Source organism: Kryptolebias marmoratus, linkage group LG10 (assembly GCF_001649575.2).
Source record: "Kryptolebias marmoratus isolate JLee-2015 linkage group LG10, ASM164957v2, whole genome shotgun sequence".
Lineage (NCBI taxonomy): Eukaryota > Metazoa > Chordata > Actinopteri > Cyprinodontiformes > Rivulidae > Kryptolebias > Kryptolebias marmoratus.
In genome coordinates this window covers 17,099,140-17,171,228 of record NC_051439.1, presented here as the reverse complement: position 1 = coordinate 17,171,228, position 72,089 = coordinate 17,099,140, and the positions used below count along the sequence as shown (strand labels likewise).

General features: G+C 37.8%; 2 protein-coding genes across 5 annotated transcripts; one reads left to right on the top strand and one right to left on the bottom strand.

Annotated features, from left to right (window-relative positions):
- Positions 1–31,487: 31,487 nt before the first annotated feature.
- Positions 31,488–56,546, top strand: LOC108237574 (fibronectin type III domain-containing protein 5). Of its 4 annotated transcripts, XM_025005990.2 has the most exons (7): positions 31,497–31,594; positions 32,250–32,391; positions 48,708–48,823; positions 49,483–49,681; positions 53,880–53,969; positions 54,075–54,208; positions 54,734–56,546. In XM_025005990.2, exons 2-7 carry the CDS (start codon positions 32,334–32,336, stop codon positions 54,791–54,793), a joined length of 657 nt encoding a protein of 218 aa, XP_024861758.1. In that variant the 5' UTR covers positions 31,497–31,594; positions 32,250–32,333; the 3' UTR covers positions 54,794–56,546. The 4 variants fall into 4 exon arrangements, 3 of the variants coding, with proteins under 3 accessions (XP_017274604.1, XP_024861758.1, XP_017274592.1); XM_017419115.2 differs by lacking the exon at positions 32,250–32,391 and having other exon boundaries at positions 31,488–31,594; XM_017419103.3 differs by lacking the exon at positions 31,497–31,594 and having other exon boundaries at positions 31,627–32,391.
- Positions 56,547–58,217: 1,671 nt separating this feature from the next.
- On the bottom strand, positions 58,218–64,786 carry LOC108234469. The gene is made up of 7 exons (XM_017413682.3): positions 64,679–64,786; positions 63,227–63,280; positions 61,253–62,235; positions 60,983–61,125; positions 60,647–60,747; positions 60,173–60,269; positions 58,218–60,062 (listed from the first exon to the last, which is right to left on the bottom strand). Exons 2-7 carry the CDS (start codon positions 63,243–63,245, stop codon positions 59,933–59,935), a joined length of 1,473 nt encoding a protein of 490 aa, XP_017269171.1. The 5' UTR covers positions 63,246–63,280; positions 64,679–64,786; the 3' UTR covers positions 58,218–59,932.
- Positions 64,787–72,089: the final 7,303 nt, after the last annotated feature.

Here is a 72,089-nt window from a genome sequence, read left to right as displayed (position 1 = left end):
AGTAAAGTCAGGGTTCATTAGTGCTGCAGTGTAGCTACCCCAGCTCCCTGAAGCATTCGTAGTGTCTTTCTCCATCTATACTTTTGTCTACCTCTTTTATTTATCTTACTCACTGGAAATAACTTCTATTAGCATGAAACTGTCACTCATGCATCGATCCACAGTAAAATGCAAATGTGTGTCAATAGGACATGAAAATCTCTGATTAGAATCTCAAAGAAAGGAATAATTTCCAAGAATATAAATGACAGAGAGATATATTTGGATTCTGACCTTTTCTCTCACCTTCTTAAACCACATCTGATCTCTTCAGCTGCTTTTTCCAAAAGGGATGAACCTGGGTCTCTAACCAAAATCAGCAAATGATGCCCCCTGTGATAACGCCCAGCCATGTCCTATTATTAGTTTTCTCATTTTTAGAGATGGGAAAAGTGGTGGATTGGAGTCTCAGAGGCTCCGTATTTTCCTCACCACCCCCTCTCTGATGTGATGGATGAGCTGAGCTCGATCCAGAGGCAGAGAAAACGAAGCTTTCATTACACTCTGTAACCAAGCAGGTGTGAGGCATCTCCTCTCCCAGCCCTCAGACACATCACCTGCACCCAAATAACAGCACCTTTTAGATGGAATCAGTTTGTTGTTCTCTTACAACTACCGCTGCACTTTTACAGACTGAACCTAAAGTCAATTTAGGGTGTGTGCTGGAGGGAAAGAGGAACATTGTTTAAGCTTCAGTGGCTGCCGACTGGTTAGAGTTCAGATCGGCTTTAATGTCTTCCACTGTCTTCAAAGTAAAAGAAATTGAGGAGAAAGAACCATAAAGTAGCTACTGTATATATGATCAGTGACTGTGAATTTAATGTATGACCTTGGTGGGTGTACATTCAATAAGGAAGAAAAGAAGGTGTTTACATTCAAAGCAAACACTGCTGTCTTTGAACCAGCAGTAAATAGAAGTTCAATAAAATCTGTATGAATCCTGTAATCAGGTTTGGGTCATTCACAGGGCCATTACAGAGGCTTCTCAGTTTATGTCTGGCAACACTAGCAGCGATTTTGCTATTCAGGTTTTCTCCATTTCTGTCTGCACACAGTTTGAACATTTAACTGCTGTTAAACACAACATACATTTTATTTTAATGCATTTTTTTGTAGTTTCTTGCAGACTTTTGGGGGGATGATTCCGAGCCAACACGTATCTGAGATCAGTGCATCGCATATGAAAGGTGAGTAAAATGTTTGATGGCACATGGGAGGAAAAAAAAAAACATCTCTAAATATTCAGAGTGTTTCTTTGATCTTCCCCAGAAAAAAAAGAGTGAGAAACAAGAGGAGACAAGATGACTCTGTATTTGTGGAGATTATAGCTGTGTAATTGCTGTGATAAAATATTCATCAGAAAATAAAATGCTGAAACCACAATTGGAGAGTATGTGTTTTACTCTTCCTCAAAGCTTAAGAACAGATGGAAATGCACAATCGCATTCCATCTTCATTTATTAGCCTTTTCTTGTGAAACTTACTTGTTCTTGAGTCAGAATGAATTCAACCGATGGGCCTTGGTGATACTGTCGATAGTTCATCACAGTTTCATGTTCAGCTGATGCCACACACATGTGTACATCTGTATGTGTGTGGGCTTCAGTTTTAATTTATGGTAGTTACTGAAGTAATGAGGCAGTGTGGCCCACATGCCCCTTATGGGTCAAAACCATTTAATGAGCAACACATTTCCAAGCAAGAACTCTGTCACCGTTGATTTTCTCAGGCAGGGCAATCAAACACAGACACATAAATAACATAAAAACACCGGGCATGCAGCCTGCACCCCAGAACCATAAACAGTGTCTAATAAACTTCAGCGATAAACAGAAAGAGATAATGAAAAGGCTGCAAAACACACTCTTTTAGCTGCCTCTTTTAGGAAAAATGCATTGCTTTTAGCTTTGATAAAATTGACAGTATCTACAGCATTTCAAGTAGAAATAAAATCCTGTTTTAAAGTACTTAGAGTCCACCCTCTTTGTTCTGGATTAATTATTTAAAAGATTTCTGGCAAGTTTTAATCATAAAGTCTTCTCTGAATTTATTGGAACATCTAACCATTACATCAGTTTTCAGGAGTCAGAATAATGATTTTAACCTTGTTTTCTTGTAACTTTAAAGTGCAAGCTCCGTGCTTTTTGGACCACAACAGGAGCTGCAGTCTATTTCTGATGGCAAAAACTAATTCAGTGTCTAAAGATTCTCTGAAAGGCAGAAATGCCATGTGGTGTGGTATGGTATGAACAAGCAAAACAAAACATTTACATAGAACAACAGAGACAGGGATATTAAGGCCAATATATATGAGACGAGACAAGGAGAGAAATGAGAAAATCAGAAAAACAAGAGTGGTCAGAAATAAGGTAAGCTATATAGAACAGAAACCAGCTGTAAATAAAGAAAGCACTGAAGCTTGAATGAAGTTAGCCGAAAGCCAGCGTGAGTGTGGGTTTTGCTCTGATCATCTTGAGCGCTGCAGCATTGAAGTCTTCATAAATAAAAAAATAATAACCATTTACCCATGCTGTGCGCAGTAAAAAACCCCAATGCTATCACGGATTCTGTCTTTTGAACTGTGCATTGATAGCAGATCTTCTGTTTCGCCTGGGTGATGATATCCCTGATTGTGATTCAGACCACAGGCAGCTTTCCACTTCACCTCAGTCTTCAGAAAATGAGCTCAGGCTCAGAGAAAGCAACACATTTCTGGATCTTGTTCATATGTTTTCCTCTCAGCATGGTGGAGTTTTAACTTGTGTCTGTGGGTGAAACAATGAACTCTTTTCACCGACAGAGGTTTTCAGAAGTGCTCCTTGGTAACATGTGTTGACTGGTCTTTAATGCAGCACTGTCTGGGAGCAAGTAAGGTGAAGACATGTATCCAGTAATGGCTCCTTTCTGCAATAAGCCTTCAGCTGTGTTACTGACCTGTTGATATTTAGCTTCAATCATTTTAAAATTTGTTTCCCGTTTTTTGTTACATAATTTCTTTGAAAATAAAATAAATTCAAAGATGCCATCTTTTTCAATTAATACTAAGGCTTAAACAGAAAATCAATACATCCCTTTTTCTATGCATTTCAAACTTTATTTTTGAAATTTGGTTTAAGAGGTGTGTAACATGAGCAGTTTATTTGCAGCTTTCATTGTCCAATATGGTTCAGAGCTTTTTGCTTCCGTGAACTTCTGTGTCCGTTCGATGTGAGCAGCTGGTAGCGTGTTAGAACGATGAAAAAGGGATGACAGGAGGACAGAAAGATGGGAGATGGAAGTGGAGAGGAGGATCGGGGAGGTGTGGAGGTTGTCAAACTCTAGTCTAATGAGCCATCTGTAGTGTTGATCCTGTGGAGGCCACTCTGACCTGCTAACTTCAAAAATGGTCAGCTGTGATGCACAAAAAGACACCCACTTAGCAACACATTATTCTGTTCTTCACTGTGTCGATATATTTTAAAATACAGTTTATAAACTCAAACCAGTTTACTGAGTTTATCTGTGTGGTTTGACATCAGTCTTATATTGTATGTCACTAAGAAGCCTGAAATAACAGCTGTTGTTTGGTAACTGTTTTTACATTCAGTCATTAGCAAATCATTACCACAAATAATAAAATGTGCCATCGCATTAAGGAAAGATCTATTTTGAATGTTGTTTTAGCTACAGGGATTTTGCACTAGTAAAACATCTTTTAGATTACATTGAAAACTTGGGTCAATAAGTTTCTGATGAAATCTTTGGGTTTGAAATTTGTTCTCAGCATCTATTATTAGTTAATATGCTCTTTTAAAAGATTTATGAGTGGTAATGAAGTTTGATTGTTTTATAGCTGTAACAGTAAGGCACAGATACCTAAATTGTCTAGAAATGTTTGGAAAAAAAAAACACCAATAGAGGAACATGTTGTACTCATTATGACTTATAGTGGTAGATAAATTTCTATAATTATGATGTAAAACATTCTGCTGCCTGTGGATTTAATGACCTCTTGTCATCAAGTGCATACAAATAAAGCAAAATTGTATCAGAAGGGTGTCAACTGCCTATCATAAACAAAGAGATGGAAATGCTTTTAGATAGACATGATGAAGATACTTTTTTAATCACTTGGAGCATTTACTATCTCCTCCCACTCCTTTCTGCAACTCTACATCCATCAGTTTAAATGATGCATGGTGACAACTCACAGCCAAAGAATCCTTTGCCCATTAAAGAGTTCATAATCACATGCAGAAGAATTAAACTGACAGAAAGACAACTGGTTGTTAATATACTTAAAGTACCGTTGTCAGGCTCCTGATCAGTCATATCTGTATGAGCATACCTTTAGAATTTCAAAGTGGACTGATGTGTATGGAGTTCACCAGGTAGATAAGGGCACAAGGTTACATGTAATTAGATTAATTTTTAAATAAATTGTGAAAATCTTCAATTTCATCCCCAACATATAGGTTTTACATCAAATAAATGTCACAAAAGATGGAATTTAACAGTACGTGTAACATTGCAGTTTTCAGATGTGTCCAAGCTGTACGCTGTTACATCGCTTTAAATATCAACTGTGTCAGCACCACTTTTCATGGCAACGCTGTTAACAGCCGTCCCAGCTGTGCATGTGTACAGAGGCAGAAATAAGCATCTTCTCTCAGGGAGAAGCAAGCTAATGCAGAGGAAGCAAATGTCGGCCTGTTTGCTCAAGTGGAGCCGAACACTCAGTGGAATTATTTTTCCTCCACGCCCTCCAAGAGCAGCTAAATTTTCAGTCCTTTGCTGTTTTCTAACCAAACTCTGAATACCCCCAAAGCTATGGAAATCAGGGGGGATTACATAAAAGCCCCTCCTAACATAAAAAAAGGGGGGTGAAAAAAAAAAAAGTCTTTTCCACTTTCATCTTGAGCCAGAAACAGAGACAGGAACAGGCGAGCTTCTTTTCTAAGGAGTCGATTTGTTCATTGGAGCACTGAATAGACACTTTATTGATCAAAGAACTGTGGAGACTACAGGCTTGTGCTGAAATGCAATGGGCAAAGCTGTTGCAGCTCGTGCCATTATCAGTCTGATTTAGACCCTGCCCTGTAAATAACAGCCTTTTTAATTTATTTTTTGTAAAACAGCTTGGATTTATTTAACATGACTCTGTGTCAGGTGACTAAATGCCTGCCACATTTTGGAAACAGGAAAACTTTTAAACCACTGCTGTAACACAATGTGCACATGTTTTTAACCATCTACTGATCATCTATGACCTAAAAACAGGTAAAGCGAGTTCGGACAGCTTTTGAACCCAGGTCTGTTGGGTTTTTTTTTCTTTACTTGCTAATTTTTCCAAAACATCCAAAAGTAAACTAAAAAAATTGCAATTACAATGAAAATGAGGTGTGAATGCTGAGAGCTGAAATGACTTGTGAAATGTGAAAGTGAGTTGAAAAAAGACCTAAACTTGCAATGTAAAATGAAACAAAAGAAGAAGAAGACATGGGACAAGAAGGGCACATCAAGAGACGTAAGACAAATGGGTGCATAAAGAGACAAAAAGACAAAAACAGGAATAAGGAGACAAAAAGGACAATTATGAAGAGGATGAAAAGAGAACAACGGTAAGAGGAAGTCAAGGATGTAGTTATTTTTGCACATTCCGCAGCAGCTCCATAACTTTCAAATAATATTTTTATTTCGACAAAATATACCTTGATGTAGAACTTCTTGTACATGTTTAACCTGCAGGAGTCATCCAGGTCAAAAAGTGTACTGAATATTCACTTATGAGAACTGACTTTCCCAAAGAAAACACATAAAACAGCTGAAAAACATCTCAGCCTTTTTAATCTAAGAAATGAATGTAGTTGATACTGACAGGGCTTTTCTCATCTGAAAAAAAAAAAAACAACTCATACGTTTTTGTTACTTTGTTGCTTTGAATGAGGGACAGATATGTTTGTTTTTAATAGGGCAATATTTGAATATCCACTTAAGAGTGACATTCTTGAGCACAAATTTAATGATTAAACTCACGTCCGTTTGTCACCATCCGCCCTACAAATGAATTTCACCAACCGTCAAACAGCGTAAGTGGTCCCTAAAGAAAAATGAAGCAGGAAGCAGAGAGGAGGACGTTTAAAAAAAATGACATATCTGCCACATTGCTATTCATGGCTTTTGCACCGTCCATTAATTATAATGCAGAGCTCTTCTCCAAAAACAAGCTTGAGTCCTTCTGCGGATAAAAGCATCGACTCACACTGAGGGTCCGCAAAGTAATTAAAGCTCACGCATTAATAACTCGGCCAAAAAGAAGAAATGAAACAAGGAGAGGATTTATTTTCCCATTTCAGCTTGTATCCTGAATCTTATTTAAACTCTTTCACGCTGGTGTCTATTTTAAAAATGGCATTCTGTTGCAGACTTCCTCTCCCATTCAGCTTTGCCTTGACTTGAAAGGCCCAAACATGTCTGATCAATAAGGAGCTGGCGGAAAAAAATAATTTATTCTGTTGTTTTCTTGGTTTTTTGCTCAAATCGATGGGCTTCAGTTTCAGCAGTGGAGCATCTTAGTCTGACTTCCACACAAAGAAAACCGTAATAGATGTTTTCAATAATACAGAGCTCCATGTTTCTGTAGATTAAAAAGAAGCTGATATCTTTGCCTCGGCGGTTAATGATTGTGATGATGCACTCATCATAACAATTGCCTCCTCCTCACCATAAGTTTTATATTGTTGCTAAATCATCTTTATTACTGCTTGTGTAATTAGTACTTCCTGGGAGTAATATTGGTGGCAATGCTTTGTTGTTGTACCTCGTAAATGTGGGGGTGACTTATCCTCTCATCATAGTTTACCATTAGCATTCGTGTGCCAATGCTGGCAGTGATTAAAGGAGGAGGGAAAGCGTGGCTTGGGAAAACGAAGGGGGCGGCTCAGAAAGGTAATTGGTGGCCACTTGCAGCCAGAGATAAAAGAGCAACAACATTTTTCCTGCTCTGTTTTACTGTCACAGCGTCGATTTTGTTTGTCCGTATTGAAGACAGTACTTTGTTGAATTACCTGCGCTTGAGTTGTGTAATCAGGACTTTAAATATGTTTGTCATTTGATCAATATTTGAAGATAAAATGAAACGTAACTAAACAATATTAAAGGCCTAGCATTTCTTGATGGAATGCATGTCGCCTGCAGGCTTTGATGCTAGAGTTTTAGACTAAGGTAATCTTATCTTGAGTAATGATGTATTTGTAGCCGTTTTGGTCAAACCTTGAAAATAACACACTATCTCACACCCTTGTGCTCAGAGAATATGACATGAATGACTCTCAGCTACTACCACGTCAAAGTTTAACTAAATATCTGTCAAACTGACTGAGGTATAGCCATGTTCATGTTGTATGTTGTCAATTACAATATCATTGGTGACCTTTTTGAATGGGATTGAGTCCTAAAGTTAATCAGATGTAGATGTAGATCTAATGATTACTTTCTGCCAGTTTATTAAAATTTGTTCAGAGGTTCATCCAAATACTTACACACACACAGAGAGACATGGGTAAAACCATTATTGTCCGGCGGCAGACGATAAATAGAGTGATGGGGCAAAATGTAGTTGTTAAGTCTTGGCTCAAGTTTTCTTTACACAGGCATTTTGTTTGTCTATAAAGGTTTCTGAAGCCTTATCTTATGCTTCCTTTGTGCCTGCATTCGGGTCCTGCAGCTACTCTTTGTGACAGATTCATTGGTCTAAAAAATAGCATTTTAGAGTAAGGATGTTTGGAAGAATGGTTGCTTGGGGATCATAAATAAAAGAAAGAATAGCGAAAATACTTCAAGTCACAGTTGTACTGCTCAGATACTTGCTATTTTGGAGTTAGATTTACTGACCTTACATGTTCAATTGTTCCTTTTTTTTGTTGCAGTCCAAAGGTGTGAGTTTTAACAATCAAATAAACAAGAGATTCAATGTAGATTTAATAGTATATTAAACAAAAAAAGTGCCTTAGTTACCTTGAAATAACCAGAAGGATGATACACAAACATAATTTACTGTGAAAGTCAAACACAAAGAAATCAAACAGTTCTGCTCCTTTTTTTAACCAACAACCGACATGGTTCGTCTCATCCAATTGATACACTGCTTCACTGGCTCATATAATTACACCAGTGATCACAGCTACTGTTGATTAAATCATGTTCAAAAATCCTCAGAGGGACCAAGATTACAGAGCAGCTTAATGTCTCACTGAGCCATTTTAAGCAAATTAAACATGCCTCTTTTAATCTAAATTGAGGTGATGTGAGGTATTATTTTTGTGTTCCTTTTTAGTTCAAATGTAAACATTCAATCATATCTAATTTTAAAAGACATCCAAAATAGACCGCAAATTGGTTTTTAATTTTACTTGTTTAGAATAAGCTATTACATTCAAAAGCCCCTAAATCTAGCCAAATACAAAGTCATTATTTTTCTATTTTAACAGTTTTGAAAGGTGCAGTGATGTTGAAGTGGGAACGGGTGTTTGCATGGTTGAGATTTAAAGAAATAAAGTGAACATTTAAGTAAGGTGCCACCACTTTGATTTATTTTTCTGATATTGGTAAATGCAAATGAATTTGATTTATGTTTGGTCCTCCATGTATGACTTCCATCAGCATCAAGCAGTGGTTTGTTGGCACAAAGTCACCGGACCACAACCATCTTCTGGATTGCAATTAAATAAAGCTGCAGGTCAGATGAAATCATTAAATCTGCTCTTCTCAAATTGCCAATATGTCATTAGGCACTTTCAGCTAAACGCAGCAGGCACAAGAGCTGAGGAGGGAAAAGCAGTTAGGTAAAGCCCTGAGAGTAAGTGGAAAGTTAAAATTTACAGTCACTCATTCACTTACTTGTGGCAGCTGATATTTATTTAGATAATGCACATAATGGCCGTTCCTGTGGGTGGCATTTGATTTGTAGGCAAAGTCAATCCAAATTCACAAGTGGGACCATTTTTCCTCATGATCGATCCATTCGCTGATGTGTGGAGTCAATAAAGAGCCACCCATCAAGTTTCCATCTGGACCTTTCAAAGTGATGATGAGGAAGCTCGTCCATCAGTGACACCAACCACTCTTCACCTGGAGAAAGTACACACACAGTTAGGATCTGAATATACAACATTGTTTTCTCTTCTCGCTTTGAGATGTGCTTCAAACCAGGAAAAAACAAAAGACATTTGTAGATAAAAGGATGTTCTGTTTATTACGATACTGTAAAAAAGTCTATTCTGTGTTTTAGTTTAATTAAAGGTACTCATTGCAAAGTATTGAAGAAATTCACACAACTTCTTTTTCTCATATTGAGGGTTAATGTTTCCCTAAATTAAGTATTTGTAAGCAAAATTTGTGAACGGCTGCCATCTACCACATGTGTTTACTTACAGAAACAGAGAAAGTGACTGAAAACAGGTCAACAACAGCGATGTCCATGGAAGAACCATTTAAGGATGGAGAAGTCCAACAATTTAGATCTACTGGTATGTATTTACACTCAGATTTGTTGAGTAAAATGTGCAAAAAAGTGTTTGGTGGATTGAGCCAAGTGCTTTGTCTACATTGAGTGTGGACCCACATTTCAGAATGGCATATCAATATATCTGGAAAACCTTTTTATGTTTGTTTCATTGGTTGCAATAAGTACTTTTAAGCACTGAGAATTTGTAAAAGTGTTTTCATCTTCTATTCAACTTAAACACATTTCGATGTTAGTTCAGAATCTGAAGTGTAGAACACACATCAGCAACATTTCTCTGCCTTTAGTGCTCTCTCACATCAAAATCAAAACGAATGATGAGTAATTATTTGATGAAGTTAAGAAATATAAAAAGACTAATTTTAATAAAGAAAGAAGAATATTCTCAGAGGATTTCCATGAAATCAGAAATCAAGTTCTTGTAATGAGTGTTCACAGAGAATTTCAATCAAGCCCCAAAGGTGGGGAAATGGGAATTTTATATAAGCTGCACATACATATTGTATGAAGAAGTGGCACATATCTGGAGAGGTTTGGAACAAATTTCACTAAATGACACAACTATGTCACCAGCTGACGTAAACTGCTGCCTGAGTTCTACCTTAAAGACGTGAAATCTAGGAATATTTTAGGTTCAGCAACTATTTCTATGGTACCCTACAAACTGTGATCATACCACTGCATTTAGAAAGTCATTACTGATTAGGCTTTGCATTGATGGCAGCAGCTGCAAGGATTGTATTGAATCTATTAAAGTGTATCTAAAGAGAACAGAGTTGAAAAAAGACTGTTGCATATCCAACAGCCATCAGTTGTGGGTTCAGGTTGCCATGGTGATAATAAGTGCAAAATTGTATCTAACAAAGACTGAAAATTAAAAAAAAACAATGATTTTGTTTTTGGAAGCATGAGTAACAAAAGACATTTGTGCACTCATCTGGGTGGCATTTATGTTTCTGGAGTAAGGGAAGGGGAAAATCCTGTTCTCATTTGAGTCTGTGGGACATCTGGACATTTTTCTATCTATTTGGAGGCCTGGAGTGCAAAAGGTGAGAGTCATTAAATTTACAGACTTACATCAGGTGAAATGTTTTCATGTAGAAATTATGCAGAAAGAGTCAAATCTGTGGAAGCTCGGAAAGATAAAACACAATTTGTTCTCATTAATTTTTCAGCATCCCCATTCTAGCTTTAAAAAATTTGCCCAATCATTTTTATGGGGATTATAACCAGTGAAATCAAAAAGCAAATAAGAACCCAGCTAATGAAATTCATACTGATCGTTAGGAGAATAAGCCAGTCATTTTGGCATTTGAACCACATTTCTACACACAACAGTGCCCGAGAAAAACAGTGACCTTGCAGTTTCACAGCAATCACAATTTTAATGATTTTGCTCCATGATGCTTGGCTTCTCCATGTGTTTTTGGCCTAATCTCTCCTAAACTGGCACATATTTGGATCTTCTTTCATATTTTAGAGCCGTGAGATTCCATTTGCATCCGTTTTTACGATTTCTCTTCCTAAAGCACAATTTTTGTCCTAAATATCTTGACACCCTCAGAACCTGAGGTTTCACTGTGGACAGGTGAGAATTTAACAGCCCTTCTTTAATGTACATATTTTAAAAAGTAGCTGACTTGTCAGTGAAAAATGATAACGGAATCGCACACCTTCATGCATATTCTACTGTACGGACCTCCACAGACACCAAAGCCATCAGTCACTCAAGTGGACCTCATTTTCAGCTTCCTTCTCATTCCCATCTCACTTCCCTTCGAGCATTCTCCTCCATTTTTCTCGCTTCCAGCCTTTTCCATCCCATAAATCATTTTAAGTGTGTGAGAAGGTCTCATCTGCACCACAGACGGATATATTCTGTGCCGCCCTCCTTCATGTAATCCCTCCAGTGAACAGAAAAGAGTTAATCCTGCCATTGTGCCACATGAATTGCATGTGGAAATGTGCAAGATGTCACAAGTTCAACTCTGTGATTCTTGTCCTTTCCTAACTTTGGATAAAACTGTGTCAGGCCTGTTGTGTAAATGCATCTGTGCTCAGTTCTTATGCATTCAGAAAAACTAAACCAATTTAAGCTCTTTATGGAGAATCATCAGGCACTGTTGATTTAGACAAATGTTGCATTTAAAGTAAGCGTTTGTTATTCACATAAATCATTCAGTTGTCCAGGAAATACCCCACTAAATAATCTGCAAATACATTAATTTTAAATAATTTGTAAGGTGAAGTAAGAAGCTAATTTGTTTTCCTTGAAGGTTATTGAGATTGTAATGCTGTCATGGCCACTAAATATGGTATTAAAATTGCAAAAGAGAGGCACTGTTTCATAAAAGCTAAAAATGATTCATTCTCTTAAGCATTTTCATCAACAGCACAACAAATTTTCCCTACAGAAGCTCATTTACAAGTGAAAAACACTTCACAAAGCAAGATTTTGTCACAAATTTGCACTGGGTGACGTACCTCTCACTGGGAGCAATCATGCCGAAATTGCACGCTTTACTGTTTGTGCAGCAGCTTACTTAAAGCTCAGTTATAATCACACTTAAACAATCCCCTTTCTGCTTAAAAACATAACAGGTCACATAAAAAAAACATGGAAAATAAAGATTTAAAAAAAATGTATGATGCTTACTCTGTAGCCACACTAATGTTTTCAAAGAATATGTTTAACTGCAGCAGCATTAACAAATGAGCATGCTCATTTACAGTCTTCCTCCTAAGTGGGACTTGTGGGTAGATTTAATATTTCTTGACAACCACCCCCGGCTCACTAAAAGCTGCTTTTGTTGTGCTGATGGATCGCTTTCCATTTAATGTATCACACAGTTGGTCCTATGCTTTTCAAAATATCTAATGTAGAAGCTGAAATTTAGTTTAGCGCTCAATAATGCATGATCCAAATTTATAAAAAACTTTTAAAGTGAATTTATTGGGTTAGTATGTAGTAGTATGTACGTATTTAGTTGCTCCAAAAATGTTAAATGTCCATAAGAATTGAAGTAAAATGTTCTACATCTTGTTTTTGCAGCAGTTTATGATGTTAGTTTTTGCATTTAAGGTGATGATAACCCAAAAATACACAAAGTGATGAGGTGTTACAAGTTTTCCATTAGTCTGTATGCACTGTTAATGTCAGGCTCCGAGTTCTAGAATGAGCAGTGGATCAGTTTGAGCTTTGTGTTCTTCTGAGGGCTACAGTGTGTACTGCTTGGGGCTACCAGATGGAGAAAGTTTTGTATGCGTCCGCCTGCTAATGAGTGCAGAGTAGCCAGAAGATACTGACAGATGCTATTGATGGGGCAGTTCCAAAAAGAAAAAGATGTTTCAGGCATAAGCTTGATTTTGACCTCCAAGCTTGGCTGCACAACACTGCTACAGTGATAGATCAGATCTAAAGGGGGCAGCTAGGGTTCCTCAGATTGATAAGAAATGAATTCATTGTAGGTTAAGTTTGTGCAGCTGGCAGAAAGATCACATAGCGTAGATCGTGATCCGTGATGCATCACTCTGCCGTGTTTCAGTGTTAATATTCGGCACACAAACCTGTATCTTATTTCATCGCATAATGCTCTCATCTCCATCTACAATTTGACAAACTGGCCTCCCTCTTGTAAGGTGGAATCAGTGAGACCCCCTCCCCTCCTCTTGGAGCAGGATTAGATTTAGCCCGGTATGTTGCTACAGCTCATAAATCATTTGCTTTATCATTTCTCCAGCCTCAATAAAACTCCTCTAAATGGAAATTCACCACCATTGTCGCTGGGGCTTACTTTACGAGAATAACCATATAAATCATGTTTGCCTAAAAACGCGGCATCATAACCAGATGTAAAGTTCTCTGGCCTGCAGAAGATCAGGTCAAAAGCACAAACACATGAGATAAGACAGACAGACAGCCTTACTCTAACCTCATTTGGGTTTCTCTGTCATCTGAGGACATGAAAAGTGAATTATCTACTGCAGGTTCAATCAGAGACAACACATAGATTTGAGAGACTTTTGATGCAAACTATTTATCCTCTGAAGTTGGAATATAGCTCCAAGTTAGAAAAATCAATTCAAACACCCCTCAAAGGTGAGTTTTCTCACCAGCACCAAATTCAAAACCCAAAATGGCTGCCTTGTACATAAAATTGAAGATAGCTTTGGAGATAAACTGTTTATTTCCACTTTTGTCAGTTTGTATTTAATCAAATAAGTCACACATTGTACTGTACAACCTGTATTAGTGAGCATGTTACTACAGTGTTTGAATCAAAAAGCACAATTAAATGCATTGTTATTGACTTAAACTGTTAAAAGTTGTTAGCCTAGTCACTGAGTACTAATCCCACTGGTTTTCCATCAGATGAAATATGTTTTAGCTGTGAGTTATTCCCAGATCTGGGTTTTTATTTCTGATGTAAATGAGGCAAGTTGGCCAAAATGCTAATAAAATACAGCAAAATGTGGAATAAAATATTGTATTTGACTGTGAATGGACACAATTCAAAGTCTTTCTATAGCAGGAACAGGTTCAGTACCAATTTAGAGAGTGTAAATGCAGACTGAAGGATAGACAAAAGTATCTCCTCTGTTGCCAATGAGAATTACAGGAAAATACAAACTAAACTAGCAGAAAAAAGCTATTTTTATCTAAATCTGTAACAGTGTTTGGCACATTGCACTTAACTGTATATCCAAATAATCAATAGGGCACTCAGTGGTTAAAGTTATCTATATATTTAGCCTGAAAAGGTTACCAAGTGGGAAGGAGAAAGAAGCAAAGGAAGGACTAGATCCACAATCGGGTGGATGAATGGGGTTTATATAAATAGAAATGTGAAGCATTATACCATTGAAACTGTGCTCCAAATAATAATACGGTTCAAGGCCACTTTTCAGTGAATATTTTTGTTCCACATATCCTCCTTCATCACAAGTTGTAAGTAATTGATCATCTCAAAGAAACTAATTTAATTAATCTTACTGGATGTTTTTTAATAGAATAGTATAGGCCAAAATGCATATGTGCAATTCAACAGTTTACCTTGATATAGATGACTCAGAGACTTAAAGCACAAAGGAACCAATCAGTTAAAATGACAGCTTCATACACTGTTAGCAGCTGAAAAAAAAGATCTCCCGAAAGGGCAAAATAATTTACTGCATGACCATTGATCACAAAGGTGAATGTTAAAACAGCTTTTAATTGCCTTTAAGGTCATTCTCTGAGTGTGCTCTAAAAAGAACAAAAGATCCACTTTCATCAGGGAATGAGTTTCTTTGTTAGCACAAAGAGCTGAATCTTATAGTTTTTCCTTATTAGCTTCCATTCTGTCCTCTCACTGTCCTACACTTTTTTGTTCTTCAGGTAGTGAGTCTATATAAAGTGGCTAAACTGAGCTGAGTCATGGCCTGGTCTAAAACAGATGCTGCACATGAGGCTGAAGCTTTTGCAGGCTGGAGGGATTTCTCTCAGGCTCCCGGGGATTGATTTGCTTCATTAGCAGGACTGAAGCAGATGGCAGCATGACGACTGTCAGGTCAGTCGGGGACCGAGATGACGAGTCATGAGCAAATTCAAACCTCTTGGAGGAGCAGTCTTCATAAAATGGCGAGAGGTTTTTCTGATTTTAGTTGTCTTTCTTTTGTCAGCATGGACAGTAACAGTGTGTGCATTTCCACCCACCAACACTTATTTTTCTGATAATACCTTTGGAGAAATTTGAGGTAATTTCCAACCAGTTGTACAACAGGCATGCACTTATTTTGCTGACTCTCAGCTATAGTCGGAAATGAAAGCAACTTTCAAGTGACTTGCCACCCCAAAATCTGATCCTCTTTTTACTCAGTAAGTCACACAAATTATCACTTCATCCTCCACAATAAAAAAATAAAAAATAAAATCACATTCAGAGTTGCTCTGAACACTTTTGAACAAACCCTGCTCCACTTAGTCATAAAATCAAAAATAATCTTTTGTTTTTCAGAAATGCACTTGAGACTACAGAATTTTTAATATGTAATTTGACCATTCACCCTTAAAGATGAATCATTTTATATAAAATAAGGTAAAAAAGTCCCAACATCTGACATTCCAAATAGAACCAAAGCTGGTTTGATATTGATGTAAAAGAAGACCAACAGACATCAAAAGATAAGGTCTTTGGTTTGACTGACAACCTCATTAAACTTGGTGAGTCACTCCACTGTATTTGTCACAACCTTGGCTCACAGATTGATTCTTGTCTGAGGTGTGAGAGGTCCTTGGTTCAAATCCCAGATGAGCCTCCAATTTGTCACGACATGGCTTATAAAACATGACAAAAACTGCAGAGGTGCAGGTAGGCAGACACAGATAGGTAAGGGTAAATCTAATCTGATGATTTTAGGCATCCAGAGAGAGCCTGTCTAATACACCCAGTCAGGCTAATTAGCCCCGCTCACCAGGACCTGCAAACGCCAAACACAAAACAGATCCTACTCAACAGTGGAGGTCAGTCACACATTATGCCACCATTCTATGAAAGTTTGGCCTCTAAAAGTTTAAAGTCAACAAAGATACTGAAGTGGGTCTGAAGGCATTCCTTGTTTTTTATGGTCAATCCTCTGAGATGTAGCCTGAACTCGGTTCAGTTGCAGTGAAGTTTCCTCTCGGAGGCGAGCAGCTCCCTTTCAGCAAACGGAGGTCATGCAGAGCTAACCTCGCTCAGCTGCCAAATTCCACTCTGCAATCGTGTTCCTCATCATTCACACAGCAGTCAGGGAGCACCACAGTATTTTCTACCAGTGACTGCACGGCACAGTAATTTAGGAGCAAGGCTTTTAGTCCTCCTCACCGGGTTGAAATGAATGATTGTCTGCCTGATGAACATCGCATCCATGCTGAACATTGTTTATGACTCACAAACAATTAGAACTTCTGCTGAAAGAACAAACTTTATCCATCATTTGCTAATGAGAGACTCTATTCAGCTTGGACACATTTAATAATATCTGTGCAAACAGAGCCCAGATATTTGACTTTCTTCTTGTGTGTATTTGCACACAAAAAAAGACAGATGAAGCCATGTTTGTTTCTGGTAGCTGTGTTTAGAATGCTGTATTAGGATTAAAGATACATGACCAAATACTCATCAGTGAGATGCATTTAGGATATATTTGTTCATTTTTTTCTGCAGATATAGAGTTTGTCTCCTTCTCTTCATGTCTTCACAGGAGATCGGATTGTGACGCTTCACTGTGAGGAGCAGGTGGCCACACAACAGCTGCTGCTGGACCCAAATATCACTGTTTGCGTCATACAGCTCCCTATGTGAAAAATGGCACTTGTTGCACTGTTCATTTTACTCTTCTATGCTTCCAGTTTTTACTTTTAGTAGGAATGGTTACAAGGAAATTTTAAACATAAAATTTTCCAAAATAATATTTTTTTCATCTATTCTCATATTTATTGTCCGCCGCTGAGGGGTGAAGGCAGGTGATAATGTTTTTTGTCTTTGTGCACGTATGCATCCATTCAGGGCTCTGTCTGTCTGTCTAAATTTTAATAAAACTTGCAGAAACTAATCATTACATGTACCTTTACAGCAGATTAACTATTGCAGTCAATCTAATTGAAAATGCTCACCAGAGCTAATCAATATTAGGCGACACCAAAATGGTTATAACTGTCAATTTGACAAATATTAAACTAAAATTTGATGTGGTAGTAGCTGAAAGTCATTCAAAACACATACTCTGAAGTGACATCTTGTAATATTGCATGAAATTGTGTGTAACATTATTTTCAAGGTTTGACCACAACATCTTATTTTCACAATGTAATGCTAATCTAAAACTCAGTAGTGGGTGATATGCATTCCCTCAAAGAATTTATTTCTTTATTTTAACATGTAATTTACAAGTTTAAGCTTATTTTTCTATCCAACGTGTGCATCAGTTCTCTCAGCGCTGACTGAAACTGTTTGTCCTCATATGAAACAAACATGTCCAAGCTGCACAGATGTGACCGCTCAAGTTCATCTTACCACCTTATTCATCTTTTTGTCTATTTTCTGCTTTGACATCATCATCATTATGTGTCACCCTAAAAATAATTGATCCTCTCATTTTTCACTGTCACCCACCATCTGTAGACATCCATCACTGTCCCAGCCCTTCATCCCTGTCTGAATGCGTCTCTGTCTTCCTTTTGGCCAATCTAAATCTGTGTTGTTACCATTATCAGCTGAAATCCTTTTGTTCCTTTGTTCTCTGACTAAGGGAAGAAAAATATTTAGCAATTAATGGTTCTATTCTCCCTGCCACTCTGAGCTTCTGAATGCACATCATTCCAGTAGAAATAAGGAGAATTTACGTGTGTGAATGGCGTGAGATGAAAGAGGAGAGGTTGGAGCAATGCTCTCTGAGGCTGTATCAGCATGCAGCAGGCAGGGTTTGTCAGCCTGAATAACGTCGAACAGGAATAATCAGGAGGACACGAGGACAATGAGGGAAAAAAAGGGAGACATACATAATAAGAGAAGATCATTTGGGTTAAAAGCAAAACAGACAAGACTGTTTAGGAGTGATTTTACAGTGAAGCAAGGATTGCAGGTGTTTACTATTGAATCTCAATAATGTTTGAATGATGGTGCTGCAAAAAAATGGAAAAGAGAAAAGGAAAGTAAGTCAATTATCAGTCAAGATTTGACACAGTGACTAAAATCATTGAGCAACTGGCCCTGGGAGAGTTTCCTGTTAATTAACAGTGAATTAGTTCAACATCTGCAGACTCAAGAAGTTATTGTCAGATACACACTGTACCAGAATGAAAATTTCCAGATTTTTTTCTGGCTGATTATTATGAAAATACTGGAATGAGTTGCTGAACTTCCTGCTCTCTGGTCAGTTGTTTTACACTGAAAAAGCTGGAATAACTGTGGGTCAAACTGAAATGTCAGCTTTTAACAATCTAAATATTTATCTTGGTAAAAAAAAGTCTTCACTGATTTTCAGAAGCATTTTGTTGATGCCAGAGAATTAAAATACACATATCAATTTTAGTCCAAAACAACTTTATTGTAAAATATGTCTTTAGTTTTCTGTCATTTCTAAAATAAAAAAGATGGTACATACAAGTAAAGACCAGATTTATAAATAAACATGTACAAATAAAGCATAATAAAAATTATACCCATATTAGTGATAATGAGAATGTTTTGGCTTCAGCTGATTAAAAAGATGCTCTTTGATTTCAGGCTTTGATTAAAAACAAAACAAACATAATTTGTTTAATTATTTTCCAACAAAATGCCCAACAGAACTCTGACACATTTGAAGGTCTTTTTTTAAGACTCTGTAAATAAGTATAAAGCTAATGACAAAAAATTTGGTTAATTCTAGTAAATAATATTATCATGATTTGATTTCACTGATGAATGGAAAATAACTTTATAACACATTCATGTTTTGCTCAGGGTGGGCTAACTCAATTGCCACTTTAAATTTAACATTATTAAAGAGGTCAAAATTGTACAGCTCTTTTTTCTGTTACAACAACAGAACTTTAGTCACTATTTATAAGCATCAGGAGCACTTTGTCAAATGCATGTATGCAAAAACACAGTGGTGTTGAACAAATGGGGGGAAAAAAATAAACCTGAATGTTAGCATTTAAAAGAAGAAAAATATTTCTAACATGAATATAGTCCTTAAAGGCATTTTCAAAAAAGAACTGAGATAATTCATATTTACAAAGAGAGTGTGGTTGTAAACGAACAATAAAAAATAAATACAAATAACTGGAGACTGAAGGAGAAGCATGTTTCCTGAGGTGCCCGGGTTGTGTTTTCCTTACAGCACATTCAGAATGACCGATGAGGCTTTTATTTCTATAACAACAACTGTTTTCTGTTTGTATTGTTAGAGGATGTGTTTCATTTGTGGTTTTGCAATGCTTTAAAAAAACAGGAAAGCATTTAGGTCAGAAAGGGAACAGAAGAAAATAATGTCACAAATGTGTGAAATGTCACTCTGTAGAAAAATCGCCTTCATTTTTCACACATGAGCTCCTTCCAATATTACAAAGAGCTTCTCTACATGGGAGCCATTTATTTACAAATAATTTACATGATTCACCTCTGTGTTGTGAAAGAAAAAATCTTCCAGGTGTTGAAAATGCTCCAGCCCACAAGCTGCATGTTAAAGATGTTGGAGTGATCTTTTAGTTTAGATTTTCTGTTAGGCTATGGCTGTGATAATTTAATCTTTTTGCTTCTATTCTCTTATTGTACTTTTCAATTATTTTCCCTCATTTTGTTTGGTCGTTTTGCTTTCTGCTTTGCCTTCTCTCGCACCTGATTCTAATTTACTGATTATCACAGCTGCCTCGTGTTGCTCGTTTGCATCTTTAGCGTCTTTATTTGTTTTTGTCAGATCCTCATTTGTGATTTGTGGCTTTCAGTGTCACGCTAATATTTTGACTGTCTTCCTGTTGAACCCAGGTGCTAAATATTTTATATTTGCAGCACATTTTCTTAATCAGTTATTTATTTCCATCCATCCTGTGTTATTAGTGCACATCATTGTTATAGATTGGAATAATCCTTTCCTTTTAAAAGTGAATAATTTCCCTCTTTAAATGCACTATTTTTCTAGCAGACCACTGTAAAATGGTAAACAATCCTTTTTTCCTTGGGTAGTACTGGTGACCAAGTGTGAGAGTGCTATTTGTGGGATTTACTCAGCATAAATGTGGATCATTTATATAGTTTTTCAAATGTGAATATTTTTGAATATTTATTTAAATATATTTGTATATCCATTCTGTTTGACTTTTATAATAAGTCTTTCATATTCATTTTCAGCTGCACCAATGACAACAACTCATTGAAAGCTGAACAGGAGAATACTAAAGAGTTTGTGTGTGAAAGTGACCTGTTACATCAATAACTGGACTGAGGGGGTGTCTGCAGGGAAAGAGCCCTTCGATTAAAGGATGCTCAGGAGCAGTGCTGCTTTGCCTGCCGGAGCTCTTCCCTGAATACTCAAACGCTTTACTCTCTTCAGTATAAATACACAAGGATAAATACATACAGTACATACATGCTGGTCAGTTCAAGCCAAAGCAGCAGAACAAGTGTGAAGAAGAAAAAAAAAAAAAGATGATGGACTTGGGTGCTAATATGATGAGACAAATCATGTTCAGCCATCCAGGACATGTCATCAGACAGACACACGTTTCCTTTCAGACTGAAACTGTGCTCCACACATAAGCTGTGGTTAATTTTACATGGCATAATAGGCTCAAATCAGCCTAAATAGTCCCAGTTTAGCCAACACTAGAGCAATTCTTTCACACAGTAAGACAGCAGTAAAAACATCAGATAGGATGGTTTTTGTCACATTTTTTTGTCCAAAAATATAACCCTGATTCCAAATAAGTTGAAATGTGGTCTGTGGGCCCTCAGGCAGCACTGCATTCAAAACAGGTCTGATTCTATTCTGGACATCACTGCATGGACTCAGGAACACTTCTACAGATCATTGTCTGTAAACACAGTTCACCGTGCCGTCCACAAATGCTGCTTGAAGCTCCAACATGCAAAGGAGAAGCCAGATGTGAACACCATCCAGAAACACAGCTGTCCTCTCTGGATTAAAGCTCTTTTAAAATGAACTGAGGCAAAGTGAAATATTATTCTGTTGTCAGATGAATCAAAATTTGAAATTCTTTTTGAAAACCACAGATGCCACACCCTCCATATGAAAGAGGTGAGGAACCATCGAACCGTTATCAGCTCACAGTTCAAAAGCCTACCTCTCTGAGGGCATGGTGATGTATTAGTACGTAAGGCATGGTCAGCCTACACATCTGGAAAAGTACCATCAATGCAAAAGAGTATACACAGGTTTTAGAACAACATATGTTCCTGTCCAAATGATGTCTTTTTCAGGGAAGGAGGTATGCTAAACTGCATACTGCATCCATTACAGCAGCATTTCTTCATGGTAGAAGAGTCCATATGCTAAAGATTTTCAGAGATATGTTGCTGCCATCAAATTCAAAAATGGTTCAATTTATTGGTTTAAACATCTGATAAGTTTACTATGTTCTATTGTAAATAAAACAGCGGTTTGCAAATCATTTTTATTCACATTTTACACAATATCCCAACTTTTTCAGAATTGGGGTTGTATCACAAAATTCCACTTTTCCAAAAGCTTAACAAAGAAAAACATCTTTGTGCTTCAGACTTGTGAATGAGATTTGATTTTTTGTACATGTGATATCAAACAATGCCCCAGCTGAGGCAGCACCAGAATCTGATAGATGTCAGCAAAGGAAAATGCAAGAGGAGGTAAAGAAAATGTGACCACAGAGGGTCTTTATTGCTGAAGAACGAAAAGATGAGCCGAGGTGAAAAGAGTGACCAGGAGAGCAACATCTGTGTAGCTTCCAACAACTCGTGCACAATAGTGAGTTTATTTGGCTGCAAATCAGCTCGGCAGGAAGACAAAGCATGTTTTTGAGTGAGGAACTTATAATACAGCAGTCAGTGTGTCATTTCTGAAAGCAAATGAGCGCAGTGGTGTGTCAGTAATTGCATTCCTCCAGCCAGTGAGTCCACCCCCATAAACTCAGCGTGACTACGTAGCAGCACAGCACACAGGGCTCAGTGCAATCCTCCTGTTGGTATAATTTGCAGTTATTCTTTCTGTGTGAGCTCCCACGATCTCATTTGCTAATCCTTACTTTATAATGTGCGCACATGTTGTGTGGGTGTGCACATGGACTTTGTAATGCTGGAGGGAACTTTAAAGAAAATTTACACTTTAATATGGTCTTTTATATCGTTTTGATCATCATTCTAATCATTTTTCTGCTCACAGAGTTGGCCAAAGAGAGGAATAAGTGAATTTTCTGAACAAACAGCACTAAAGGCTCTCTTACAGGTATAGAAGTCTGATATATACAGTGGGTCAACATATTTGAACTGTGATGGCTAACATTTCTCTATGAAAACACCACTGGATTTTTACACACAGAATCAAATTTTGAAGCCACGCACTGTGTGTGTGTTTGTTTCGGGAAGTGTTGTAGTGTTGTATGTGTGTGTTTTTTTGTTGTTTTTTTTTTTTTGGGGGGGTGTAATGTTGAAGTCCACAACTGATGGAGAAGTAGCTCATGATCATAGGAGAAGCACTTGAAACAGGTGTTACACCTNGGGCAGTACAGCGTCAGCACGCCTCCTGCCTCCTCAGGCTCTCTTGATAACTTGTGAAGGGGGGGGGGTTGTGTGTGTGTGTATGCGTGCGTGCTCATCTAAGAGGGAGCATCAGAGACAACAGTAGATGTGACAGCTCCATCAGTGCCAAGCAGGACACAGTGACCTCCCTGCTGTCACAAACCACTGGGACACTGGTGAAATGTGTACTTTCATCATGTTGTCTTTGTGTGTGTGTGTGTGTGTGTGTGTGTGTGTGTGCGTGTAGAGTTAAAATAACCCAACACAGCTCCACATCTTTTTTGTGAAAGACAATCGTGCCTGTCCACCAAATTCCTGCACCTTCTTCCACCTTCAAAGCTCTTCCTACTGCTGCTTCTTGAATATTTATCAAACTGATGGAGATGACGTCATTCATTTATTCTTTTTTTTTTCTGTTTGCAGCGGTGCCTTCTTGAAGTGTTGGATCGTCAGTGATTTTTGCACATCAAGACTTAGAGTGGCAGAAAGCAGATGCTGAAGCAGCTTAGGGATTTTTTCTCAGTCAATCCCTGCTGTTTCATGATCTTTGCACTCAGAGCTGTCTGAAGAGGTGCATTCAGAAGCAGCTTTGATGAACACTTTGGGTAGAAATTTGCAAATGCAACTTTTTTTGTTTGGATGTTAGATCATCAACAGAACATCGAGTGGGTAGCCTGGTTTTACTTATGATGCAGAAATCAGCACTCACAGAGAAAATTACTTTACCTGCTCTATTTTTAATCACCTGCCGCCAGAGACAAAAGCTGATGATGTTTTTCCCTGTGTGTGTGTTCATTTGTCTATACCATTGCCAAAATATCTCATGAACCACTGGATAACTTTTATGAAACCTTTAAAAAATAATCTTTGGATGTACATCTACAACTGATTAGCCTTTGGAGTCAACCACATTTAAAATGGCTGGCACAGCTTATCAATCTTAGTGAACACAAAAATAACCATAACTTTGTCAAATTTACCAATATTGAGCTAAAGTTTAATAACGTAGTAGCTGAAAATCATCTCCAACATATACTCTGAGCACTAACAAATTTTGCATTATTTCTTGACTATAATTTTATAATTTTTCAACATAAGATTACCTTAGTTTAAAACTCTGGTATAAAAGGCAGCAGATGAAATGCATTCCTTCAAGGAATGATAAGCCTTTAATTATGTTTAAGTGATTATTTATTTGAGTGAATAACTTCAGTTTGACAGCACAAATTTCTGCTTCTCTGAGTTTATTAAAATCAATGAAATGTTCTTGGTGCATCTTCAAACAACACACAAAGAGGAAATCCTTGTTATATTTTTCTCACAAAGTAAATTTTAACTCCTCCTAATTTAAATAAAGATTACATTTCTGATAAATAGGTGAAGCAGCCGAGTCAGTTTTATTCCACTGGGGCCTCATAAAAAAAGAAACGGTTCACATTTGTGAGCAGTGATGCAAAAAGTAGCCAATTAAACTGACTTCACCAAGGCAGCAAATGCCTCCATTCCTCTGTAACTATTCCTGAAACTCAAATCAGTCGAGTCTGACCGACCTGTGACACTCATTTTAACACCATGTAGCTTTAACATCCACTCGGAGAGTTAGTTAAAGTGCTGACTGTGGAGCTCAACACAGCAGCTGTCTGTTCCGCCGTTTGATCCATGATGGTCATTTTCTCATTTCCCACAAAAACAGGCCAAACAGCTCTGACCCAAAACCCTAATCTCAAACTAGAAAATCCACAAAGTCTTCAAGATGGTATCAGAAACCCATTTTTGAAACATTCCTAACTAAATTAAAAGCTTAGCATTCCTTTTTGTGCCAGAGTTTTAAACTAAAATCATGTGACGGTGAGAAAGGTCGGAGTCATGGCCAATTTGGGTAAACCTTGCAAATGAAGTTATGCACATTCTCAAGTGATATTGTTAGCTCTCATGAGACGTTCTAGTGCTCAGAGTATGTGTTGAGGGTGACTCAGCTACTACCACACCAAGTTTTAGGGGGAATATCTGTAAAATGACTGAGTTAAAGCCATTTCAGTGTTAGCTGAAGTCACTTAGCTGTGGTTGCCATCTTAAATTAGGTTGACTTCAAATTTTAATGAGTTATAGATGTAGACCTGAGGATTACCTTCTTGGAGTTTCATTAAAATTTGGCCAGTGGATATTTTGCTAACATTACAGAGAAATGAACATACTGGTGTTGAATACCTGAAGCAGCAAAATGTTAGAAGACAAAAAGAGAAACAGACTGAAATGACCCTGTAATCCTTTAGAGTCAGTCAGACAAAAAGTGTCTGTATCTGTATCCCTGACCTGTCTTCTATTTTTTGTAGAAAGTTGAATATCCTATTTCACAAAAGAGTCATCTTGGCCTTCTACTTTTAGTTATTTGCACTCCTATGACCTCCACCCTGTCAGCCAGAAGGGAAATACAAGTTTCTGTTCATGCAATTAAAAAAAAAAGAAAAAGCTTTGAGCAGTGATAATGAGAGCCTAATAATTACTCTGTCAGGAACATATTCTTTGTCAAACTGCAGCTAATTGACATCAGCATGTGTGCCACTCAGCAACACTGTTAAAACCACTGACAGGCGAAGTGAAGGATGTTGATTATCTCGTCACAATGAAACCTGTCAGGAGTTGGAATTTATTAGGCATCAAATAAAAGCAGTCTGTTCTTTAAATCGGTGTGTTCGCAGCAGGGAAAATGGAAGCATAATAATCCAGCAGAATGATGAAAACCTTTAATGCTGGCAGAGATAGAAAGGAAGGTAGAACCAACAAATGAGGCCACATGTCTCCACACCAGTCGATAGTGAGCCCTGTTCACTTTGGAAAGTGCTTCAAATTGAACTGAAGTAAAGAAAGATGAAAGAAGGCGGGATGGTTTTCCTTTACATCATGTTGACAGCTCAGAGCAGGGGATGGGAATGTGAAAATGTGATGCTTTTAGGAGTATCTTTGTTGGATCCTGACATCTATTTTGATGCTCCTTTGACACAAATGTTGTTGCAGCAGACAGACACTCCTTTATAGGAACAGTATTCCCAGATTATTCACCTTGTTACCCTAAAAATATGGCTGATATTAGGATATGTTGAGCTGGATCCCAATCAGAGGAAGCATTTGGATGTGTGGGGGGGGGAATGAGTCTGATCTCTTAAAGCTGCTCTGCACAACTTTAACATCTTACAGTTGTTTAGCTGAAAATTTGCCACTATTGACAACTTCAGACATGTTGTGAAGCCTCAATGGACTAGAACTGTTATAGCGAATTTGCTGTTTTGGAACAATGCGGTGGTTTACTTTATTTTTATTATTTCAGAAAACAGCTGCATGATTACAGCACTGCCATGACAGTGTGCCTGAAAAGGACCCAAACACAGGCGAGCACAAGGCAGGCTCTGGACTTAGGCTTGAATTTTTCACAGGGAGGAACAAGACTCAACAGGAGGATCTGAGAGCTAAATGTACAGGTAGTATCTCACTGAGCTGCAACTGCTGGAGACCAGTTACTGAAATTTAAAAAATACTCAAATTGCAGAACAATATGCAAAGTTTCCGCTGCAGTGCAGACACACTTACAGTGTGAGTGTTTCTGTCTGAGCGTTTTGCTCAGCTAACATTTCAAAGTCATAGATTATTTTGGGGCGCATGGCTTATATTCTAGGTTGTGCACAATTTTTCATTGCGCACCTCTCCCCGCTTTGTACCCGTGTTGGCAGCCGCCCACACTTTTATTATTTAATCTACTGGAGTACACTTTTGAAATGGAGATAGCAGATTTGGACCAATTTTTTATTTTTATATTCGTCAATATTTATCATTGGTGTTTTTATTTTATTTTTTTTTTGGCCTTGACTTGACGTGTTTTCTGTCAGAGGAGAGCTCCCATGCAGGTGTCAAAATATAGCTCTTGCGCTCTTCAGACAAAATCCAGAAGGTTTTGAGACGCCCGCCACAACTGTTTGACAATTTAAGAAAAGCTGTTGTTGCACATATTTTCTTTGAGCATGTTTAAAATTCAAGCAACAAGACAGCGAGCCTCCGCAACTCAAGCAAGGAAATTGAGAACCCTATCACAAGCCCACATGTCAATATATTTACCCAGGTTTGCATTTCCCTTCTGACAAATGCTTTGTACTCTGCTGAACATGTGACCTGCCATAGCATTTAGTAAAATAACCACAAAAGACAATTCTCTTGTTTAAATCCTGAGTCCAGTATTATTTCAGAAAATCCATCACATACCTATATAAACAAAATATGTTGCCTAAAAGAAGAAATAAAACAAAAATACCTGATACGCAAAACATTTAATATTATAGGAAAACAAAGGAAGCAAATAAACCATAACACAATTGTTGGATTTTTATAAAGTTAATGCCAAATGTTAAAAAGTGCTGTTTTTAAACATGCCTTTGATAGTTTCTAAACCTTACCAAGAACTGTAATAGTAGAGCATAAACCTAAATAAAAACAACACAAATTGCAGATGAAGATAAACTAGAACTGAAGCTGTAAGATGTTGGCATCAAATCTTGTGCCTATATACTCTAAGATGGTGTTTGTAATGTTTTCTGTCATTGTTACATTCTGCAGCTTCATCACAAGCTGACAACAATAAAGACCTGGGCATTTCTGAGATTTTCTCTAGAGATTTCTTTTTCACTAGGTAAATAATTTTCTACTTTTAGGTGTTAATTTTTCTTAAATTTTTTTTAAGTTTCATCTTTGTTGTATTTTAGTAAGAAGCTTTGAGTCAGGGAGCTGCTGCCAATTCAGATGTGCCCCATTTTCCAATGGAAGCATGTCTTCATCCAAAGCTGCAAATGAAGTCTGAATGCGCTGCGCTGTAATGGGATTATGAACAAGAACTCAATCATCTGCAGCTACAGCTGCACCACATGTCAGCAGAATTAATGGATTCAAGCCTCCTAATGTGTCAACACTGGGTGCCAATCAAACTTCTCAAACTGAGACTAAAGAGAGGAAGAAAACTTTTTTGAACTTTTCGAAAGAATTATAATTCTTTTCTCCCTCCCCTCCCGTTGGTACAGCTCAGTATTTATTGAATCTCCTCCCTCTGAGCTGGAGTCCCAATCTTATCAGCCTGAGACATGAACAAAAACCAAGAGTCCAGCCCTCCCTCCATCTCTGCTTCAACTCCATTCCCATCTCTTAAAAAAAAAATAAAATCCTCCGTCTGGTCCGGGTCGTCACCTCTGAGCGACCTGCCAGAGCTCATAATCCAAAATCATTCTGAGAGGCGGAAAAGGCGCCGTAAGCTCCAAAGTCACGTCAGGAGATATTGATGCGTGTAAAATATTCATGGCGAAGTGTCCTGCTTACTGGTTTATTCTGTGTTTAAGGGGGAAAAAAGGCCCAAATCAGGTTGCAAAATTTAAAACTGTTTTCCGAGTGTGAGCTATTTTTCTTTTATAATCCGCTGTGTGGCCATAATGCTTGGTCAGATGGAGCTCCTATTAAGAGTCAAAGTGATTATGACTCCATGCCTCAGGAAGTTCAAATTAAACACACAGCAAAATGTATGAATTGTCTCAGATGACATGGGATTATTGCTCCAAGCTTGCAATATACATAGAATTATGTATTTTATATTAACTAAAAAATGAATTTATGGAGCGTGGTGGAGTCTCAGGATTAAGATTACCTGCTGACCAGTCAAAAAGAAAAAAATGTAAATGTAAATGGATGTAAATTAATACCAGTAATGTAGTTAAGGTATTTGTGTGTTCTGGTATCATTCCTGGTGTCACAGCCAACTGACCTTAACAACACAAAAATAGCTATAACTCAGTTCAGTCTACAGATATTGGCCTAAATTTCGGTGTGGTAGTACCTGAGATTGATTCCTAACACAAATTTTAAGCACTGACAGTTTTGCTTAAAACTTTGCCAATAACTAATTAGAGTCAACTCTGTCTGTTAGCAAAATAACTCAAAGTACTGGAAGGATTTAAAAAAATCAGAGTCTAATCATTGGATGTACATCTACAACAGATTAACTTTTGAAACAAATTCAATTCAAAATGACCCCTACCGCTAATCATCATTATCCAACATAAAAATATATATACCTAGATCGATGTATAGACATTTATACATGGTAGCAGCTGAGTGTATAAATGTTTGTGGTAGCAGCTGAGAGTCATTCACAGCACATATTCTGAAAGTGACATCTTGCATACGATTACATATAACGGCTCCAACTCATTTCTCAACATTAAATGATTTTAGTCAACATGGATTCCTCTAGGGGTCAAAATATCTGATTTCACAGGCTGCAGATTCATTTTTGGCATTTTTTAAGTGCTATGAAATCAGTTATAATTGACAAAATTGTATTTTTTTAACAATCTACATCAAGTATTTGTAGATATTATTTTATTTAATCAAAATGTGTGTAAACATTAACTAACAGAATTTGTATTTGTATATATTTATTTTTTTCATTTTAAAGAAAAATCAAAAGCTTTCCAATCTAATAAGCATGCTTGCAAACAAGCAGTTTGCCAGAGATTCAGCTTCTCAGCGCCTTTCATCTATCAATAACTCGTTTTCTGTCTTAATAGAGTGACTGAATAATCCACAAAGAGCATCAAAGTTAACACATAAAACACTTTAAAGAGCCGCATAAACTGAATGCATCCAGTAACTTCACATTATTGTTGCACTTCGTATCCTTCTCCTTCTTTTTATGAGAGCAGCAAACTAGTTCCACCTTCGTTACCAGGAACAAATACAAACAGTGAGATAAACAAATCCTCCGTTCAACTGATGTGCAAATCCCAAGAACAAAGATGAGCTTGAATGTCCGTAAAGACATCAGATTTATTGCTGATTTCCTGCTTGATCTCCATTTAATGGACAAGAATGTAAAGTATCAGAGAGGCCAATTTTCAGGAGCAAATTACTCGCTTGGGCTGAGTCCTTTATGTGTTTGCTGAGTGCTGAATTTAAAGACCATTAACATTCTGTTGGCCCAGAACTTTGAGAGATCTCAGATAACCACCAGAAAGTGAGGAAACTGTTGACATTTCAGTCTTTGTGTGCCTGAGCTTTAAGTCTACTACATTTATCTGAGCTGTGTGCGGTCCTTCCCACATGTAGCTCATATCAGTGGGCTTTGTTTTTCATCTTGCTACTATTGTTTGTCATTTAAGTTATTTTGGGCACGTAACACATTCTGTAGCGAACTGTGAGTTTCAGTTTTGCTGAATGTCTGGCAGAGAGTGTTTTATTTTCAGACTTCCACATGGGAGGATTGGAACATGTCCAAAAAAAATGGATCTGCAGAATATTTATTGTATAGAAAATGAAGAAATTTGTTTCCAGAAAAAAAACCTTCCTCCAGCTGTCTGGCTTTATCCAAACTCCTTACAGCCTCTCAGCTACATAAATGCAAGTCACACAAGAAACAAAGAAAATCAAAAATGCCAATAACAACAAAGGTGAAAGACTTGAGGTTTCACTTTAGCAGTTTGTTTTTGTTTCCTTTTGTTTTATAGCACTTCCATCTCATCCATACAAATAAATCATGTTAGTACCTTTAAATATGACTTATGAGGAGGTCCTCTAAATAGTGCCTACGAAGTGTACATTCACATCTAAAGGTACACCTAAATGGCCCTGGAGGGCTTCCTGTAATATGACTCATCACACTTTTCATATTGCTGCAAACTACATTTGTTTTGTAAAAGGACACAACATCTTTCAAACATGAGGGTAAAGATACATCAACAACTGTTTCATTTATGGATTATGTTCAGGCTTATGTTCATAACTTCTATTTGCCTCCAAAGTCAGAATTCACATCTTGAAATTAAGTGTGGTCTATTTGAAAGTCTGAAAACCACTGTTGTAACATACTGTGGAACACTTGATGCATTCAGACATAGGAGCAACATGTTCATTAATATAGAGGCAGTTATGTACTCTGTGTGCAACTGATTTAAATCAAATAAAAACTGACAGTGGCTTAAATATACAGGTTATTCCCGCATCTGTCACTTTTTTTCATATAGATGGCAGCCATGTTGAATCTTATGGTCAGAAAAGCTTAAACTTTCACTTGGAGAGGAATCTCAGCTTGGAAAATCTGAGCTCCAGGTTCAAATGGAACTCACCATAAAACATTATTTGTGATTTTATGGTTAAATCAGGTTGGATTGGAGTTTTTAAAAAAAAGACATGGTTATATCTAAGATCTTTTATTTTTACAGAACCAATGTCTCCACTTACAGGATGGGGGCAAGGTTGAAGTTTAAGGCAACAATGTGAACAGAAAAAGCACAATTTACACTAATAGCTAAGCAGATTGAGACAACTGAGGTAGATTTCAAGCTCTTGCTCATTTTTGTTTGTATAAAATATTAAACATCTATTAACGTTTTACATTCTATGCAAACCATTCATACAGAAGTCCTTAAACTGTTCTGGTTTCATATTTCTTCACTGGCACTCAGTGTGCTCATTACGATAGTGGTGGCAAAAGCTTTCATTGTGTCTTCCTGTGTCCTTACAAAATGCCCCTCTCCCTCCTAAACGCACAGATCAGAGGAGAGAGCCAACATGCACAAAAAGAAACAGAACAATAACCCCTCCACCCCCCACAGTGTACCCCTGAAGCACGTCAGAGGTAGCCAGCCATGAACCGAAGTGCACAGCGGGGAGAAGGAAACACTTCTTGGGGACGCAGCTAGGGGACAGCAGCTTGTCTCTGGACTGAGGGGACACACACAAACATCCCGGAGAGCTTGGAGCTTGGAGCGCGCTGCAGGGACCCTGTCAGGTACAGTACACACTTTATCCACCTCTGCGCTGCTTCTTGGTGCGCTCCTGGTGCTCCAGAAACAAATGTTGGAGAGGAGGAGGAGGCGGGGGAGGGGATCAGCTCGCTAAAGTCAAGAGGCACGTGTTTGTTTGTGAGAAGTGGAGGAAAAGTGTTTTACAGAGGCCCCGAGAGGGTTTGTCTTTGCCCAGGCGACTGTTTGCGTGGGGAGGTGTGTTTGCATATTAAATCGATGAGTGGGCAGCGGTAATTCTCACCAAGTGGAGATGGAGAATCAGAGGGGTTTCTATGCTGCTGTGCTTCTTCAAACAAAGATGGGGGGAAAAAAATCAACTTTTTTTGTTTGAAATGAAAAGTCTTGTGTAGATTCTTGCTTAAAGAGTCCGCGTAGTAGCGCAGGAGCACGTTTCAGTCTGCCTGCAGCAGCCGAGCCGTGCCGTGCCGTGCCGTGCCGTGCCGTGCCGTGCAGGGGCGGGTACTGGAGCTCATCCGGACGCGTGTGAGCGGCGCAGACAGATGATGATGATGATGATGATGATCGCTGGCTCTGGAGACAATCGAGGCTATTGAATGAAGCGGAGGTGCAGCTGAAACCGCTGTCCGAGGTGCTGAATTGAACCTCCCCACACACACACACGTTTTTTCGCCTCTCCAGCCGCAGACGACACGCATGAACTGAATGCAGCTCTCCCCACCGGCCTGAGTAAATGGGACCGCACGTCGTTCGAGCGTTGGAAACATGGAGAGATTTTTCCTGCTCGTCCTCTGCTGTCTCGGCGTCTCTCGAGTCACGGCGGGTAAGTTTGAGCAAACAGCCTGAGCTGGTCATTTCCTGCCGAACTGAGCAGGATTTCCATCGGCATGTGGGTTGGTGGTGTTGTATTTGTCTTTGCTCCTCATAGATTTGAACCGGGTGAGACAATGCGTAGCCTGTTGTGTGTTTGCAGGACACCAGATGCAGCTAATAAAAGAAATATGGAGGGTTGCATGAAACTGGAGGTTATTGTGAAGGCTAAACTGACCCATGGCACTAATATGAGCCAAACTGACATTCTGAATCACATTAAATTCACTCTCAATCAGTCCAAAAACACCTCACTGGTGACCCATGTGGAAAAACTAGAAATGTGTCGGCTCATTTCTTCATTGCTATTTTCTGTCCCAATTGGGACTTTAAAGCTACTCATTGGAAAGTGAGAAATCAAATATAAAAAGGTTACACTAAAAAGTGCATGAGTTGAAAACAACCCAAATTGTAAGCCAGCTCTGGGTCAAATTTAGACCAAGCCAATCCTGAGTTGGGTTATCAGCATACTGGGTTAAGTTTTCTACTACAAAAAATAGTTAAAATGGCTAATTTGTTTACTCGGAACTACGAAAAAAAGCTGAGTTAAAAAGAGCAACTTAAAATCTGTCTTATTTGATTAGTTAGTAAATCACCAGTTAGAAAATTCATAGTGACATGTCACATGGGGCCAGGGCTGAACCAGGATAAAAAAGAGACCTTGCAACATAAGAACATAAGTAATTGAGTTATAAAATAACCCAGCAGGTTTTAATGTGTGGACTGTATCAAATGGTGCAGTTTCACAGAGTTTACTCCAGTAGTTTCCCAAATACATTGATGTTTAATTCTGAAATGTGGGTCTGCACTTCATGTAAACAAAACAATCGGCTGTAGAAGAATTGAGCAGAAGCTAAAGTCACATGATTGACCTACATTGGGCAGGCTGTAGTCGATGTAAGTAAAAAACAATTATGACAGAATCAGAAAAACTCCTGCTAGACTAATAAGTTTGACCCATTTTCAGTCACTTTGGCTGTTTGGTAGGTAAACAAACATAGTAGTTGGCATCCGGTCACAAAATTGTGCAGATTAAGTTTATTAACATTAACATTATTATTATTATTATGATTTTTTTCTGGTCTTCATAAATGTGCAATGAATACCTATTAGTGAACTGCCTCTGGCCACTGGAAATACATGAATAAGCTGCTGAGGAGTGACAGCAGCCCTCGCTCACAGTAAAAACACTGATGCATGCTGAGTGCTGCTGGTTTGCCCAACATGTTATGAGCACATTCATAAAACATGCCTCTTAGAGCCCAAACTACACATCCTGGACTGCTCACAGAGATGAAGTGCCACTCTTCACGCCTGTCGTCATTCCTGCACCTTTGGTTGCTTCAGCATCCTCCCACTCCCCAGCCTCACTGCTGATGATGGATCACCATGCTGCTGCTCTCTCACTTTATTGACACTAATCATTTAACTGCTCACTCTTTGTCTTGTGTTATTGTCTTGCACTCACAAAAGAAGATGATGATACCTCATGGGACTACTTGAAGCATAAATTTCTTTTGGCATGGCAACATATTTATAAAAAAGAAACAAAGCTTATTTAACAGCATGAGCTACATCATAAGAGGTTTAAACTGAATAGATATTATTCTAAATGCATAAAACAATAGAACAAAAGCTTGTTAACACATCATTTTGTCATATAGCATATAAAAGGTCTACATTACTTCTTGTTTACTTGTTTGCATTTATATACATTAATGTTTTTTCTAAAAATTTATAAAAGTACATAAGATAACCGAAGTGTTAGTAAATGGTTAAAACTAGATGTCTGATTAAAAGCCCAGCATTTTTTTGAAGGAATGCATATCACCTGCCATCTTTTATGCCCTTTAGATTAGGAGTTGTAGCCATTTTGGTCAAGCCTTGAAAAACACTTTATGCGACAGTCGATAATAATTACACCTTGCGCTGCAATATAGACCCTTGATTTGTTGGATCTCTGAATACTTTATGAAGATGTGAATCCTGCACCAAAGCAGAGGTGTGTTATCTCTGCTTGTTTATCTTTTTCTTTGTCAGCATGATTATATATATAAAAAACTACCAGGCTGAATTTTATGGTCAGTTTAGCAATTAAAGGGAGACTCAGTAAATTCAAGTATATATTCACATATTGTATAAAACTGCAATATTATACCTTTATTACGCTACAGTTTTTTTTTACTGCTAATCAGATATAGTTGAAGTATTGGTGTCGTTGTGGTGTGTCATAAATCTTTATGCCACACATAAATACTGAATTGTGAGGTTACTGAGTGAAGTTGAATCTTGGTACTTTCTAATCCCTTCAGAGAATAAAAAGAGACAGGATTCAGTATGTTTAGGGGTCTAGTGTTCGTGTCAGAAGAAGCTCTGGGGCTGTGTTGGTGTCTTTACACTGAGGTTTTGGTGTCATCCTCTGGGCCTCGTGGGGCTTTTAGACAGATTTTATCTCACACATGTGAAATTATTTTATCATGTAAAGAATTAGGAGGCCATACCAGTGCCATCAGAAAATAAAATTTTATTTAAGTTGATAGACGTTGTTCACACAATGTTTAATGTTTTCCCTCAAGACTTTATGTTGAGACACTTTTCACTTACAGCTTTCTTCTATTTATGATTCCTGAGTTGTTATTCCTGTTACTTAAAAGAGTCACAGTATAACATTTGGTTCAATTATCTTATCTGTGCTTGTTTACAGTTTTATGTGTTTTTCATTGTGATGCAATGGTTTTATATTTAGTCAACTAAATCTATAGTGAAGAAGAGAAGAATTCAAATTTAGAACTAGGAAGCAAGAAGGCTGGAAAGAACAATATATCTTTTCATTAACAAAAAAAAAAAAAACCAAGGACACTGCAGAAGCAGGAGGATCCAGACTTAACAGAACTGGAGCAACATTGGGCTAATGGGAGGGCAGGAAAGACATAAAATTAAAGTGACAACAGTAATCTGGCCAGGAGAAACTAAAAAAAGCTGAGACTATATATAAACTGAGATAGTAAATGACAGATATGGGGCAGATGTGGCAAATAATAAACTAGAGCCAGGTGTGAGGGGACAGCAGAGAGCAACACCAGTTGGAAAAACACTGAACAAATAAAAGAAATAACACAAAAAAGAATGCAACAGAAAATCCATACAGTCACATCAAAATCCACACAGATGCACAAAGACAAAACCATCAGAATCACAACAAACACAACAAGAATCAATAAATCACAACTAAGTGGATCTTAGGGTGTGCATATAATTTTATAATAACCGAAGAGAGAAGCACACATACACGATGCTTCAAAAAAGTAAGATACATACTCCTTTTGTTGTTTTACTCGTGAAACTATACAGGTTTTTACATCTAATTCAGGGTGGGGCTTTCTATTAAATCCATTGCTTTTCTTTTTCCTTTCATCTCTTTCCTCTCTTTACTGTATTTAATAAAATCCCTCCTTAAAATGTACCCAGGGACCAGAATTATAACTCTGATCCTCTGTGACCAGATCAGAAACTGTCCTTTTAGATGCCTCATTCAGCCAGGTTTGAGTTTTGTCTCACTCTTTTTTTAAGACTTGGACACCTGCACCAAGAAAACCAGGCCAAAACCCGTGAGGTGGGGAGGAAGTGGGTGCATTTTATGGTGCCATAAATTAACAACACGGTGACGTCTTTACCATGTTCGTGTTTATAGTGACTCATAAACAGAAGCGTTGATCTAGGAAGCTTGGAAAGGAAAGACAATGTTTCTCTTTACAATTTAAATAAGCTTGCTAACACATTCAACCAAATGAGGCCATGAATTCTTGCAGGTATGTTTTTTTTTTTCCTGAGCTCTTTTAATTTTGCAAAATGGAAAGGAAAACAATTAATCATCCAACAATGAATCAATCAACAAATTAAACATGATTACAGGCATTGTAACTGTTTCAGGCTGTTCTTTGCTTGAAAATATTAATGAAGTAGAAAGAATGTGGGATATTCTGTATATATATTTTCTTTTTCCTATTATTTGGTACCAGAGATCACATTTTGTGCTGCAACCCAAATAAATGCAGAAAAACTTTGGCAGCCACCTGCCAGGTGATGAATTCTCTGAGAGAGAAGTATATTATGTGTCAAGCACTAAGCCATCTGCAGAGAAGTTACAGGCTGCAGCTCTATGAGACAGAGTTTGGAAATGATCCTCCATCTCTCACACTAAATGATCATGAATCCGACATGTTTTTGTGAATGCTTATGAGCAGATGTCCAAGCAGAGATTCTCTGTGCTGTTTATCACAGAGTTTTTCCCAAAAAAACATTACAATTAGTCATTTGCGCATGCTAAATTATTCATTTGAAGAATAAAAATGAAGACAAACTCCGGGCTCAGATGTCCCTGTTTTCATTCAGTCTTAGCCACACAAAATTAAATAAATTCAAAATTAAATAAGTGAGACATTTTGAACAAAAATGTCCATCATTGGTGTCAGAGGATGAGCAGGGCTTATAATCATGTTCAGTCACGATTGTGACCCAGCAGCTGAGTGTTTTGGGGTGCATTTACAGCATTCTGAATAAAACCATGCTGGCCTGGTTCTTTTCTAATCTGTGTCCTTTAAACCTGCTGGGTATCTGGGGCAGTCGCTTGATTACAGACCTGAATCACCTTTGTTTCTTATAAACAGGATTTTTAACACCCTGGGAGGTGATTGGGTCAGATCTAAAGCAGGAGGAAATATTTTGATGCTGCTTTCTTATCTTCTTCTACTGTGGTTCATCCAAGGCTTGCTTTTCACATCCATCCATCCGTTTTCTTTACCTGCTTTTACTTTCTGGGTCGCGGGGGGAGCTGGTGCCTATCTCCCCCTGTCATATTACAGTAATACAGACATATCACATGAACCCACGGACAGATTTTAATGAAACTCTCAGAAAGTAATCATGGAATTTACATTCATAAGCGATTAACTGTTGGAGTCAGTCCAATTAAAGATGGCTGCGATAGCTGAGAGTCATTCAGAACTCATGCTCTGAGAAGTAACGGATTATGAAAGACTTGTTCTTAAAATTTTGCCATTAATTATTGGATTCAAGTCTCTTCTGTTAGCAAAATATCTCATGAACCACTGGAAGGATTTTAAAGAACCTTTCATAAAGTAACAATTGAATTGAAGTGATTACCTTTTGAAGTCAAACCAATTCAACAGATCTTAGAAAACATAAAAATGGTTATAATTCAGTTACATTTACAGATATTGAGCTAAAATGTGGTGCCAAAGTGTCTGAGAGTCATTCACAACACATCTTCTGAGCACTAATCAATCTTGCGAGATCAAGCCTATCACTTAGAAGGTTTGACCAAAACGACTACAACGTCCTCCCTTTGGTGTATTCCTTCAAGAAATGCTAGACCTTTTACCTGTATTTTTGGGAGGAAGAATGGCCGAAACATAAAAAAAATCTACATTTTAAATAACACCAGTGTCTTATACAGAATGTCTTAGAATAGAAAAGATTAAGCTGTGATTTATGATCTAGTTTTGTCTGTCAAACATTGTGTCAGTAATCCTCGCACACCTTTTATTCGTCAGCTGACAAGTTCAAATGAATGAATGAAGGATGATTGTTTCCCACGTTCCTTTCAAGTGAGAGTACAGCTAAGCGTTCATATCAACCTGCTGCTGTTCTTTCCTCTGGCACCTTGTAACTCACTCCTTCACTTTATAAAGCCTCTTTGAGCTCTGAGAGCCCGCTGGTGGCTTAGGAAGAAGCAGATGAAAAGAGTAATGGCCTTGTGGTTAATAGTGAGGGCTCAAATGTGCTAAATCTTTAAGATGTGACAGCATCACTGGGATTAAGACCAGCAGGAGCTACAAACACTAACAGTCATTTAGATTGTGATATCTCTTTATCAGAAATAGTTTTTAATGTGAAACACATTCTTTGGATTTTGTTCAGGGATGTCAGTTTGGACCTTTTACCTCCTTTTTTTTTTAAAATTGAAAAACATGAATTAGAGGACAGATTGGCACCATCATTTGGACATTGAGCTCGTGGGAGAAAAAGGTGGTGATGCCAACAGAGTGATGCGGCAGCGATGGCGCTCTGACACAGTCAGCCGTCTGTCTGTTATCGCAGGTGGAGGAGGGTCTGAGCTGTCATTTGGACGGAATTAATAGCATGAATGTAAAGGTGTTCACTCTTACCTTCAAGCAATGAACAGTGATTAATTTCACCATCTGTCACCTATCAGATACATACAGAGACACCACAAATCCAGATTCCATTTATAGTAAACTCCTTTAAGTAGACCTTGCATTAATGTAACTGATGTTACTTTTCTTCCAAAATATTGTTAAAAAAGACAAAGAAATTTACATGTAGTTGGATTTTTCATGTCCAAATGTACCTGTAAAACAATATTCATGCAGTGATCTTCTCATTTCTTAGTCTTTTTAATAGATGATCCATAAATAACTGGATTTCCACCTTATATTTTGACTACAACCTTTTTTATAAACTTTTATGATTCTCAGTAGAAGAAATATGATAAATACATTAAAAAATTTAAGTATACTCTCAAACTTATATTTTCCCAATTTGTGCCAATCTTAAAACTTGCAGTTAGGCAATAGAAAAATAATGTGAGCTGTGCATTACGTTATCAGAAACTTAATATCAGCTGATGATGTAGAATAGGCTGTTTATGTTATCACATTTTGTCCAGACTTACACAGAAGTCCATTTAATCTTGGATGTTGGATTTAACTCTGATTAGAAAACTAATGAGTGTGCATTCATATGTAAAAGAATCAACAGTTAATACAGTTTTTATCTGATTTAGTCAATGAAGTGATTTGCACATCATTATGGAACAGAGCACAAGCTAAATAACAAGTATGAAATTACTTATTTGCACAACTAATCATTTTTCGCCAGTATCCTCTTTATTTTCTGTAATGATTTAGATAGGGTTTTTTTTTTTTACATTTTTTTGATGAATGTTGATACAATCTGTTTGCTCCCAAACCTTTATTGAGCTGATCATTGTAGATTCTTTTGAAGACAAAACATCAAACGATCTGTGAAACTCATCTTTTTTATGTGAAAATGCACAAAGCTTGAACTTGTTACATCTGAGTAGAGATTTTCTCAAGACAACTCATGCATTTGAGTCCTAAACTAGGTGGTTTTGGCTACAAAAACAGACATAACCAAATTGCTTTTTTTCCTTTTTGTTGCCTGACCAAGATAAGCCAGGAATATTTATCTTCAGGTTTGTTTAAATGTGAATATAAGCTTAAATGTTTCTTTTTTGTGAGCACTTGACAACAGTAGCTGGGTGTAAATTGCCATTTTTTGATTCAAATTTTAGAAAATGTGAAGGAGTGTTAGAAGGAAATGATAAAAATACAAAACAAAATAAAAACTTCCACTAATGTTCCAGTTGAGGTGTTTGTGTCTAATTTAAAGAAGACATTAGTCAGATTAAGTTTCTTGAGCTAGCACATAAAAAGTCATGAGACTAATGATACAAATAAATAGATACAAGCTATTAACTACTTCTATATGAAAAACTTAGCCTTTACTGCCCTCATAGTCGTTTAGAAATGTCCTTGTTTTTTCATAAGATTTGCCTCAGTGAATGGAAACCTGAGCTAGTGAGAACACCAGAGCAGACTTGTTGGGTCAGCAAATGCAAATCAGAATGTACAACTACACTGCAAGAAAGATATAATGTGCAAACAACAGGAGGAAGAAGAAGACAAACGTCACTGATATGCAATGGTGGCACAAATATGAAGGAGCGCTGCTGAAGGTAGAGCCAATAGGAAGAAATCCAGAGAGCAAAGCATGCAAGAAATAAGAGCTAGAGTATTATTGATGTTCTCCTGATCCACCTGCCCGTGACACCAGTCCTGAAGGCGTTACTATCCCAGCTGTGCTCCTGTCATCCGCGGGACTGAGAGAAATCCACAGAGAGAGGGAATCCACAGGAAGTGAGAAGTGAAAGACAGGGAAGGTGTATTATGAAGTGCTAATATCATATTCATAACCCTAAATCAAGCTGTGAGCTCCTTTAGAGTTATCAGCTCCATCTCATTTTACTGCCCTGCCTGGGGTGAAGAGAAAGGAGACAGGGGTGGGGGTTGCTCCTAATTTGAGAGTAGATTTCATTAGCAGTGGGGTTGTCAAATAATCAGCCTCACGGCGCTCTTTTGCCTTTCTGAATTAGCTGGCTTGCATTCTCTCCGTGCACAATGCTGCATTGATTTCCATACTCAGCTTTTTGACATTTAATTAGAGAAATGCAAGAGTGTGTGTGCTCCATCAAATAGAAAGATGATGTTTTGCAACCGCACCTTCTCCACCTTGGTGCACTTTTGGCCGGCAGGGTTGAAAAAAATTCATTTCCCATGAGTAAATAACTCATTTCTCTACAAAGAGGCAGAAAAAAAGCTTAGGTGTGATTTTTTGACAGAACTGAGCTGCTGTTTACAAAGGCTGACGGGACCTTAGAGATTGCCCGTGCACGAACAGAAACACGTACAATTACTACCTTACAAATATACAAACTGGGACCCTTTTAAAAGCAATTCTAATAAACTTCAAACGAAATACTTTGTTCAAAGTTAAAATTGTTTTTTACAGCAGCAGCCCATCAGCCTACACTGTAAACCAGCTGATGCATGAGGCTAATCAATAGCAGAATAGTATATGATTGAGTCACATCTCCTTCTTCACCCACCATATCCTCACTAGGTTTCCATTGAAGCGTCAGTTATAATAAGAGAGCTTTACACACAAGAGATGGAGAAGCTGCCAAAAACGTGTAGTTCAGAAATACAGCGAGAACAGAGACAGATGGAGACAAAAAATAAAGAGAGGCAAAAACAGATAGACAGTTCAGGCATCTGTGAGGGGGAGGTTTGCCTCAAGTGTCCATAATAGTCAGGAAAAATAGGTGTAGAAAACAAAGACATGCAGAAAGTGTCTGAATTCTCCAATATGGAGGCGGATACAGAATGAATATAGAAGAAATTACAGAACAAAGAAAAGAGGAAGTCCAATGAGGAGCTTTTTTATTTTTACAGATTATGTAATATTTGAAGCAGTCATATGGAAAGTGTCATGACAGTAAAACAGCTGGCAGTTTCTAATGGAACAGGGATTATGAGTGATCAATTGTAAAACATGATAAGCATTGAAGTGTGAGCATACACGTGTCAGCTACCGTCTCACAATTATTCCCCAGATGTTTTAGCTTCAAAATGAGACCTTAAACGCCGCCACCTCACCTTACTTTCATGCTTCTGGAAATCTGTGAGAGAGTATCTGCAAAGATAAAACCACATGCCAAGGTCTTCCTGAAGGCTTAACTCAGAATCAGCAGAAAATCCTGATGGTACCTCATGGCACATTAACTATAAATGAGGTGGAGCTATTGTCCCTGCCAGCTGTGGGTCTGCTAACTACAAGAACAAAGGTGCAGCTCACACCTTTGAGGCTGAAAGGAATAGTTAGGTGTATTAGAAAGAGATTTGTTTGAAATGTTTTTGAGTAGTCAGATGGCGATGAGAGCCATCTCACTTTTGAGAATTAAAAAACAAAATATCATTTAGGAGTGAAGCTAACAGATGGAATCAAGTTCCACCAACTAAAACAACTTAAACTCCAAACTTTCCTGGTAATTTAGGCAAACATTATATGAGTTGTTTTTCCACCCTATTGCTTTTACATTACACAGTTGTTTGCCATGTCACTATTTTCTCAACCAAACAAAATAAATGCTAATTAACGCTAATCAGTTGTTTTATCTTTATAACTAACAATTCTTTCTTTATATAATCTGGCTCATACATATCCTCTTATTTCACCAGGGAAAAAAGGCTCCTGTAATCACTTTCACTGTCTGCAGTTGATTGATGGACTGGATAAACTGAGCGTCACAGCAAATTCACAGGAAGAGACTGACTCATATTAACTACTCCACACCGTTCTGTTTATTTAAATAGATAAATAAAAATCAATCCCAGTTCAGTTAACTATTTCCTCCAGATGTTAATCATCATGGCTTGATTTATTTCTGCCAAACCCCCCATTCACATGCTCTTTAAAAGTTTTATTTCATCCTGCTACCAAAGTGTTCCTTCAAACTCACACTGCTTTCATATTCAGTCCCACCTGCTGGTTATTACAGCCTCCATACAGAATGACTGTTTACTTGCCATTAGGTGGGAAATTGATTAAAGAGGTTGAAGTTGCTAAACCAAAATTAGTAGCTTGACGTACAAAGTGATTTGAAGAGGAGCAGAAACACCTGAGGCCTGTGCTTCCCTTATAAAGGCCAGATGATGGTGGAGCGTGATGTATCTAACAGGCAGTTTTCGCTTTAACTCTAAAACCCACAGACTAGCTCATTAGCATCCTGGGGAGCAGAACCAGCCTGGGGGCCCGAATCTGAGAAAGGCATTTCTAATGATTGCAGAGCTGTAATAAGGTGGTACAAATCCGTGTCTCCCCATGGGGCTGGATGGAAGCAGGAACACCACCCGAAAACTAAATCACAATTTAACTTTAATAAGATCACAACTGGAGTGCGGCAGAATGGCTTCAGACTTTCCATTCACATGATTCTCAAAAATCTTAATATGACAGGTCCTTTTCTTGGTAATTGTTATTGTCAAAAAACTGTGTTTATTGCACGTTGACAATCTTTTATTCAACAGCTACTAATATATCATTTTTTTTCTCATCACCTGCTTGGGTTTTCATGTTTAAAACAATATACTCAGCTGCATTGTTGATGCTTATTTTTCTTATGATGTGTCTTTGAGCATTTGTGTGAGTAACCTGAACAATGTGAAATGAGGTCAAGAAATGTAATTTATATTGCAAGAAGAACATTAAAAATATGCGTTGACTAATATTTGGCTTGGATCTGAACTTGGGTGATTAAGTTTGTGTCTGAGCCAAAGCCCCCAGGATCAAAATGAGCTGGGGACTAAAAACATAAATGCATTAATAAATCACAAACAAGTTGAAAATGAAATGAGTAAAAAGGAAATTAAAGTTTCTGTTGTTTAATTGATGTGGCACATTAATAAGCAAAGACAAAATTTTTAGTCATCCCTAAATTAATCCACAAAACTGTTGCCAGATTTTTAATTTAATTATCTGATATAATAAACACACTTCACTGTTCATTTAATTTATTTATGTAAAAATATATACACAAAGTATATAAAGGCACACAATGATATTTAAATTACATTAAGTATGAAAAATAAAATAATATCAAATAACAAAAAGTCAAGTCAACTTTAAAAGTGTTAACATCAGGTGACAAAATATTCAGAAAGACTGTTCCATAAAAAATTTAATTTGTTTGTGACAAATCAAAGTGCCATAAACTTACAAAAAAATTTGCAAATCGAAATGATTTTAAAGGTCTACTGTACAGGATGTAGTGTCATCTAGTGGCACAAATTGTGAATTGAAATATTCTTAATATTTATCATTTATCATAATCATAATATTCACATGAAGTCAGGAAAAGACAAAAAAATCACATTAAAAATAAATAAATTCAGTAAAACCTAATTTGTATAAATGAAGGGATTTTTTTATCCACTGTCTCTATCTATTTTGTATGAATGTTTTTAGGATTTGATCTTACATGCTGGAACTTTAAGTTTGGAAAGCCCACCCTTCTCCATCTCCTGGTGCACTGGGACGTGATTGGTTTGTGTGTGCAGTGTAGTCCTGCATCAGATTTTCTTCCTTACATATTGTATTTAAACCATATGAAAATAAGACCGCAATGTGAGCAAGACTTGCTGTAGACCTTCTCTGACTAAGTTGTGTCTGTAACACACCTCTACTGGGTAATAATATACATTGTTTTGTATTCAGATAAAATGAAATATCCAGTCTCTGTGCTGACTGCGTGTTTGTTCCGTGTTTAGATGAGGTACACAGAATGATATGAGGCAGGAGAAATACTTCCACTGAGATCACACAGGAAACTGGAGCTACACAACTGGGAAAATGAAAAGAAACATTATTTAATCTTTATAGCACCCTACAGTATAAGCTCCATATTACATATTCTCATGCTACCGGCAACGCTCCCTCATCTACTCAGCCTCCGCGTCTTTGTCAGCACACTTTGGAACGTGTGCGGACAAATCCTGTCTATCTCAGGTCAACAGAGAAATGTGTTCATAAAACAGTAATGTGTTCAGATATGTTGTGCAACAGCAATGATTGGCTACACGTTCACTGTCTCTGGAACTTTTTTAATTTAGGAGGACATTAAGGAGCTGTCATCCTCCATGCTGCTCAGCATGGGACAATTAGCTGCCACTCTGATCATCATCACCGGGATAACAAAGACACACACACACACACACACACACACACACACACACCTACCATAGACAGCCATCATGTGGCTGAAAGTCACCCCCATCTCTCAGGGTGAGCCACTGAGAGTTTATGAAGACATCTGTCCGATGTTTCATTAGAGTTGACTCTTGTGTCATGTGGATATTTAGGGAACGCAGTCATGGCCACTATCTTTGCTCTGTCCCAGTATAGCAGTCATGCAATGAAGAGGAGAAGAAAAAAGATATTCAAAAAAAGCAACAAAAGCTCTTTTACGTGAGGACACTTAAAAAGCAGGGGTTTTCAAAAACTAACAGAGGCATTTATCTTTTTAAAACTTCACTGTGTAATACTTATTATTAAAGTCTTGGATAAACCAATATCTGTTTTCAAGGACATATGCAGCAAAACAAGCACCATATATGATACAAGAAAAAAACACACCATATACACACTGAAAGAGAGTGCTGTACAATAAAGAAAATTGGAGATATCTTTATATAATCTCATCCAACAGAAAAAACATCTGAAGGGCATTGCAGTCACTTCTTTTTAAGAATTAAAGAAAAGGTGATCTCACATTGCTAGGATCATACACTCTTTTTCTGTGCTTTATTGTATTGTTTTTCCTTTTTTTGTTTTGCTCTCATCAGAAGAAAAATGAACTGTTTATTTTCTGTTTATTTCAACGTAAATAAAGGGATTTACCTGATTCCTGGTGAGCTCTGGTGTTTGATGAGTGCAGAGACTCATCTGACAATCAGCAGCATGCTTCTGTCAGTCAGCTGGTAACCATGGTAACAGGTATCACAAAAGAGTGTCCATCATCTAGAAAAAATGGTGGCTTTTTTTTTCAGGGAGCGAGCGCAGATGTCACTTCAGTAAACTTAATTCTTATTTACTTGATTTGACCTAACATCTATAGATCACATTAATGTCACCACTTCATAGATGTGTGCCACACAACGGTTTTTGCAGCCAGATGTTACCAACTTGTGTACGTATTCCAGACAAAACAGACACCCTGTACAAGAAGAGCAGATTGTCACAATGTCCACTGAAAAAAATTACCATCAATATGATAAAGAAGGAGATGTTGCAGGTCAGATTTTTACTAAAGACACAATAATTGAGTTTGTCAGCTTTGTTCTAATAGAAAAAACATTCCAGGTTATTTAATTCAACATTTTTTTTATAACTGATTATACCAAAATGACCCTACAGGGATGTGCAAAGACAGCTTTTTCTAAAACTTAACACTTGGGCTTGCTAACATCTAAACTACAAAGTAGGCCAAAAGTTGACAAAGTTTGCTCTGAGACTGCATGATCAGAAACTCTGAAGAAAAGAAGTGCATTAATCTGAACATTTACTCGTCTACTTACTCTGGTTTCTGATTAGATTTTGCCTCTGGAATATTGATGCCAGTAGGGAGATTAAATTAAGTCAGTGTTTCATCAGAACCCACCCTGTATGTTTTAGATCCGATTCAAATGACTGAATTATCTCTTCAGCATATCATCAAGTTCAGCAGAAGCCTGTAATGATCTGTTCAGTTAAATCAGGTGTGCTGAGGCAGAAAAACAAGTAAAACCATGAATGGTCCATGAATCACAAAGACTCTCTTATAATGTTCTTACAGGATGATTCGAAATACCATTTTAGCATGTGTCAACAAAGTAATGGTGTCATAGTCAGAGAAATAAATGTGTTTCCAGAAGCCAAACAGCGAGTAAGCGAGCGCCAGCAGAGAGACGTTAAGCTTCATTTGTAATTCCTTCAGTCCCAGCAGACTTCACAGCCTCAGACGCCGGTCCTTCAGGATAAACAAGTAAACAGCAGACGGCAAACAAAAGCAAATCCACTACAAACATCAGAGTTCCCCCCCTTCACTGATGAAGAGATGCAGCGAGTCTCCGTCCTGTCATCTGCTGTTAGTCAGGTCATTCATCAAAACGTCACCAGCAGCAGCATCAAGTTGATGCCTACTTTGGATTTTCTTTCCTGTTTCTGAATGTACAGTACGAGTGCCGCAGGAGCCTGTTGTCCTGTAATTACCAACTGTGAGGTCTGTAATGGTTGAAGGGCGACTCAGTGTTAACCTATTCAATGACTCATTGACTTTATTTGATTGGTGGAATAAGATTTATGGCCCGTTAAAGGCCGTGGAGCTGTCTTGCTTAAACTCAACACGTCTTCTCATCTAGACTCACCTTTCTGCTCTGCTTCATAAAACAAATATCAATCAAACCCTACAAGGACATTACATAAGAGAGACATAAGAACTGAATACTCTTTTTTCCTTTAGAGAGTCAACACTAATCTTCACTTTCACCGATTTGGTGTCACTAATGGCAATTTGCTAAATTTGTAGCCATATAATTTAGATATAATCAATAATGCTTGTAAACTCACAATGTATGCATCACAGAAATGTAATCATAAAATGTCTGATCTACACTGCAACCATCTGATTTGTGGAATTATTTTTGTTCAGTCCTAAGCTACATAATTATGGACTCTTATTCCCCAGCAGCTGAGGCCACCAAAGTGCACACCGAGACGCACACAATCTCACAACTAATTATCTAATGAAAGCAAATTATTATTCACAACTCATGTAGACTGCGACCCTAATTAAACCAGAGGTGTGTTTGGAACATGATACCTTGCAGAAACACACACATGTTGTAGATGGGAGTATTTTTATAACAGGTCAAAGGTCACAGATGTCCATGCATTTCTGTCGGAGCTTTTTTATTGCATTCACTTTCAAATAATGCCAAAGAGACTGAAATTTGTGAGATGTTAAACTTAATAATGATTGACTGTGGCTTTGAAAAAATTTAAACAATTTCATAATTTTGAAACCTTTATAAATCTGAGGTTGCTTTTAGTTTTTTATTATATTTTTCATTAAATGGGAAAGACATTTGCTTTTTGTTTTCTTTTGAGTTTTGGATTATGTAGCCATGACCAACAAGCACTTTCTGACTCTTTCACTCCATTTTATTGGGGTAATAATTTCATTTTGTTTTGCAAATATATTATAAAGTTAGATTATTGAACTTAGCAACTGTGCTATCCTGTGCATGTCTGCATTCTCTATTTCTATGGGAATAATGCTGCAAACCCTAATCTCTGTACTTCTTGCCTGCAAGGCCAGACTGCAGACAGTTATTTAAATAGTTCTAAGATCATTTTTCTTTCACAGCATTCTCTAAAAGATTTGTTTTCAGTTGCAAAAGTTGTTTGAGGTGTGGTTGATGAGACAGAACTGATGTTTGACAGAATTCAGGGTCTGAGTTTAACACATTTCCCTGAATGGGAAGTATATCTGACTATGCTTGATAGAAAATTCTGATTTCAAGTCATCCTGAGGATAGAAGCTTTGTGCCAAACCTTAAAAAAAAAGCCTCAATAAAGGTTTTTTGTTTTGTTTTGTTGTTTTTTTATCAGAACATTTCATCTTCATTCTGTGATGTGTGATGAGTATCAAATTCAGGATGTGGCTGTTTTGATTATGCACACAAAATTTCATCTCACTGCATCCAGAACTTGTTGAGATATTTTTTAACCATTCCTCACCGCATAGGAATAGTAATTTTAAGATGAAAAGTTCCAGTTCAGAAGCTTTAGAAACAAAGTTTCAGTAAGATAAATGAAGGCACTGATTGTACCCCACAGACTGCACTAAATCTTTTCTTCCACTCAAAGGATTTGTTTTACTGTTTCTATACTCCATCATGAATCCCAGCTCATATAATGGATTCAGCTGAGCCATTTATTCACACCACTGAATTTGGCTTCCTGCCACGCTGGTGGAAATTTCACCAAGTCTTTGCTTCGTAGGACAGAGGGAACAAAAACCTTCTGTTTCTGTCTCTTTGTGTGCAGATAGCTTATCGCCTCCTGTCAATGTGACCATCAGAGAGGTGAAAGCAAACTCTGCGGTGGTGTCATGGGACATCCCAGAGGGAGACCCCGTCATTGGCTTCGCCATCACCCAGCAGGTGAGTAACAGGCGTGGTCGTACAGGATTGCAACAGTATCAACTGTTCGCCTCTGTTTCTATCGTTTATGTTTCCAGCATCATGTATTTAGTGTATGGACACAAGAGTGATCTCATAACACTTAAAATAAAACAAAAATAATGAGTCCAACTCAGCTGCTCCAAACGTAAGACTTATCTTTTAGAAACAGGTTGCACATGCAAGTTACACCTCTTTGTGCTTTTACCGATGAACAAACAGTATTACTGTAGAGTAAAATCCACTTCTAGATGTCTGTACAACAGATACCACACAAGAGGAACAAAAACATGCAGGAAGTTTTGTTGTGTGTCATCTGGAAATCCCCATGCTACTACTTTGATTGATTGCAGAGCTGATTCTGCTTCCAAGTTTGTCCATTTTGCAAATGAGTTGGCTTGGCTGAGTTTGCCAAGTTATAAAAATTGAAAGACCAATCAAAACAAACACAAAAGCTCACTTGGCAATCAGCAGTGGTGGCTTCACTTTTGGCACCATGTGCAAGACCTGTAACAATGACTTTATAAATAGCTCAAAGCTCCATATGCTTTTCTCTTTAGATAGCTTTAAAAAGCTAGTTTTGTGTAATTTTAAGATACTGGTTTAACTTAAAAACTAAAGTCTGTTTTCTGCTCCAACAGAAAAAAGATGTGCGCATGCTGCGATTCATCCAGGAAGTCAACACCACCACACGCTCCTGTGCATTATGGGACTTGGAGGAGGAGACGGACTACATCGTGCATGTTCAGTCGATCAGCATGTCTGGGACGAGCCCGCTGAGCGAACCGCTACGCTTCCGAACCCCAAAGGAAGCCGAGACCCAGGCCTCTAAGAGCAAAGGTGAAGCGGCAGGAGGACATCTCACACACACACATACACACACACACACACACACACACACACACTAAAACACACTCTTGTTTAGCCACCTAGCTGTTCCACACTTAGAAGATGAGAAATGAAAATCTGTTTCTGTCCATCTTTAAGACATAAGTGCAGAGGGGACTTGGCCTTTTGACAATATAGTGACAGATTTTGGCTAAAAACCAAAAGAAATCAATAGACACACAAAGCGTGAAATGAAATTTCACAACAGTGCCTCAGCTCTTCCCTTCTGACCACGACTCAGGAGTAAACCGCCTAAAGGGGATGCATACTTCACTGTGTATTGATGTTCCCCTGCAAGCCTCACTCTGTATGCAGCCTGCACAGCTGCACTGTAAACCAAAATGAGGAAAGGCATTTATCAGACAGGGAGGAGGTAACAGGAAGCTTTAAAGGGTGGAGAATCGATGTGCTTTTTGGCTGAGGCACTGCTCCATCTATTCCTCCTCTCATTTACACTCATCTCTCTTATGAGCTGCCGCCATTCTTCAATACTTCACAGTGAGCAGAGCCAGGGGGAGTCTGAACTTCTGCTGTGGCAGTGTAAGGGCGCTGCCAGAAAACATGTAGAACATAAGAACAAGTTGCTGATGTATGATTTAATTAATTTGTATTGACCATGTATTCACTTTCCTTGTCTGCTACTTTGCCATTTGAGACAATGTTGGCACAAAAGTCTGAATTGTTTTTTCAGCATAGACAAGAAATCTACAGTAAACTGAGCCAAAACAATTTGAATTCATTGCTTTTGTTAAAATTAATTAAAAGATTGGAGAAATCTGTATGAGGAAAAAGTAGGAAGTTTGTTTTTATTAGATAATTGCACAGAATGGTTTCTCTGTACAGCTGTTGTGTCGATATGTTGGGCGAACATCCAGAGACTAAAAGAGAAGTTTTCACAGATCTCTTTCAGCTGTTCAGCCATATCACGGTGATCTCAGCTGAAGGAGCAAAGGATGAGCCCAAAATGCCAGATTATTCTCATTTCATCTCTCATGATGGGTTTAACCTGCAGGAGATCAAAAGCAGCAAAGGGATGGAAATGCAGCGCAGCCTGTGCAGAAAGCAGAATGGAGTGACAATGAGTCAGAAAGAGAAACGGAGGAATAGGAAGTGACTGACAGAGGGGGGGGGGCAGCATAACGAGGGAATAACAATTAAATTCTGCCGTTGGGAGCAACAAACTGTCCGCTTTCACACATGTGCGCTCTCTCTGGGAAAATTACTTTAACCAGGCGCACAAACATGGACAATAAACAGTGCTGTAAAGAAGACTGATTGCTCTCCTTAGATCTAATAAAGGAGAAACATCTCTCTTTGGTCCTGCGCGAAAAAAAAAAAAAGCATTTTTTTTTCTTCTTTCACAAAGAATTTCCATCTGTACATCAAAGCTGGGCTTCAGTAAATTGCTGTAACATATTTCCCCATGACAGCAAGTCTCAGCTTTGAAAGAAATGAGCAAAACTCCTAAAGGAGAAAGAAAATTTTAAAAAAAGGGGAAATCATCCGCAGCTTCAAGACTCTTTAAATTAAGCTAAAGTATAATCAGTTTTGTATTTGTTTAACAAAGACGTTATATAATCCATGTCGAACAAACATTAAAGGGTTAAATAAAGGGCAACAATCGAAACTACTAGAAAGAGTTAGCCTGACTCAGCATAATGCACCATTTTTAAAGCATTTTCAGTTGAAAATGAATTTAAAAAACCACCAACCACCATCTGCAGGCTGTCATTTCAAAATTCAAAGTCAGATGTCAGGGTAGAGATTACTCCTATCACAGTTGTATTTGGCATGAGGGAAAAAAAAATCTACAGTGCTCTTGAAATAAATACAGTCTATTATTTCTCCAAACGTTGAGCTCTTTCTTTAAAGCTGCATTTAATGCCACAGAAGGTCAGCAGCTGGTGAAACCACAGCATCTTCTAGAACTCGGTCAGAGAGCATCAGGAGTGTTTCAGCTGACCTGTTTGGTCACCTGGGAATAAAGCATTAGCTGCCGGGGGCTGTTGTGCTTTGATTATTTAATTCAAGGCAGCAGAGACCAATCGATTAGCAGAACTGCTTGTTGCTAAAAGCCACTGGAGCGTGGGGTTCCTGCGCACAGGGCCCTCCAAATGTCACCCTGCTTTCTAATAAAGGAGTGGAATGCTCTCTATGTTGCTGTAAAGCTGCAGAAAAAGCTGTTTGTTCAGTATTTAAAAGCATTTCCAGACAGTCTGATGCTCACAGTTGTGTTTTTCCTGACTTTATGTGTGACTGTTTAGATGCTTTGGTTGAAAATCATCATATTTTTAGTCTGCATCTGTGCAATAGGCAGTGTCATTACAGCGCTGCAGCTGTAATGAAAGACAGGAGAAGACGTTAGCAGACTTGAAAGAGAAGAAGCCCTCAATTAAAGACACATTTATGGAATAAGACAGCTGTGAAATATACAAAAACTCTGAAATTTGATTGCAAGAGCTGACACTTTGTAAGGCAGTTCACAAAATCTCAGGGGGAGGAATAGATTCTGACAAAAAAAAAAATCTGTCAATGAAACCCCAAATGGATAAAATGACAGAGTAGTGCAGTTCAGTCAAGTCTGCTACAGCACTGACACCTTCAAAGCTGCAGAGAAAAAAAATTAAGAGGCAGCCCTGCAGAGAACCAGAGCTTGATGAGAAGAAATACCACTCTGAATAGTTAATGAGGAGCTCAGCAGCAACTATCAGTCTGACCTGCTCAGCAAAAGCAATACAAATCTGGATTCTTATTACTCTTTTTTACGACCATCTTCACAAATAATTGTTTCACCTAAGAAGTGTTTGTCACATAATGTGAAGCTCCTTATTTCACCCTAAATCTTAAGCCTCAAGCATCCCCCGTTTGTATTTTTAGCAAATCAGATGAGCAGCAATGTTCTTTTTTCAGAGTATGGCTTTCTCATGGTGGTCTTGTGAGTATTAATTCTTAAAAAAACAAAAACAGTTTTAGGTGTTAATCTTTATAACTTCTTTCCTGAGGTCCTCATATATCTTCTGAAGACCATTTGAGACTTTCACAATGACTAAAGATCAGGCTTGTTTTAACATGAAAGTCTTCCTAAGTTATATATAAAAAATATATAAATTAAAAAGATTCTCAGCCTTTCATTCATGTCTCCATATTATGTATCCTGAATGCACAATATGTTATTTTACCTCAGTCCAGAGTCTGAGTTAGTCAAATATTTCTCCCAGCTATTAAAAATTAAATTAGGCATTTTTAATACACAACGCATGTATTTTTAATTTAACCATAACATGCATTACAATTCGGACAAACAAACTCATTATGATGAATAGATTTGTTTTTATTTTAGCTTTAAAACCCCATTAATACCAAACACCTGATGGGAAATCAGAAGCTGCTCTTTCTCACAACAGCAAAGACAATCCTAAAATGTTTTGCAGGAATTTCAACCCAAACTTGCATTTCAGGTTGCAGCCTGTAGAATAATAACTACTCTACATTAATGTTGTCAATGCAATTACAATCCCCCTCTTTTTACAGCACAGTGTTCTGTCAAACGGTTTTATTTTTCTAATAGTGAGTAAAAAAAATGGCACACCATACACGTTTGTTTTAGCTGAAGTGATTCAGAAGCTCTTTTATCCTGTCATGCACAAACACACTAATGCTGCTTGCTTTTCCCCCCAAGCTCATTGTTCTTGGTCATAAATCTGAAGCTTTAATAAATAAAAAATAAAAAAAAGCTTTTGGTGAAACATTTTGCTGATTTTATAGCCTTTCATTTGCTGTTCAGAATCAGTTACTGTAACATCCAAACACTCACTTGCCTCAAGACTCACATTCAGCTACATAACAGGTGGTGATAATGTAAAAACATTATGGTAGGTCATTGGGAATTTTATCTCAACCTCAGCTTCAAAAAAGGCATTATAGTGAGAAGAGTTACTAATAAATATGCTAAATTGGAAAAGAAACATTAGCAGCATAAAGCTCATTATTATCATTATTGGCTCTAATAAAGTGATCTTGGCTCTTTTCATGGGTTAGATGCTGTTATAATGGCAAATGGGTTATCACAGTGTGTTTTTCCAATGTTTTCCAGTGAAATTGATTTTCTTTTTTTAATAATCCATGTTCTGCTGCCTCTTCACTCTTTCAGACGAAGTGACAATGGAGGAAGTAGGCCAGACGACTCAGCTGAGAGCAGGGGAGCTCATTATCATTGTGGTGGTACTTATTATGTGGGCAGGTGAGGACAAGCTTTTTTAATAAACCCGGATCGAGCAGGCTTCATTGTGTCTGTATTAACTTTGCAGAAAATAATGAGCAGAGCTTCCGTAATCTCTCCTCCCAGGTGTGATTGCCCTCTTCTGTCGCCAGTATGACATAATCAAAGACAACGAACCCAACAACAACAAGGATAAAGCCAAAAACTCCTCAGAGTGCAGCACTCCTGAGCACCCGACAGGGGGGCTGTTGCGCAGTAAGGTATAACCCACCCATCCCTTCTTCCCCTCCTCCTCTCCTTTGGGTGCCTCCCCCCCCTCAGCGACGCTGGGCAGGTGAATGGTCCCGGCCACTTCTAGACTTTTTCTTCCACTGACACTTCATTAACCCTCACAGTGTCATCTCAGCGTCCGCTCAGGCTAAACATGGCGCCATTACACGCATGACTGACTCAAGTCATAGCTTCTTATCAGTTCTGTTTGGATCGATACACAGAACCTCATGCCATGCCCATATGAGCAAAAATAAAAAATAAAAAATACTAAACATACAGTACAGTGCAAAAGTCTTGAGTCATCTCTCATTTCTTTATGTTAGTTTGGCCCCTTGGAAACAAAATTAAAGAGAATGGGGCTGGTTTAAAACTTTTGCACAGTTCTTTATTCTTTTCACTTTGTTGCTGCAAACATCTACAAAAGATCAGAGGCATTTGCATGCTTATTAAATTGTTTTTTGCATGTTTTTTTTGTTTGTTTTAATTTTCTCATATATTCTTCTTTCATCCAGCCGTTCCCTAAGAAGAAGAACAACAACAGGATGCCATCTGTCAACATCATCGAGGTGTGACTGTCTTCTCTTCTCTCAAAAGACTTCGAAGTGAGCACGTTTTAGGCTCATCATCTGCTTGCCGGAATGATGCTGGCACTTCAGGCCTCCTGCTGGAGCCTTGTCCTCCTTTAACATGAGTGCTGGTGCTGAGGTGAAGCCGCCCGACTCTGTGGGTCGGGCTCGAGCCGGCTCGGGCCTCTCTGAGAGCGGAGGGGGCAGTGGAGGGACTGCAGGAGGAGTTCGGCGGCTGCTCCGTGCTCAGTGACAGAACCGTGGGGTGGCAGTTAACAGGGCCGCTGCGGAGACACTGCAGATAAACCAACCCCAGGGACCAAAGCTGATCAGCCGAGCCTCTTTACTCTCCTGGCTCTTTCAGACCATCATCAACCACCACGAACAAGGATTTTTATCTTCTCTGGGTGGTACAGAATTATTTAAATGGTCTATTTTACCTCTTATTTTCTTCTAGTTAACTTGTGTCACATACTTTTTTAGTCACTTTAGGTTAGCGAGATGTAGTTTATCTTCAAACTGAACAACGTGCCACCTGTGTGCATACTATTGTAATATCAGTTTTTTTAAGTACCTTCTTACAGAGACAGTTTTTGCTGCTTCATTCAGGAAATCCAGACTCCATCTGAGGAGTCATTTCTGAGATTTACAGTAACATCAGAGCAACATTAAAGGGATCAGCCAAACTCATCAACTCATGTGCTGAATTTCTTTGAGACATAGTCTGAATTCCTCATCTTTTTTCATACTTTTATTACAGACTTCTTAAATATAACATTCCACACCCAGAATGAGCCTTTAGTATCTCCTGGTGTCTTTCTTTTTGAGGGTGATGGATTTCACGGTATTCTCGAGAGGAACAGAACTCCCATAATGGAGTCCATTCATCTAATTAATTAACTATAAATGGGGCTGGACTCGACAGACATCTGAGGAGACGTGCCTCTGCAGAGACACTGAAGAGATGGATCCCTTACAAACAGCAATAACAGCCCTCAGTGGAAGCTGGGATTCAAACTCTGCAGCCTCCGAACAAACCTCTGAGCATGTGACCGACGAACACGATGTACATCCAGTATGGTGGAATAAACCTAGGGCATCCTTTTCTGATAATCCCAAAAGATAATCTTTCAGCGCTGTTGTGAAAACTCCGGCTTCTGTTGGCAAGCATGACAAAGAAAATCTTGCAACCCTGAGACTTCTTTATGGCATCCTGAGATGTCAAGACAGAAGGGCTTCTATTCAGACTTTTTCAAATCCAAATGTGTTGAAATTCCATGTTTGAGAGGATAACCATCATGGCGAGGGTTTAACTGATGCATTTGAGGGCTGATTTAAACTCAGTAGTACTGCCTTAAAAATACTTGTATCCTATGATTTATCATTTAAAACGTAAGGCCCTGTATCTCATATTTGTGGCACATTATTTACCATTTACTCAGTATTTAAACATGTGTGTGTGTGTGTGTGTGAAGTAAAGGAACTTATTACAAAATGATGCCATGTTTGGATGAAACGGCAGGCGTTTGATGTGTAAATACATTTTAAATGTCATTCTTTAGTAGTGTCGGTTTAGAAAGCCTTTTATGAAATAGGACTCGAGTGGAAAATGTGCTGTTTTCTAATATAAGGGGGTATTGAAGCTCGTGACTATTACTTTTGGTTTAAACACCGCTGTGAAAGTCCTGTTTTTATAAAAAGCTTTTTGAAGGCACTCCTCTACTCTTGTATTTCTATTAAAGTATGTTATTGTGCTGTTTATGTTTAGGAAGATGATTCTTTCTTAGGAGGAATAATTGAAAACAAAGAAAAAAAGCATTTTAACCAATTAAACAACAGATTAGAAATCTGTATTGAGGCCAGATGATGAGCTGTAAACAAAGAAATGTGTATGGGTGCAGAAAAATAACAGGTTTTAGTCTTTTAGTCCTTTAGTCTTGCGTACAGTGGAAAGGGGTTACAGTGGAGTGAAGAGAACAGAATGATGACTAATTCAATGGCTGTTTTTTTTGTTTTTAATCATCATTTCCCGCCTCTCACTCTCACATTTAACCTTACTAAAAGCAGAAAGTCGTCCAGTGAGCACTGACTGGTGTCAGAGTAAAAGTCTGCATTTAAAGTCAGGGCTGGTCAAACTCATTTGGGGCCCCTCGGACTGATTAACGCTCATTTAGCTTTTGCCAGGACAAACTTCTCGGCACGGTGCTCTGCTGCAGCGTGATCAGCACTTCGCAGAAAACTTAACACAACTCAAGGTTAAAGCCATCTTTCCCCAGGAACACCGCTCTCTAATCAATAGACATCCATCCGCACACTATCGGTTATTCATGGGTGTTTTCTCTGAACTGTTTCAAGTTCGCCAACAATATAGATCACAATGGCACCCTCCTGGAAGTACTTTTCATTTTTTTACATTCCTCCTGGACTGCCTCAGTTGTTTAAATGAGTAAAACCTCTATTAGAAACTTTGAAACTGTGCAGTATGCATCATCTTCAGATGACTGCACACTCCTTTGTCGCCACCATTGTAAATACTGTACTCCACGTTACTTATTTAAATGTAAGGTTGCTTCACGTTACTCATTTAAAGTTTTGGAAACCAACACGTTCACCATTTTACAGACAGGTCAGGTTACAAAGTTTCTACACGTGTCCACTTTACTTTCTTGCTTTTTCTATGAAGCAGTTCCAAGTTCCTAAAGATAACACAGTCTACTAAAGTGTCCAAAAATAGAAGTTCGATTGCTTAAAGATTTCCCTTTAATTTATGAGAAAGAGTTGAACATTTTTAGACATATTTCACATTTAAAGTAGAACTTCTTGTCCTTTCGCTTCCAGTCACTTGAAATAAAGTTCCTTGATGTTGATCCTAAGTGTGTGAACCGAAAGCAGCTGGACTAACTTTTTCATTCCTCGAAAGTGACAGAAAGCAGAAAACCATAAAGAATTGAGGCCTGAAAGTAAAATCAGCACTCTCATTAAACTCTAGCGGCTCAGAAAGTCATTAATGGATTGATTAAATGTTGAACTGCTCTTTTACAAGCTGCAGCTTCTGCATCTCAGTGCTTTTAGCGCAGCAGACATGAGGCTGTGGAACATTTTACATGAGTATGTTTTAAACATAACTCCAACACGGGTCTTACATAATAAGATTTAACCAAATACAATTACCTGCATCCATTATGCACACTCATTTTTTAAGCCTTTACTTGTTTTTTTTTGTATGACATTTGATCAAGTAAAAAAAGAAGGAAGTATACAATTTCTGTCTAATTAAATAAAATGTTGGTTTTTATTGATTAAATTTCATTTGAGGATGTCGAGGGTCGTATTTTGCTCATTTAAATTTAAGTTGCCTGTAAAAACATCCAGCCAGGATCGTGTGATGATTCCCAATTAAAACATGGAAGTGCAACCTGAAAACAAAATAAATAAAAACACCAGATTTTGGTTTAATAGCACTTAAATGGTGACGACTGTAAGAAAACAACATTCCACTTGAGCCATTTGAGGTCAAACTCTGTACACTGAGGATTTTATTTCAGTGCTGAAGGCCCAGAACATGTTCTTATGTTGCTGTACGTGAAAACTATTTGCCTGGTTACAGTAATGTGCCATTCTGTGATGAGAAACACCCCCCACCCGTCCCAGTTCTCAGCCCACCGACTGCCTGGGTTTTTGAAATAGCAGGAATGAGCTCCACAAGCATGGTTTAGAAAAAAGGAACTGCTTTATTTGTGCTATCATATTTATAATCATGTTGTACAGCAGTCATGAGGGCTAGCATGGTTTCAACTATTATGCACAAGATTTACACTTCAGTTACAAAGACAATGGTGTATGCTTACTTGTAAATGCTTCAATGAAATAAAGTTCTAATATTTTCCAATCAAAAAAAATAAAAAGGTTGTGTGCTCTTAATTGGGGAACAAAACTGGTTAAATTATGATACGAAAACAAGCTATTTGGGGATAAATCTGAAAATGTCTTACAAAGACACATGAGAAGATCAAACTTCACCGGGTTTCTACCGTCAGATGTTTTCTCCATCACACAAACAAACAAAAAAAAATTCTCAAGATGCATTTTCAGTAACAGGGAAGAAATCTTCGTTTCCCAGAGAAAAATAAAAACCTCCCCCAACAACATGGTTTCTGCCTAATGCATGAGAAAATGTGAATAAGTGTGTGAATATTTACATGTATACAAAACTTAATAAGCAAACAATTAATTTTTATTTTTAAATTTAGCATTAGAACAATTGTTTGCTTGAACATGAGTATTTTATCTTCTGGTTTTGGAATACCGAACATAGCTGTACGACTGTTTGGCACGTTGGACCAGCGATTCCCAACCCTGGTCCTGGAGGAACACTATCCTGCATGTTTTAGTTGTTTCCCTGCTTTGAATGAGTGAGTGATGTCGGGCAGACATTGAAGACATGCAGGATAGTGCTCCTCCAGGACCAGGGTTGGAAAGCATTGCATTAAACAAACATCAGCAGCTTCCTCCCTGCAGAGATCCAGCTCATGAGAAAATACTGCTGTAAACAAGCTGCACACGTGTCCCACACGTTCAGACAAGTCAAGTCGCTCCATCAGAACAGACAGCATGACTTAAACAACCTGCATTATTCAGTGCAGGGGACCCTTACTGAGAACCTCCATGTATGTGGGCTAAAACTCTGACAGCTTCTGCCTGCACAGAGCTCAGAAACTACTGTACGTGGATGACAAAGCTGACAAGGATGCAGCACCATTCAGCAAAATCAATACAAGAGCTGCAACAGGCCATGAATAATTACCACCCCCCCACCCCCCCAGACACCAAATAAAACAACAGGAACAAATGAGGAAAACATTAAAACATGCATTGTCTCAAATCTATAAAAAAGTGAACACAAGTGCCTGTTTGAAACTATTATTACTCACTTCAATAACATAAAAAGCTCCTAAAACATGCATTTATTCTATTAAAAGGCATGCACAAAGCTGAAAGAAAGATAAAGGACAACATTCAAAGTCACAACAAAACAAGTACATGCCACAGGTTCAAGAAGGGGGGGGGGGACACCTTTAACATAAGAGGCCAAACATGAAATGAGTAAAGTGAATCCAGCGTGGCAGTCGGTCCGCACGTGCACGTTTAAGAAAAAGAGCTTCGTTCGAAGATTTTGGGGACTTTGGAAAAGCGTTTGTGGTGGATCAAATTCATGGCCTGCCACTCACTGAGAGTCATGGAAGGCGTCTCGTTGCCAGACTGCCTTTGGTAGTTTCTGGAAAACAGCACAGGTTCAGAGAGACGTGCATTTATTAATGGTTGGGCACATTTGCGTTAAAACTTATATATGTCATAAATACAGACATTTATTTAGAACTGACACACCTGCATGTGAGATCAGAAGGGTGCTGCCACTGTGAGCCATTAGAGTCTCTCTGACCAGCCACATGTGTCATCAGGTCCATAAGTTCAGTCATGTACCCTTGAAAAAATAAAAGGTTTTCTTAGAGATTTTGATTCATAAATGAATACAGACACTGATAATCAAAAATGAAATAAGATGCATTTCAAATGTACAAGAACTGCAGGGACACCATTAGTACACTTAAACCTTAAACTGGAACATAATAAAGGACATTAAATAATTCCTAAACATCTGAATTATGGAGGGTCACTTCCAGAGGAGATTCATGGATGTTCTGAAGGAGGATATGCAGGTTTATAGAGGAGGATGCTAGGGAAAGGGTCAAATGGTGGCAGAAGATCCTCTGTGGCAGATCCTAAAGAGAGCAGCCAAAGGAAATGACGAAGTGTCATCCCCCCCCCCTTTTTTTTTTTTTAAAGAGACTAGTTTCCTACCTTGAGTTGTTGCTTGGTTCTCAGTCATGTGACTTCTGACAGAAAATACATACTGTCCTTTCTGACGCTCCCATTCCATCTCGTCATTATAAATTTTAGGCCTAAAAAACATTAACAAATGTTTTAATGACTATTTTAAGCCACCTAATGATGACACGAGGGCCAGAAGACAGGTCCACACAAGTCTGCCTGATTAATTTATGCGTTGACATTAACAACAAATGCACAGAGGTACAATTGAAACAAACAGGGTCAGATACAGCAGCCCCAAACTTCCCCGTGTGTTTTCTACGGTCACATTGCTCCCCCTGGAGGCGACAGCAGCTGCTACAGTACCTCTGAATCCTCAAACATTTGGCCCTCTGAACAGCTTTGCTCCTGTTCTGGTTCGCAGAATATGCTTTCTGCTCTCGGGTGGGAAAAGATGCTGGCTTTCTGATGCTTTCTGGAAGATTTGCAACCACCACTTTTGATTTCACCTAAAGAAGAAAAAAAAAAAAAAAAAAGGACGAGCACAGGTATTTGGTGTTAACGTACACACCATGTACAATCCAGGACAAAACAAGCTTATTTTCCTGATGTGACTGAACAGCTAAAGCAACTTACCTGCACTTGTAAAGGCAATGTAGTTTCATAAGAAGTGTCCACAGTGCTGTCCCCAACACTGTAAGCCTGGCAGATAGAAACAGGCTCCTTCAGAACTTTTGACAACCGACTCCTCTGCTCATCTGCAGCGCTTGGCTGACACACAGAGGACTCAAATATTGGTTCCCCAATGTTCAAAACATCATCGTCCCCCTCTAAAAACTCAACAGCAGGTTTCCCAGGCTTCAGCAGTGGCCATCTCTCAGATGCGCTGCAGTCTTTATTTAAGAAAGAGAAATGCTGACCACACACTGAAGCTTGCTCCCGAAACTGAGGCACTGCTGGACTTTCAGCGTGATGTTCCTCTTTATTTTCATCTGGGTTAAATGACGAATCATAACCTCTGTCCTCCTCCACGGCTCTCAGGTCAGTTTTCACTTCTTTATTAGTTTCTCCTTGCCCTTCCTTTTTCAGAGGGTTGAGGCACAAGATGTCATCAACATCATAGTCAAAATCACGTGAAATATTTAACAGATGCTTCTCACTATTAGGGCTCAGCTGCACGGCCTCCACATCACCCGCCTGATCTTTGGAGGACCTGCTTTTCACATGCTCCAAGCCCAGCCGAGAGCTCAGAGCTTCTTTAATTTCACTGCTACAAGCTTGAGTTTTTACCTTCAAGCCTGAACTCCTCCCTGAAAGAGGACTGCTATAGTCCATGACGCAGGCAAGGTCTGGGGACAAAGCGTTCAGATAGCATGGTTTTTTAAACGCACCGCTGGAGCCAGTGTCCAGACTGGAATCATTCAGCTTTCTTTTTTTCACGGATTCATTAACTATAGTAATTTGAAAATTAACAAATGGGTTAGAAAACGGTTTTGACTGGCTCTTCTTTGGAGCTCGTGGGACCATCTGGGAAAACTGGGAAAGAGGCTTCAGGTGTTCTGCTTTTGGCTGATTACACCTGCTAAATATTGTGTTGGAGGGGAATTTTTTACCCGTGTCTGTTGAAGAAAAAAAGAAAACAATATCATGTTATCAGTTAAATATTAACACACTAAAGCAATATACTAAAACATCAAACAAAAATCAAAGTGATTAGCAAATAAGATAGAGATGTAGACAAATTTTTGCAAAGTTTACATCGATATATGCCAAGTTAAATGTGCACAAGAGCAGACAAAGTAACAATTATTAAACTATGAATTAAAAACAAAGCTTGCACTGGAGCTTGAATACAGAGTCAGAGCACCAGGACTGCCTTTCTCACCAAATCCTGTTTCAAAAGATTCAGACTATAACTTTATCAGTAACTCAGACAAACATAAATACAAAAACTTTCTTTCCTATTGCAGTACAGGAGACAAAGAGCAACAAATCTTTCCCCAATCAAAACTAAACTTTTTTGCATTAAACCAGTCGACTGTGAAATGAGTCATGTAGAAACGGACACTTTTCTTTTTTTTTTTTAAACACAAAACATTTATATTAAAACAACAACAGAAGGCAAAATGCAAATTTTTTTCCAAGAAATTTCAATTATAAAAAAACCTGATAAAGCCTAACACACTGATTCAATTCAAGTAAAGTTGGTTCTGACATTAAATTTGAAACAAAGAGCCTGTTGGACAGTTCTAAATACTGATTTGCCTTAACTTAAATCAACCACAGCTGCTTTACTGATGAATGCTTTAATAACAAACAATTTTCGTTTTATTTTAGTAAAGACATTCAATCTTTGATAATAATGTACTTCGTGTCCAAGCATTTTTTAAACAATGATTTTGACTTTACTTTTTAATCAAAAATGTTTTTAATACAGTTAGCAGAGAAAAAGAAGAAAATGAGTTCCTAAAATTTCCTGCAAGTGACAACAGTGAGATGGATTTAATTTTGAAGTGTTTTTACATGCTGGAAATAATATTCCCTAAAAAAGGACACCTGATACTGCCAGCTTAACCCAACAAAACAAGATCTTAAATATCTTTTACTCACTTTGAACCGTGTGAGCCATGTTCACTTCTTTCTTTCCTTCATGCAGTGAAATATCTGGAAACCAAAAAAATTAACATTTTAAAAGAAGCAGAATCACATCTCACATGTTTTCTGCAGCTCCAAAAACTATATTTTGGGATAAAATACTGTGAGAAATTTTAAATTAAGTACATCATTTGGAATTTCTCCCTCAAAACAGTGTCTATATCATTCACGGAAAAGCTTAAGTCAAGTATTTTTAGTCAGATGAGACAAACGATTCAAAACTGTCTGCTTAGGGAACAAACACGTCTGGAACTCATTACTTCTCTAAACTGTGACAAAACTGTTTCATCCGTTAAATCTTTAATGTTTATAGTACACCGTTAAGTCAATTAATCATAAAACATAACATTCAGGAACAATGAGTGGACTGAATACAAGAGAAAAAAAAAGTAAAAAAAAAAAAAGACTAAGATCTTAAGAACTCCTGCACAAGACCATGGTGGTCTGTTTTATTGAAAGTAAACAATATCAAATATGGGCTAGCAACAACTTTTGAACTTTTTGAATTTACTGACATATTAGTTGTTAGGGTTAGTTAATTTAGATCACTAAAATATAACCTGCATATGTTAACCTGCTTTACAGCACTCAGAAAAAAATACTGAAATTAAAAATGCATCAGATCCTTTTAAGAGCTTGGTCTGACAATGACATTTGTTTATATTTGAATTTAAATGGATTTAAATTGAAGCAGATTAGTTTGTGCTGAGGGGACTTGTGAATCAGCTACAAATGCAACAACAAACTCAATTATATAAGTTTCTGCATCACAATAACCTAAAGAGAGCTAATAGAATAAAAAAGGTTCAAATTAAACACTGATTCTTAATTTATTCCTGTGATTTAGGTTAAAAGATTCAATAATTTGAAACAAAACACACTAAATAAGCCATAATTCCATGAATAAATTTTGAATTAACTTCTAAATTCAAATAAAAAAGAAATACTTCAGCTCTAAGTATGTATACGTAATTTATTTAAGAGTATATCAATACAAAAATCAAATTAAGTGCATGCTTGTTTTTAAAAAAGCTAACAGGTTTTAGCTAACATTAGCTAAAAAAAAAATTTAGCACAAAAGCTAACGGATTAATTGACGCTTTATTTCACTCGGCACACATGGGTAAATACATATAACACATTATTGTTAACTTAAATCGACAATAGTGATGTAACAAATTATTTTAACCCTAAATTTAAAGGCTTCACGAAGTTTGCTGCTAAAGTCGATGTTAGGCTGAACCCCCGCCAAGATGGCGATTTTTTTTTTTTTTTTTTACTTTTATGAGATCAAATTGTGAACTGAAGCTTCGGCTAACTTGGTACCGATTAAAAACAATCATGTAACAGTGGGGGTATATTAAAAAATAAATAAAAAACTGTCAAATCTTTATAAAAAAAACCTACTACATGAAGAAAAGCCCGACTGCTCCAAGGAAACACCGCCCGCTAGGCTTCCCGGGCTCGCGCACAGGCCCTTCTGTGTGAGCGAGCGCCCGGAAGTCAAAAGTCAACATGGCGCAGTTCAAGTTTAAACCTTTCGTTTCTTTAATTTTGCTTTAAAAGGACGAGGTTTTTATGTAATTTAAAAAAAAAATAGGTGTAATTATGTAAAAGTTTTTTAGTTATTTGGAACACATAATTTGTTTAATTTCTCAGTATTAGTCCAGTCCTTCTATCTAGCCACACCTAACAAATGTTTTGTTTTGGCCTATTTAAAACATTTAGCACTAACTTCTGTATCAGGCAAGCATATAAGAAACACATGAACTTAACATGTGTTGCTATTTGAATAACTATTTTAAAATTATTATTAAATTGTATGTTTAGGCATTTTCTAATAGCAGCCTGTCACAAAAACTCAAATATTTTTTTGAAGTTGTTGCCAGTCACAGTTTGCCAGCAGTTTAAAACATTTTTCTTCTACAAGGTTATTTCCAATGAGAGATTTGAAATCATGATGTTGACACGCTGCAGCCAGCAGAGGGCAGAGTTGTGTTTCACAGAACTGTTCCAGTGCTCCATACAGACACAGACTCAGAGTAAATGAGAAATTGAAAACAATGTTTTACATTCTTTACTTACATTTCACTTTGTACAAAGTTTTTATTAGAGCAGTAGAGGTTTAAAGAGAGTCTAGAAGTAAAATGCTGCCATTTACTGTGAAAAAGCCTAGCGTTATCTTGTATTATCTCTCATTTCTTACCAATAATTGCATTCCCAAAGAAATATTATCTGAAAACTTGATGATTACCTGAAGGATACAAAAAACAGACTAAAACCTTTTCAAACAAAAGGTCAACGCCAGCAGTTACATCCTCAAATGGTGTTCCTATCGAATATGTGGACTTTTATTAATATCTGAAAATATTCACAGATGCAAATCTTTCTTTGTAAGCCCATATTGAAAGCTTCTTAAAGAAGTTGAAATTGAAACTAGGGTTCTAGTTGAAATCTCTTGAAACTAGGGTTCAGGAAAAAGCTTGTAGCTGACACCTTTTTACTAACTATCTACTGTGGTGACATTGTTTACATGAATGTCCCTGACGGCGCTCTACAGATGTTGAATGCGGTCTACCAAGGTGCTCCAAGGCTCATAACTGGTTGTAACCACTTTAACCATCACTGCACTTTGTACTCTTTAGTTAATTGGTTATGATTACCCATTTGTAGGCACCTGCATTACTAGATTTTCATCTATGAATCACTCCTTGGTCTGCTCCCTATCTCCTGTCATGTTGTCAGTGCAGCTACAGTGTGAGCTACCAGGCCTTTAATACATGGAAAAATGCTTTGTCTTCCTCTGCTCCTGGAACCTGGAACAACAGTTTTTTAGCTACAAAAGGCAGACACTCTTTCAGTTTGTGAAACAAAACTTAAGTAAGCCCTGACATATTTGTTCTGTTATGCTCTTATTTGTGTTTAATAGATCTTAAAGTTAGTTTATATTTCATTTAGCTTCTCTGCTTAAAAGGTGCTATGAACAAGGACTGTAGTGTAGTTAGAGCTGAGTGAGAAACAGAGGGATTGTTTTTGAAAGTGAGACATTCACACACTGACACACATTAACTGACAGATCTTCAGACTGCACCTAAAAAAGAGATCACCTGACTTCCCAATTCATTTCCAGTAAACAGCTAACTTACAAGAAGTGATGGCCTTCTGATGAATGTTGTCATGGCAACAAACAAAACAGTTTACAATCTATGAAACAGGTGGATCCTACTCTGAGCGCCTCACTCTCTTTAACATGTTGTCATATTGTAAAGTCACATGGTCATGTTTTGTTTGATTTGTGGTTTCACTTATGTGTGTGAAAACTTAAGAGCCCGTGTTGTTTGATGACTTCCTGCTCTCACTGATTGAAACACCCCAGGATGGTTTCTTTCTTTCATAACACTCTTTGTGTAAATATAGTCCTGGAAACCTGAGACAACTTTTATTCACATCAGTTTATGACCCAGTGACCTTGAGTTAAAAATTGGGTTTATCGAAATGACTCCTTTTAAACTGAGCTTGTTTGTTCACAGAACTTTAACTCAGTCAATAAAAAGTAAACTGTGTGAAAACAATCAGGTTATCCCTTTCAGTTTTCTAAAAACCATTCTGAGCAGATTAGGGATTCACTGCTTGAGCGAGAGTGTTATTACCTAACAGTTAAATATGCTGGCAGACAGCCACGTTCGGCTAAAAGCTCAGTATCAAATAACTTGTCTATTTCCTGTCACGCGCTGCTGGTGTCACAAAGACTTTAATTGGCTGAAAAAGATCACCAGAGGGAAACCCCACCCCCACCCACCCCCCTAACCTCACAAACCTGCAACACATTTTGTTTTCAAGCAGAGAATCCTTTTTTTTATTTGGGCCAAAGCAGATCAGAAAAGAGTCTTCATGATTACACAAGAATTTAAAAAGCAAATTACAAAATACACACAGAGTATACAGAAGGATTATATGATGAGCGATGCAGGAATAAAAGCATAAAAAGTGACTGATTAATAATTCCAGTACACTAAAAAAAATACAAACTCTTGCACAGGTCATACCTTTATAATGCTGTATATTATATAATCAATATAAAATATATTATTTTATCTGTGTTATATTATTAAAGTTATAAATAATATGTTTATAATATATTATAATATCTATTTGTATCCAAACTTCCACAGTTTGGAGGAGTGTCTCGTGGGACCCAAGGGGTTACTTTAGTATTAATAATAGATCTCAAAGGGCACTCGCTTCCACAGCAGCACTCATACATCCCCGCTGATCGGCAGTAGAGTTATCAGACTCAGAAGAGTTATGTGACTCAGAACGTTGATAGTGATAAAATGCCACATGTGGCTACTGTTACTACAATGTAAAGCTGATGGCGGTAGAGGATAATGACTAATAACTTGTAAACAAGGTTGATAATTTCCGATACTAAGCCAACAGCTTTTTAGAGTTACGTCAATACAGGTAACGATGCAAAGGAAAAGTTATATAATAAACATTTCAAAAGGGCTATAGAAACTACGTTCTACAAGGCAGTAACATTCTCCTGAGTTTGGTGAAATATATGTGGTACAAAGCAGCAGGAATCATAAACCGTCTACATGCTCTGTGATGATGACGACACTCCTTCAACCAATCAGCTCTCAGCTCATTTTTACACAGGTGGTTCTTCAGCAGCGTTCTGCGCCCTCACAAAGTGGTAATTTCCACACCTGCATCTATTTGAAATATTAAAAAAAAAAAGATTATTTCAGTCATAACAGTTAATGGGTGTTAGTGTCATTTTATAAATTGACATGAGGAAAAAAAACAATACCTGGGAATTTTCTTTCTGAATATGTAAAGAATCAGACAGACTCCAGCCACCAGGATGAAGACTACAGCTACAATCCCGATGAGATGTCCATCTACCAACAGACACATACACAGTGAGATCTTCTAACGCAGCACAAAACATTTTCTTTTTGCCTTTTACAGTTCTTGATTGGTTTAAAGAACCATTTAGACAACAGAGAATTATAATATTCCAACATCAAGCACAAGAAAAAGCCGTATTTTGACCAAAGACATTGAAGCTGTGGAGGTTTTCTTGTGCCTCAGTTTGTAACAACTGAGAAAATCATCCATAAATGAGTCAGAAAAGGTACAAGTCTTTAACATGTTTATACTGTGGGGCAACAAAACCTCTCTAAGGTGTTCTACGTAAAAATAAAAAAAGGTTTTTATGCCAAAGTTGCTCTCTTCTCCTTGTAAATGGGCCCTGCTTTGAAGAAAAAAAAACCCATGCTACATTTGAAGGGATTTTCATTTTAACAGGAAGTCCAGCCAAAATGATGCAATCTTGAATCAGCAATAACTACAATCTAAAGGAACAACCAAACTGCTGTTCTTTTCTGCTAATCTCAGATCATTAGACAGATTCAATTCTGCTTACTTTTGCTAATATGGAACACATATTTATTATAATAATTATTTGTAAAATCGTAAATATATTTGTCCTTACTGTTAAATCCAGGATTCAAATCCGGCTCATCTCCATGAGATGAATTGTTTTCAGCGCAGTTCGCTGCACAAAAAAAGAAGAAGAAGACAATGTTCTCATGTGAGAGCAAAGTTCAATGGAAGTTCACATTTGCTTTTGAAACAAAAAGGTACAGATCAGAAATTATGATACAATTTTTTTAGAACAGGAGACTTTTAGGGCTAAATTAGGGTTGGCAGAAAAACATACTTACTGGTACAGATTGCCTTGAAATCCTTCCAAACTCCTCCTTCCTGTGAAAAATAAAAATTACACTTAGTCTTAGGCAGAAAATGTATTCAGAGTCCAAAAAGTAAACTTAAGTGTTTACTCCTCTAATCTCACAATCTGAGATACACAACATGCAATCTTCATGTTACTGTTAAATTTTATTTTATTGTGTGCTGCTATTATTTCTTCCCACATTGTTAAAAGCTGAATACCTTTGACTGACAATGCTGTTTGCAAACAATGTTCACCATGCATCTTGAGGTCTTCAGCTCATTGACGCCGGTTTCAATGACAACTGATATTTTCTCCTTCTCGGTTGCAACAGTGTAGTCCTAAAGTCAGCACGTAAAAAGGAAAGAGATTATTTGACATAACTACCAAAAACCTTAGACCATGTCTGTTTAAGTGATGAAAACAAACAAGGGTTTCACATTTTAGCAGTGATCTATTTGAATGTGCATATTTTGTGTCATAGTCAGGTAACATTGTTTATTAAGGGACAATTATTCTGACAATAAAAGTCGTATTTTAACGCCTCACAGCAAATGAGCCATGTTAGAAAACAGGAAACAAGCAGATGTGTAGATTCTAACTTACACTGTTGTTAATCCAGAGGGCAGTGCAGTTTGATGCATCATAGTCTTTGGGACGAGACTCGTCAGAGATCATGTAAGTCACCCCATCAGGGCGTCGTGAAACAGTGCAGCTGAAGTCCTGAGCACTGCACTGAGAGAGAATCCAGCCTGGGGACAAAAACATCGAAATCTGGTTCGAGTTTTGCTGCTTTAGACATGAATCGTTTTTTAAAGGGTGCAAACTCCATCTTTCTGAATGGCTCTGAGGTGACGTAACAGGGAAATTCTTCTGTTACGCAAGATCATAGCACCGCCGCCCAACGTAGATAAAACCAACTAAATACTTAATATCGTGATGAAATCACCTAATAGTGGATTTGGTCATGCAGTTAACTTGTTACAGAAGTTTTTGAAACCCTGACACATTGCAGATTTGATTTAAACGGCAAAGCCTTGAGTGCCACAGATTGTATGAACCCATTCAATGTGGAAATCCCCGGATGATGTCATCAGGTAAACGTGCTTGTTGTTAAACAAAAGTCACAGAGTTAAACTTTCTTTTAAACCAGAGTAAGTTTAAGATAGAATCAGTGCCCAACTGACTGAAAACAGTTGCCTTTCAGAAAATTTATTTTCATCTTAAAGGAAACCATGAGTCTGTAAGTCACTATCGACTCTCAGGGAACCCGTTTTTGTAATAAAAATGTCTTTCACAAGTCGTTCACCCAACAATAGGGCTTATCAGTGTAAAATATGACCCCGTTTTTTTAAAAAAAAACTACAAGTTTAGATTCGATGTTAAAGCTGAACAGATGAACCGGTGGTTCACTGGGTCAATTTCATCCCTCTGGGTGTGTCGCAGACATTTACGAGTCAGTGATACAAACAAACACTTCACTTTAATTTTGAAACGGCCATTAAAAAAAGAAACAGCCCTCATTAAACTAATTTACCAAACCTTTTATGACAATATATTTACCCAAAGCTCTCACAGCAGCAAACTATAGCTTCACCCTGCTGTGGCTGTTCATTGATTGGTGGTCATTACCATCAGCCGCCAAAAGGCAAAGACAGATGATTATGTTTTTGTCCGTGTGTGTGCATGTGCCCATTTGTTAGCAAAATATCTCATAGACCACTGGACAAAGTTTAACAAAACTTTCAGGAAGTAATCACTGGGTGTACATCTACAACTGATTAAGGTTTGAAGTCAATCCAGTTCAAAATGCGCCACAGCCAGCTGAACTTTAAAAAAACACAAAAATAGTGATAGCTCAGGTAATTTTATAGATATTGTCTTCAAATCCACTGTGGTAGTAGCTGAGAGTTAGTCATAACACATAGTCCGAGTGCTGCTCGTCCCACAAGATCTTTGCTGAAAACGTCAGCATTAACTGATGAGTCAACCCTGCTCGTCTGTTAGCAAAATATCTCATGAACTCCTGGACAGATTTTAATGAAACTCCCAGGAAGTAATCATTTGAAATATATCTACAACTGATTATTGTTTGAAGTCAATCCGATTTAAAAGGGTCGCCTCAGCCGACTGAATTTATAAAACACAAAAGTGGCTCTAACTCAGTGTATTTTACAGGTTCAAATTTAGTATGGCAGTAACTGAGAGTCAGTCACAGCTCATATTCCGAGTGCCACTCATTGCACACTCTGCTAAAAACTTTAGCATTAACAGATGAAGTCTATCCATTTCAAAATGGCCGCCGCAGCTAATCACCATTAAACAACACAAAAATGGCTGTAAATCAGTCAATTTTGCTGCTATTGAGCTAAAATTTGACGTGGTCGTAGCCGAGAGACGTTGACACAACATACCCTGAGCGGGACAATGTCGCAATATTGTCTTAGTGTTTTATTCTAAGGTAAAATACGAAAACAATTCATTTTGTTTAGGTTTTTGCCGCAGAAGCCAATGTACCGCCTTCCTGTCATGTAGTAGCGTAAAACGTGATAAAACCTGTAAACCTAAAAGATATTTTGATAATAATACAGTTAATACCTTGATGCTGGTGGTTTTAAATTAAAGTGCGTCACAATGCCAACTTGGGATTCCCCCTGACATGATAAGCGCGTAGCTTGTTGCTAAACAAATCCACGCGACAAAAAGCTAATTTTAAAACAAACAAGTGACTGATCTGGGGTCCAAACATGAAGCGAACTCGAAGGAAAGTGTACTTTTGTTTTGTGTCAGATCATCTGACACAAAACAGAAATACACAAAAGCATCCGAGTGCTTTTCATGATGCAACCGGGGTTCGAACCCGCAGCCTCAAGATTACAAGTTTACAAGACCACAGCTCCCGCAACCCTCGAGATGCGCAGCTAACCATGTTAACAAATCACCGCTTACACATGTTGGAAAAGCTGGATGAATGAATCAGTGATTCCACTCAGGGAGAGTAACACGTTTTTGAGTCATTGAAGTTTGCTCGCTTTTGACACTTTTTAGGGTTCCAAGCCCGCGGAAGCAAGCGGG

Bases quoted from the DNA above. Each gene is read 5' to 3' on its own strand.
- LOC108234469 (XM_017413682.3), bottom strand. The intron at 60,748-60,982 runs GTACTGTAGCAG...AATGTTTTTTAG, and splicing joins AAATGTTTGAGGATTCAGAG to GCCTAAAATTTATAATGACG. The intron at 60,270-60,646 runs GTAGGAAACTAG...TATTTTTTCAAG, and splicing joins GAACCAAGCAACAACTCAAG to GGTACATGACTGAACTTATG.
- LOC108237574 (XM_025005990.2), top strand. From the start codon at position 32,334: ATGGAGAGATTTTTCCTGCTCGTCCTCTGCTGTCTCGGCGTCTCTCGA. The intron at 32,392-48,707 runs GTAAGTTTGAGC...CTTTGTGTGCAG, and splicing joins CGTCTCTCGAGTCACGGCGG to ATAGCTTATCGCCTCCTGTC. The intron at 49,682-53,879 runs GTGAAGCGGCAG...TCACTCTTTCAG, and splicing joins CCAGGCCTCTAAGAGCAAAG to ACGAAGTGACAATGGAGGAA.